Source organism: Rhinoderma darwinii, chromosome 13 (genome assembly GCF_050947455.1).
Source record: "Rhinoderma darwinii isolate aRhiDar2 chromosome 13, aRhiDar2.hap1, whole genome shotgun sequence".
NCBI lineage: Eukaryota > Metazoa > Chordata > Amphibia > Anura > Rhinodermatidae > Rhinoderma > Rhinoderma darwinii.
In genome coordinates, this window is record NC_134699.1 from 27650733 (window position 1) to 27722821 (window position 72089).

Consider the following 72089-nt stretch of genomic DNA (forward strand, 5'->3'; position numbering starts at 1 on the left):
TGCCAAGGCCACCACCTGTATTCATAGCACAATAGACGTGCCACAAGCCGTATTTATGGAAGTTTCAACTTGTTGCCAGAAGGCTCTGGTTAGTGGGCAGTGCCACCAAATATGAGATAGAGAGCCTACATAATATGAGATAGAGAGCCTACATAATATGAGATAGAGAGCCTACATAATATGAGATAGAGAGCCTACATAATATGAGATAGAGAGCCTACATAATATGACATAGAGAGCCTACATAATATGAGATAGAGAGCCTACATAATATGACATAGAGAGCCTACATAATATGAGATAGAGAGCCTACATAATATAACATAGAGAGTCTACATGAGACATGCATCTCTAACATAAATCATTTTCTGCCAAGCCAATACGGTAAAGTACTACTGGAGTTTTATACCATCTAGTAAGCAACTTATAATGGTTTTCCTGTCATTTTACGACCCTTGAGAATCCATGTGAGTGGGTCAGGACATAAGTTCTCTCTTGCTCAGACAGCTGCAGCCCAAGCTACGACTCCCACGATGTCCCGAAGGATGGCAGATCCGTTACCCCAGACAATAACTGTTGGTTGTAAATACCCGAAAATTTAAGTTTCCGGATTTTATGTGTCGCTAGAAGTTTTTCAAACCAGGTAAGCTCTCTATGTGCCGTGTGGTCTTTCACAAAGCGCAAACAACTAGGATCTAACATGATGAAGTTGTAGGGCGTTAAGTGTGGAAACTGAAGATGGCATCAGAGACTGGACTTCCACCCCCCCTGCCGTGGGTACTTTATCATCTGGCAAAAAGTCTGAAATTAATATTCCAGAAAAAAGATTCCATAACTCAGGGTCCGAGGAGACGACCGGCGACACTAAGCTCGGTAACACCGCAGCTGGAGTCAATGGTGATGGCTGAGGAACTACTTTAGATGACAAACCATATTCCGCCCAAACTGCCAAGGTACCTTTCAATAAAGGGTTTGACATGGACCGGACATCATGTTGTGAAGGCGCCCACAAAAAAGCAGAGCAGTGAAATTTGCCACTGAGTGTATAGCTGCCAAGAAAATCATCTAAAAATCACCCACAGAAGAGGCCATGTCCAGCCATCTCTGTAGATGAATTGCCTTATAATAATCATCAATGCTAGACTGGCGTATCATACGCTAGATTCAATCTAAAGAAAGTTGGTAAGATGTTCCTCATTTATTAAGGGGGAACCTCTTAATAAATTAGGCGTATCTTTGGCCATCTATGCGCCAAAGAGTCAAATTCAAGCAAGTTCTCATGTTGCTTCCTGGTACCATCGATTGATGAGGGTTTGCTACAGTTGTATTTAGTGCCTATTCACATCAGCGTTAGGTTCCGTTGATGGGTTTCGTCAGACCAGTCGACTGCGCTACTGTTTCCGGCAAAAAAACTAACGGAAACCTTACGGAACGGAGACAAACAAAAACCACTAGCAATGGAAGCATTACCATTGAAATCAATGGTAACACTAACGGAAAGCTATGGTTTCTGTTTGCTTTTCCGTTGGTGGGTTCCCCTGACAGAAAGGTCTGACGGAACCCATTAACGGAACCCAATGCTGATGTACAGGCCCAAATCCTGATAGTTTTCTACAATGTATCAGTGTAGATAAGGTTCTGTTTACAGCTGCATTTTCCCCTTGTCAGTGGTTCTGGTATTTTTTATTAAAATTATAATGTAGTCTGCAGCACTGTTCTTACCATCAGAAATGCTGATACCCTGAAGGAAACCCGGTGGACCCTATTATAAGTCAGTGAGATCTTTCAGGATCACTTTCCAGGAGGGATAACAGAGGAATGGAACAGTGGCGAGTACTAAGAAAAGATGCTCCAGCATTGTTTTTTAATGGGGAATACATGTATTTACTTAACCCCTTCCCTCTTTAGCCACTTTTGACCTTCCTGACCGAGCCTCATTTTTCAAATCTGACATGTGTCACTTTATGTGGTAATAACTCCGGAATGCTTGTACCTATCCAAGCGATTCTGAGATTGTTTTCTCGTGACACATTGGACTTTAAGTTACTGGCAAAATTTGCTCGATATGTTCAGTATTTAATTGTGAAAAACACCAAAATTTAGCGAAAAATTGCCCAAATTAGCATTTTTCTCAATTTAAATGTATCTGCTTGTAAGACAGGCAGTTATACCACACAAAATTGTTGCTAATTAACATCCCCCACATGTCTACTTTAGATTGGCATCGTTTTTTGAACATCCTTTTATTAATAAATTTTTAGTACAATTTTTTTTAGAACACAGAAGGTTTTACCAGAGAAATGCAACTCAATATTTGTTGCCCAGTTTCTGCAGTTTTAGTAAATATCCCACATGTGACCCTAGTGTGCTACTGGACTGAAGCATCGGCCTCAGAAGCAAAGGAACACCTAGTGGATTTTGGGGCCTTATTTTTGTTAGAATAAATTTTAGGCACCATGTCAGGTTTGAAGGGCTCTTGCGGTGCCAAAACAGTCAAAATCCCCCAAAAGTGACCCCATCTGGGAAACTACACACCTCAAGGAAATTATCTAGGGGTACAGTGAGCATTTTGACCGCACAGGTTTTTTACAGAAATTATTGGAAGTAGGCCGTGAAAATTAAAATCAACATTTCTTCAAAGAAAATGTAGGTTTAGCGATTTTCTCATTTCCACAAGGACTAAAGGAGAAAAAGCACCGTAAAATTTGTAAAGCAATTTCTCCCGAGTAAAACAATACCCCACATGTGGTAATAAACGGTTGTTTGGAGACACGGCAGGGCTGAGAAGGGAAAGAGCGCTATTTGGCTTTTGGAGCTCAAGTTTAGCAGGAATGGTTTGCGGAGGCCATGTCACATTTACGAAGTCCCTGAGGAGACAAAACAGTGGAAACCCCCCACAAGTGACCCCATTTTGGAGACTACACCCATTGAGGAAATTATCTAGGGGTATAGTGAGCGATTTGACCCCACAGGTTTTTTGCAGAAATTATTGGAAGTAGGCCCTGAAAATAAAAATCAACATTTTTTCAAAGAAAATGTAGGTTTAGCTTATTTTTACTCATTTCCACAAGGACTGAAGGAGAAAAAGCACCACAAAATTTGTAAAGCAATTTCTCCCGAGTAAAACAATGCCCCACATGTGGTAATAAACGGCTGTTTGGAGACACGGCTTGGCTTAGAAGGGAAAGAGCGCTATTTGGCTTTTGGAGATCACATTGAGCAGGAATGGTTTGCGGCGGCCATGTCACATTTACAAAGCCCCTGAGGGGAAAAAACAATGAAAACGCCCAAAAAGTGACACCATTTAGGAAACTACACCTCTTGAGGAATTCATCTAGGGGCGTAGTGAGCATTTTGACCCCACAGATGTTTCATAGAATTTATTAGAATTGGGCAGTGAAAATAAAAACAATCCTTTTTCTTCAATAAGACGTAGCTTTAGCGCAAATTTTTTCATTTTCGCAACAAATAAAGGAAAAAAAAGAACCCAACATTTGTAAAGCAATTTCTACCGAGTACGGCAATACCCCATATGTGGTCATAAACTGCTGTTTGGGCACACGGCAGGGCTCAGAAGGGAAGGACCGCCATTTGGAGTGCAGATGTTGCTGGATTGGTTTCTGGGCGCCTGTGGGCCCAAAACAGTGGAAACCCCCCAGAAGTGACCCAATTTTGGAAACTACACCCCTCAATGCATTTACCTAGGGGTGTAGTGAGCATGTTAACCCTGCAGCTGTTTTGTAGAAATTAGTGTGAACTCGATGTTGCAGAGTGAAAATGGGATTTTTTCCACAGATGTGTGGACAATATGTGGTGCCCGGCTTGTGCCACCATAACAAGACAGCTCTCTAATTATTATGCTGGGTTTCCTGGTTTTAGAAACACCCTACATGTGGCCCTAATCTCTTGCCTGGACAGTCGACCATGCTCAGGAGTGAAAGCGTACCATGTAAAATTGAGGCCTAATTTGGCGATTTACAAAGTATTGGTTCACAACTGCAGAGGCTCAGATGTGAAATAATAAAAATAAACCTCTGGGAAGTGACCCCATTATGGAAACTGCACCCCTCAAGGCATTTATTAAGGGGTGTAGTGAGCATTTTCACCCCACAGGTCTTTTCCATAAATGAATGCGCTGTGGATGGTGCAAATTAAAAATTTATATTTTTCCCTAGATATGCCATTCAGTGGCAAATATGTCGTGCCCAGCTTATGCCACTGGAGACACACACCCCAAAAATTGCTAAAAGGGTTCTCCCGGGTATGACGGTGCCATATATGTGGAAGGAAACTGCTGTTTGGGCACGCTGTAGGGTTCAGATGGGAGGAAATGCCATTTGGCTTTTGGAGCGTGGATTTTGCTTGGTAGTAGTTTTGTTTGGAGTCTTACTGGTGTTTCCGTTTATAATGTAGGGCATATGTAAGCCGGGCGGAGTATATAAGGGGCATAGTCAGGTGGTATAATAATGGTGTAAAAAAAAACAATAAAATAAGCCATAGATGTGTGTTACGCTGTGAAGCAATCCTTTCTGCACAGGCCGGTGTCGCACTGATATATGGCGTCCTTTATTATCCCCCTTTTGATCCACACTCCGCGCCTTTGTAGTTTGGGGAATTTTGCTAGGAAGTGTTGTCCTGGTATAATACGGGCACCGTCGCTTCCAGCGGATATGTTTGGGCCCTCCCTTTCCTGGTTCCCTAATTTTAGGTCCTTGATAAATCGCCTCTTCAAACAGAAGAGATGTTCCCCTCGGGCACAACTGCATATTTTTTTATTTCCTGACTTATTGGAGCCATAACTCATTTTATTTTTCATAGACGTAGCGGTATGAGGGCTGGTTTGTTGCGGGACGAGCTGTAGTTATTATTGGTACCATTTTGGGGTACATGTGACTTTTTGATCACCTTTTATCCTATTTTTTGGGATGCCAGGTAAACAAAAAAACGCAATTCTGGCACAGCTTTTTTCGTTTTTTTTTATACAGCGTTCACCATGCGTTATAAATTACATGTTAACTTTATTCTGCGGGTCAGTACGATTCCGGCGATACCTAATTTATAGCACTTTTTTATGTTTTACAACTTTTTGCACAATAAAATTACTTTTGTAAAAAGAATGTATTTTTTCTGTCGCCAAGTTGTGAGAACCATAACTTTTTAATTTTTTTGTCGACGGAGGTGTATGAGGGCTTGTTTTTTGCGAGACAAGCTATAGTTTTTATAGGTACCATTTTTGGATACGTGCGACTTTTTGTTCACTTTTTTATACATTTGTAGGGCAAAGTGACTAAAAAACAGAAACTCTGGTAACGTTTTTTACGTTTTTTTTTACGCTGTTCACCGCGTGCAATAAATAATATAATATTTTGATACCTCAGGTCGTTACGGTCGCGGCAATACCAAATACATATGGTTTATTATTATTTTTCAATAATAAAGGACTTGATAAGTGTAAAAGGGGGATTGTGTTTTATTTGATTACTTGAAACTTTTATTATTTTCAAACTTTTATTATTTGCACTTTTTTTTACACTTTTTTATATTTTTTTTACACTTTTTCTCAAGTCCCACTAGGGGACTTGAAGGTCCAACGGTCAGATATTTTTTTTTCTAATACATTGCACTACCTATGTAGTGCAATGTATTAGATCTGTCAGTCATTCACTGACAGCAAGCCGATTAGGCTTCGCCTCCCGGCGGGGCCTAAATCGGCTTCCGTAATGGCAGAGCAGGAGACCATTGTGTCTCCTGTTGCGATAACAGCAGTCGCCAGTCCTGATTGCCTGTCAGGGCTGGCGATCTGCTAGTAACCGCTACGATGCAGCAATCGCTTTCGATTGCTGCATCCAGGGCTGCCATCAGGAATTTCTGGGCCCCATACTGCCAATGAGTCTGGGCCCCCGCCCCCCTCGTTATTAGGAGGGGGGGTGAAATGTAAAGGGGCAGGAGGTAGGGCACATTAAAAAGAAAACTCTTTGGAGGAGCAGGGCAGAGACAGGAGGTGGGTGTCGGAGGGCAAAGGGGAGAGACTAAGTGCCAGGGCTGGGAGAACTGAAGGTAGCAGTGGTAGCCAGGGGGGAGACGCAACCTCACAGGGGCTCTGTGGAGTGACAGGGAAGAGACAAGAGACAGCGGCTCTGTGGGGGGCAAAAAGGGAAAGTGAGTGTGTGTATGTGTCTGTGTGTGTGTGTGTGTGTGTGTGTGTGTGTGTGTGTGTGTGTGTGTGTGTGTATGTATAGAATCTGTCAGGGTGTAGGAGGAAAATATAAACAAAAATCATTGAACTGAAGCCCTATACACAGCAGAGTCACTCACCAAAATGTAGTCCCTAAGATCTCCCACCGCCACGGGCATGCCTGGATGATGCTTTTGCATTCTCTTCACACGCTGCACACCCGTTATCTGTGTAAAAACCACACAACAAAATTAATTCAGACACCAAACCAGAAAAAAATTCAGATCCTAGACCAGACCTGTTAGGTAATTCAGACACCTTTCCACCAGACCCCTACCTGTGGCCAGAGTTTAGCATTTAGACTTTTATCTACAGGGGAGTGTGTGTGGCGCTATCTACAGGGGGCAGTGTGTGGAGCTATTTACAGGGGGTTGTGTGTGGAGCTATTTACAGGGGGTTGTGTGTGGCACTATTTACAGGGGTGTGTGTGGCACTATCTACAGAGGGGGGTGTGTGGCACTATCTACAGGGGGGGTGTGTGTGGCACTATCTACAGGGGGTGTGTGTGGCACTATCTACAGGGGGGTGTGTGTGTGGCACTATCTACAGGGGGGGTGTGTGTGGCGCTATCTACAGGAGGGGTGTGGGGCGCTATCTACAGGGGGGTGTGGGGCGCTATCTACAGGGGGTGTGTGTGGCGCTATCTACAGGGGGTGTGGAGCGCTATTTACAGGGGTTGTGTGTGGCGCTATCTACAGGGGGCTGTGTGTGGCGCTATCTACAGGGGTGGTGTGTGGCGCTATCTACAGGGGTGGTGTGTGGCACTATCTACAGGGGTGGTGTGTGGCACTATCTACAGGGGTGGTGTGTGGCACTATCTACAGGGGGTGTGTGGCACTATCTACAGGGGTGTGTGTGGCACTATGTACTGCGGTGTGTTTGGCGCTATGTACAGGCGGGTGTGTGTGTGGCGCTATGTACAGGGCTGTGTGTGGCGCTATCTACAGGGGACTGTGTGTGGCGCTATCTACAGGGGGCTGTGTGTGGCGCTATCTACAGGGGGGGTGTGTGGCGCTATCTACAGGGTGGGTGTGGCGCTATCTACATGGGATTGTGTGGCACTATCTACATGGGATTGTGTGGTGCTATCTACAGGGGGCAGTGTGTGTCACTATCTACAGGGGAGTGTGTGTGTGGCGCTATCTACAGGGGGTATGTTCGGCGCTAACTACAGGGGAGTGTGTGGCACTTTCTACAGGGGATTCCAGTCCAGGAGGAGACCCTGACCTCACTGTCCATATATGGACCGTGACCTCAGGGGCTACCTCTAGGAGAGGAATCCCCGGCCAGAATGTCGGCAACTCTCTGGCTGGGGATTCCGCTCCTGGATGGGTGTATGGCAGAGCAGGAAGCTGATACTTTCCTGCTCTGCCATAGTATTCAATTGTATCTGCATCCTGTGGACGCAGATACAATTAAATATGGCAGTGGCTGAGACACGTCTGGGACAGTAATTTGCCGGGACTGCCTCTGTAGATTCAGGACAGTTCCTGCAAATTCAGGACTGTTGCTAACTATGCCTCCGGTATAAGCTTTCTCCCCCTGCCCAGGTATACTCTCTCCTTCCTCTACCCCTCCCCATGTATAATTTCTCCCCTCCCTTCAGATATCATCACTTTTCACCCAATTATTACCCCCCCCCCCCCCCCCCCCCCATTGTATAATGCCTCCTCCAGTGGATGGATGTCACGATACCATAATTTGGACTTCGGTACCGATGCTTTGTGTAGTATTGCGATTTCGATAACAAAGCGATACTTTGCCAACAGTAATAAAAAAACAAAACAGTTCTTCCATTTCTTATGTGAGGTGCGAGGTGTGATGGTAAATTTAACCTCCATGTGCCTCACATTAATAGTAATTAACCCCATCATGTTCCTCAATTATAATGGGTTAATGTGTAAGGTACATGATTGGGTTAATTACTATTAATGTGAGGCACGTGGAGGTTAAATTCATCACACCTCGTGCCCCACATTATTAAGTGAAAGAAGTTTTTATTTTATTTTTTACAGCGTACACATCATAAATGATGCAAAAAAATTGTTGTGCAGGTTATTACGGCCGCCGAATGTGTGTATATTTTATGTATTGAGACTTATTTTAATATGTTTTGTAAAAAAGGTGTATGTGTATTTTTTTAAAATTTAACATTACTTTATGTTTTTACTTTATTTTTTTAAACTTTAATGTACTGGCATATATCTATATACGGATAGTACACAGGCAGTTGTTAGGACAGACCTGAGTATGCCCTAACAGGAAATATGGTAAGACAGCCCTGGGTCCTTCATTGGACCTTGGGCTGTCTGCCCATATATGGTATGTCCCTCAATTGCGTCACAGGGATTCCTGTGACGTGATCCAAGGGGCATCCCCCCTTCTTATTTTCCCCTGAATGCTGCAGTCGGCTTTGATCGCAGTATTCAGGAGTATAGCGGCGGAGATGAGAGGTTTCTTTGATCTCTGCCTTTATAGGGTGGGACTGCGGCTGTGTAATACAACCATTGCCCCGCACGCGGTCAGCACGAGGTGATGCGGGCGGCGCTGCACTAATGAGCGGCGGTTCAGGCACTGAAGACAGAACATGTGGGGGTGTTTTGTAGTGCGCCCGCCATGTTCTGTTTTCAGTGCCGCCGCTCATTAGTGCAGTGCTGGCCGCATCACATAATCCTGGCGGCGCGCACATGTCAGGACTCCAGAGCGGGGCCGTGACTGTATTACACAGCCGCAGCTCCGCTCTCATACATTCATGTATTACAATATTGAGCTGTGCGGTCGCACAGCTTAGTATCGAAATACATGAAATAACGGTATCGAACCGTTTGGGGGTGCACAGTATCGAAACTGTATCGAAGTTTTGATGCATCGTGCATCCCTACTCAAGTGCCATCCGCCCTCCATTATTATCTCCTTCCCACTCTAGCATCATTTCCCTCCCTACCCAATGCCATCTCCCTGCCCCATTATCATCTCCCTGCCCCATTATCATCTCCCTGCCCCCATTATCATCTCCCTGCACCCATTATCATCTCTCTGCCCCCATTATCATCTCTCTGCCCCCATTATCATCTCCCTGCCCCCATTATCATCTCCCTGCCCCATTATCATCTCCCTGCCCCCATTATCATCTCCCTGCCCCATTATCATCTCCCTGCCCCCATTATCATCTCCCTGCCCCCATTATCATCTCCCTGCCCACATTATCATCTCCCTGCCCCCATTATCATCTCCCTGCCCCCATTATCATCTCCCTGCCCCATTATCATCTCCCTGCACCCATTATCATCTCTCTGCCCCCATTATCATCTCCCTGCCCCCATTATCATCTCCCTGCCCCATTATCATCTCCCTGCCCCCATTATCATCTCCCTGCCCCATTATCATCTCCCTGCCCCCATTATCATCTCCCTGCCCCCATTATCATCTCCCTGCCCCCATTATCATCTCCCTGCCCCATTATCATCTCCCTGCACCCATTATCATCTCTCTGCCCCCATTATCATCTCCCTGCCCCCATTATCATCTCCCTGCCCCATTATCATCTCCCTGTCCCCATTATCATCTCCCTGCCCCATTATCATCTCCCTGCCCCCATTATCATCTCCCTGCCCCCATTATCATCTCCCTGCCCCCATTATCATCTCCCTGCCCCCATTATCATCTCCCTGCCCCCATTATCATCTCCCTGCCCCCATTATCTTCCCCACGTCTGTATTAGTTTACACTGCAGCATAGGATTGTATCACTATCAGCTCCACGACGGCTCTTTTCTCCTGTCCTGTGTAAACAGAGGGAGAAGACAGGTTTATTGTCACATGTTACACAGGACGGGAGATAAGAGCCGCAGAGCTGATACAATCCTACGCTGCGGTGTTAACATAATACAGACGTGGGGAAGATATTTACTTTCTATGGGGGCAGGAGGAGATTTTTGCAGGAGGCTCCGGGCAGCAGCAGCCGGACACAGACATAACTTAGTACTCACTGAAGACGACGACTGCTGCTGCTGCTGGACGTATCCTCCGAGGCTGAGCTCATAACTCCCGCTGCTGTGATGTCTCCTCCCCACACGCTGTCAGCTGTTGTGGAGGAGGAGGGGCGGGCACATGTCACGCTCCAGCGGGCCCTTACGGTTTCATTCTGATGTAATGAACGGGCCCCTGCTTCGTGATGGGACCTGTTCCTTTCACCGAAATGAAATCGTAAGAGCCACACTGCCGTGAGTATATTAATTCCAGCGGCAGAGTGCGGGCCCCTTTTTTTAAAATTTATGCCCGGGCCCCTCACTGCAGTACCCCAGTACCCCCCTGATGGCGGCCCTGGCTGCATCGAAGGGGTTAATGGCAGGGATCGGAGCTAGCTCCGGTTCCTGCCGTTACAGGTGGATGTCAGCTGTACAGTACAGCTGACTTCCACCGCTGATGACGCCGGATCAGCTCCTGACCCGGCGCCATTTTGCCGGCAGCTACGGAAGCCGATCAGGCTCCGCCGCCGGGCGGATCTTGACCGACTTCGGTGCTAGGCAGACCGGGAGGCCAGTATTAGGCCTCCGGTTGCCATTGCAGCCACCGGAACCCCGGCAATTTCATTACTGGGGTTCCGATGAGCTGCAAACACCTTAAGTGCAGCGATCGCGTTTGAGCGCTGCACTTAAGGGGTTAATGGCGGGGATCGAAGCTAATTTCGGTCCCCGCCGTTACAGCCGGATGTCAGCTGTAAGATACAGCTGAGATCCGGTGATGATGGCACCGGCTCAGCTTCTGAGCCGGTCCCAAACATTCGGCGTACATGTACGGCAAGATGCGGGAAGTCAATGCTTTCCATGACGTACATGTACGGCAAATGTCGGGAAGGGGTTAAACAGACATGTCAGGAAAGCTTCTTAAAACAATATTTAACCAGGAAACCACGTATACCACGTAACTAGTGCTGTATACAGGAATACGAGGAATAAACATTATGTTACATATGTCCCTTTACAGACAGATGCACGCAAACATTTTCTTTTTTTAATCACATAATTGATATACATCTAGAAGTAGACTTTTGACTCTTAAAAGAAGAGGGCATGTTTCATACATGTTACATATTAGATAACAAAATGGGGACAGGAGACAAATTACTCAAGCGCTGCTGCAATCCTGATCATGACGTACATAACACTGCTTAACAGTCCTTTCATCCTAACATTTGGTCGCTCTGAGAGCCACTTCTGCCTGAGGTATGGCAGAAATTTCTTTGACAGTGAAATATTATAAAAGAGAATGTCAACTTTCACAACCATTTTTTTTTTTAATTGTTCCAATGCATCTAAAATGACAAATTAAGCAACTTTGCAAATAGCCTTAATAAAAAATCTTCTATCGTTTGGGATTGCAGATCTATGTTTCCATGGTAACAGCCTACAAACAAACTGTGTAGTCTGATCCTGCATATTACCATTCATCTGTCCCCTAATTCTTGCTGACCTACCAAATGTAAGTTAGGCCGCATTCAGACGATCTATCAATAAACAGAGATATCGCGGACGATCTATGAATAAACAGCGATACAGAGGATGATCTATCAATAAACAGCGATACCGCGGACGATCTATCAATAAACAGCGATACCGCGGACGATCTATGAATAAACAGCGATATCGCGGACGATCTATGAATAAACAGCGATACAGAGGCTGATCTATCAATAAACAGCGATACCGCGGACGATCTATCAATAAACAGCGATACCGCGGACGATCTATGAATAAACAGCGATATCGTGGACGATCTATCAATAAACAGCGATACCACGGAGGGTTTAGGTGTTATTAGTAGTTTTTAAAAAAAAATGTTTTAGCTGCTGAGACTGTTAAAAACCCTTTTAGGTTAGATTCACACATGCAGTTTTCAGTGCAGTTTTAATAAGGGTATGTTCTCACTGAGTTTTTTGCATGCAGAAAAAATCTGCCTCAAAAAAGCCACGAAAAGCGCTCGGAAATAAGAGGTCAGAGGCGGATCCATGGCAAGAAAGGACATGCCGCTTTTTCCCCCTGCGGGCAGCTAAAAGCAGCCAAAAAACAGCCATAATCGCCCTAATTGATTTTAACGGGAGGCAGAGGCATTTTCTTTTGTCCCTGGCGGCCTTTGACCACTCGCAGAAACAAAAGGTGGCATGTTCTTTCTTGCTGCGGTCTCCGCCTCTGACCACCCTTTGAAATCAATGGGAGACAGAAAAAAACTTGCTACGCTCGTTTCTGAGTGTTTTTTTGCCTGCGGTCCTAGCATTAGATTCAACAGCTGTGGGCGAAAATTGCGGAAAAAAAGCTTAAAACAACGCTGGCACTTCAAAATCTGCTTCAAAATTCCAGTAGGAGATTTGAGGTAGATTTATTCTGCTTACAAAAAAACTCTGTGTGAACTATCCCTATGGATTCTTAAGGCAGATTTTGAAATGCGAGCTTTTTTTGAGGCGTTTTTATTTTTTTAGGCTTTTTTTTATTAACCCGTTAACGACCCAGCCAATTTTCCTTTTTACGTTTTATTTTTTACTCTGCGCATTCCAAGAACCATAACGTTTTTATTTTTCCGTCAATAGAGGGATGTGAGGGTTTATTTTTTGCGGGGGGAGTTGTAGTTTCTATTGGCACCATTTAAAGTACAATTTAATGTATTGGGAAACGGGAAGAAAATTCTTTGTGGGGTGGAATTGGAAAAAAACGAAATTCCTCCATGGATTTTTGTGTTTTGTTTTTAGGGCTTTCACCGTGCGGTAAAAACGACAACTTAACTTTATTTTGCGTCTCAATACGATTACGGTGGTACCAAATTTATATAGATTTTTTTATATTTTACTACTTTTACAAAGAAAAACTATTTGTTTAAAAAAAAAATAGGTCTGTTTCACCACATTCTGAGAGCAAGTACTTTTTTATTTTTCCGTCGATTGAGCGGTGTGATGGCTTATTTTTTTTGTGGGACGACCTGTAGTTTGTATTGGTATAATTTTTTGGTACATATCGATTTTTTCACTTTTCATCTTATTTTTTTTTACCACTGAGGTGACCAAAAAACAATGATTCGAAAGTTTTCATTAATTATTTTTACGCTGTTCACCGTGCGAGTTAAATAATGGTATATTGTAATATTTTGGACTTTTATGTATGCGGCGATACCAATTTAGTTTTTTTTACATTGTGCTTGGGGAAAAATGGAAAAATTTAGGTTTTTTGAACTTTTAATATTTTTGTATTTTTCTCACACTTAATAATTTATTAAACTTCTTTTTTTTTTACACATTTTATTAATCCCCCTAGGGGACTTGAACTAGCAATCGTTAGATCGTTGATACAATACACTGCAATACAAATGTATTGCAGTATATTGTAATTTTTACAGGCTTCTGCTAAGCCGTGCCGGAGGCCACGGTCGCTATTGACCGTGGCATTTAACTAGTTAAACGACCAGCAACAGCGTGATCGTGGCCGTTAGAGCAGCGTGTCAGCTGTAATACACAGCTGACAGCTGCGGTGTATGGAGTGGGCTCAGAGCACTCCATGACGTGTATTTTTGTCATAGGTCGGCAAAATGTCCGGATTTTTTTGGTTTAAAAAACGCACCAAAAACGACGAACGGCGTGTTTTATTTCTTCCTCTTATTGATTTTCATGGAGGGTTAGAGTCGGAACCTGCTCCTAGATAGGGTATGACATTTTTTTTGCCGGGAGCAGTCTAAAAACACCTGGGGGGGGGGGGAACGCCTCTATCTCTCATTGAAATCAATGGACGTAGATTTGGGGTGCTTTTTGGCACGGATTCCGACGTGGTTTCTGTGTCAAAATTAGTACCCAAAAGCTGCATCAAAAATAGCACTTATAAGACTTTGATACAACCGATCCTCTGTATACAGCGGTGTGGGCTGAATCTTTATTATTTTCTATTATTTTTATAGTAGGATTGACACATTCCAAATATTTAAAGTAACTATAATGCTGGAGGAATGAAAAGCTGAACCCCAGCCTCTTCCTCCAGCGTCACACCGCAGGGTGTTCTCATCTTGAGTTACAGCGAGACAGTCCGGATTGGTTACAGAATGCTTTCGACACGAAGGATTGCAAAACACCTCTCTGGACAATTTCCTCTAACAAGAAACAGTCCTGTGCACGGTTGTCCCTGCAGAATGTTCAAACAGTCCTCCTCGCTTAGTAAAACACTTCAAGAACCAATCACATCTATGAAGTAGCCAATCCTGCAGTATGTGACAGTCCACCAATGGCATTATACTGCATGAGGCCAACGACACACCAGGTCTCATGTTACCCCATTCAGGAAATGTAAAAGACTCTCTCAGCTGGCATGTAATTCAGATGCACATTGTAGGAGTCTGTAGAAAGTCTCCGCAGTGGTCCACACTTGTATCTACAGAGTTTCTTCTACCTTAGCTATTAACCCTTTGGAACTTAAGTATTCAAGATTTCTCTCATTATCCTTCAAGTTGTAGATGTAACGGATGAAGCTTCCAGAATTTAAGAAGAACTCTTGCAAGTTGAAGGTGGACATCATTGACCAATTCTTTTGTCCGATTCTTCAATGAATATTTGATTGCAAACACAAGGATGAAGGTAGCTGAGCTGGCTTTGATTCTTCTGTCCGCTCTCAGTTTGACTGTTTCGGGAAAGGTCTTCCAGACATTGTCCCACCTGAAACCACAGTACAGGGATGCAGTGCAGACCGCCGCCGTTCAAGATCTCCTTCAACGTTTAATTGGCGGCCGTGCTGATGAGTTTGTGGTCACCGTAAACAGCTCCTTGGCTGGAGATGACGGTCTGGACACTTATCAGCTGAGTTCTGTGGGTGCGGGTAAAGTGGCTGTTGTGGGCAGCAGTGGGGTAGCAGCTGCCACAGGATGCTACAACTATTTAAAATATTTCTGTGGCTGCCACATTTCATGGTCAGGTGTCCAGCTGCAAGTCCCATCACCTCTACCTCGAGTGCCTTCAACCATCACTGTGAAAACACCTAACAGGTAAAAATATACAAAGGCAATTATGTCTGAGGAATAAAGTGGGGACAATACTGAGTTGTACGGAGCTGTATTAAGGCACCTATACAAGTTTATGGGGCCTTACTGTACCTCCATATGCCTCCAATTTCATATTTAGGCATACAGAGTTTTGTTTCTGCCAGATATGTATGGAAAAAAGTTGTGGCACGCTCTATGGGACTCTGTATGTACAGGTATTCTCCCCTAGAAGTAATGAGAATACCGCCATACATACAGCCCCCAATGTACGGAAACGTAGTGACTTCGTATTAAGGAGCTCTATGGCCTCCAGGCACAACCGTAGGGCTCTCCCGTTTTCATGTGCCCTTATGGAAGGCTTCACAGATCCCAAAAATAAATAAAAATGTGCAAGTATTCTAATTTAAAGGTGTTTTATAAATTTAGGAAAAAAGCTAAACTATCAAAACATATAGAGCACTCTAACTTAACAATAAAGGCTTTACTGGGTCCCAGCACTGATATCCTGTGTCATATGTTTTATTCATATACTCCTCTATCCAGACAGGATGCATGTATGTAATTCTATAGATGGATCCTACATGGTATCTCCATGTTAGACATTTAGGGTATGTTCACACGCACTATTTACGGACGTAATTCAGGCGTTTTACGCCTGGAATTACGGCCGAAAATACTGCTTGAAAGCGTCGGCAAACATCTGCCCATTCATTTGAATGGGTTTTACGATTTTACGATGTACTGTGCAGACGGTCATTTTTTTTACGCGCCGCTGTCAAAAGACGGTGCATAAAAAAGACGCCCGCGTCAAAGAAGTGCATGTCACTTCTTGGGACGTAATTGGAGCCGTTTTCCATTGACTCCATAGAAAAAAAGCTCCAATTACGTCCGTTATGGACGCTGCGAAAAACGCCTGCACATGCCATTACGTCTGAAATTCAGGAGCTGTTTTCGCCTGAAAACAGCTCCATAATTTCAGACGTAACGGACGTGCATGTGTGAACATACCCTTATGGCATATCTATAGGATATGCCATAAATGTCTGACAGATGAAGGTCCCATCTCTGGGAACTGCACCTTTTTCCAGAACAGGGGTCCCCCGACCCTGTTCCACCTGTTGAGGCGGGGAATGAATGTAGAGATGTCCGGGATTACGGAAACAGCCGAGCTCGCTATGCTATACTGCTTCCGTAACACCCATAGAAGTGAATGGAATACCAGAAACAGTGGAGCACACACCCCTCTAAGGCTTCGTTCACATCTGCGCTAGGGCTCTGTTCCGACATTCCGTCTGAGCTTTCCGTCGGAACGGAGCCCTGACAGACACAAACGGAAAACCAAAGTGTAGTCAGTCGCTGAGCTTTGCCAATGTTAATTCTCCAATTTTATCAGTTGCACCTTAGCAACATACTGCCGACTGATGTTTTTTAAAAGGTACCTCCAGCTATAATATTCCTTTTATATTACAAAAGATATTGGGGTCAGGCACAGCTTCAATGCCCCATTATCCTTTACACATAAGTAACAGTTCTTTTGCGGCCTATAGTCACCACTAGGGGCACTTATACTTTTTTAGAGCCCCCTATACATGAATAGGAGGATCATATGCAGCTCCTATTAATGTCTAAATACTGGCCAGTCCTTCTATTCGACTCCAAAGTTCTGCTAACTATGTGTGAACAGAATGGGAACCAAAGCTAAACATAGAGGTTAATCTCCTAATAAAATATATTACAAAATACAATAGTATATATTGAAATATATCATGAATGTTATAGCTGGAGACATCTCACCTCATCTTCGTAAGACAGGGACTTGCTGATAACCACTTTAAATGCCTTTGGCAAATTTTAGCAAGACTAAAACGAAATTGCTCTGTGGCAGGGACACTTCTGAAATAGCTTTTTAGCGAAAACAAATTGCTGATTAATATGAATGAGAGAAGAGCTGCACCCCATTGTCTTTTAAGGTGCATGTCTGGTACCAGGTCTGTGGAGGTATGTGGGGTGGTAATGACCGATGACTCCTATCAAGAAATAAGCGGGCAGGATATGATTTTGGTGTGGGTTCCTCCATCCTCACTGTACATCCCTGCTAACTTTAATAGAAATGGCCCCTTTCTCCTCTCTTACCCGCTGTATGTCGCACCTATGCAAACATTAGTTTAAATAAGAATATATGAAAGCTTTTCATTTCCAAGATCCATAGTAGGAACGGGTGTAACTGGTTATTAGATTATGACTGGTACTGTTTTATGATTATTTTTTTGTACGGTGGTATGTTATTTAGGTTGTTTTTTTGTATGGGGGTATGTTATTTAGGTTGTTTTTTTGTATGGGGGTATGTTGTTTAGGTTGTTTTTTTGTATGGGGGTATGTTATTTAGGTTTTTAGTTCCTCTTTTTGCTTACAATCATTCCTCACGCACATATGACCTTCTCCCTTGTGTATATGATAATGCAGACAGTCATGTGAAAGTTACTTCCCCATATTTAACTTTTTATTTTGCCTTACAAATATAAGAAATCAAACCTATGCCACTCATTAAAATAGGGGGTTTCCAATAATTTGCTTTCCTTTCATGTTCATTAGAAATGTAGGATTGGTGGGGGTCTACGAGATGGCTCCGAACAATGCTGAGTATGTGAGGGTCCTAAATGCTGGTTTTGCTGGAGAGATGACATGCTTCATCTCCCCCATTGAAATTAAAAGGAAATATAGCACATCATAGTGAGAGCAATACAGGTTTCCCATGAGAAATTAATAACATTTGTAACAATGTTAGAATTTCCTTAGGTGTCATCATAGTCTCCAGTGAGACCATTGAAGCCCGCTTTCTAAGCATGGCATTGAATGAATATGATAGACATGGATTATGATTTACATCAGCAAACCTTGAGGTCGACTAGTGAAGTAATTTGCTCCTCATGAACTCAAAAGTGGTCATTCTTCTTTTATCTCCATGGGGTCGTATACTGAATTCAAAAAGCAAAAGAAAGACCCCTAGTGGCTGGCAGGGATGAATGAACAATGAAGAAAAATGTGCCAAGGCACAGAGGTCCCAGTTTCCCAGCCACCAGTCGATTAGTGTCAGTAATGGCAGTTAAAATATAACTTTTATTAATGTATCAAACAGACAGACAACAATAAAGAGTTAAAATTGTATCAAGAGACGGCCAGTATGTATCACAGAAGTCAATGTGCATGCACCCAGCACATCGCTGGACGCAGTGAAGGAGACTGATTCGGCAGCTGCAGACTGCCGTGCATAGGAACAGTCCCACACAAGTAGAGGCAATGACTGAACCGTCAGTGATTATTAAAATGGCGATAGCCCCCCCGACATGTTTCGCTGCAGAAGCAGCGTCCTCAGGGGATAACACGGGGCTAATGGGTATACTGAATTAATGCACATGTGCCCTTACAATATCTAAGGGAGGTAAAGAAAGTCCCCCTTAGTGCGGCAGCTAGTGTTACATGTAATACAAAACAGACCCACATATGGTCTATATAAAAAAAACGACAACATTTTTGTTTACTTTGCCCATAGCATCCCTGTATGTAAAGACCTACAAACAGTTCTATTATATGTGCCAAAGCATCCAATATGTAGTGGTTCTCCTCAGCAACCTTATGCTCTGTGGGGCATCAGTAATTTCTTTGGATGCCTTTGATCTTCAGATGAGGATCAGCCATCAAACTAGTCCATAATACCTGAAAATTTTATCACATAATATTTAATACTGAGGGGGGATTTATTATCTGCACCTCAGTTTATCTCTGTAAATATAATCCGTCAGGAGCCTCCGTAGCAGATCCGATCAAAAATGCTGGAAAAAAATAGTTGCTATTTTTTCCGGGAAAAGAACAAATATCATGATGAAATCCATTAAAGAGAATGGGTTCTGTCAGGCACCGTTGGTGTCCGTCGTGCAACGGATCCGGAACTTTTGTTTGATGGAACAGAAAAATTGAAAAACTACCGCAGATGTGTACCCAAGTTGTAGAAATATCCAGTTTTGTCAAGTCTAGTGGTTGATGTTGTGGTGGCGCCTTTATCAACCAGTTTTTTTTGGGGCTATTTTTAGAAACCGCAATAACTAAGACAGAATAGGGCAACTCAGAAACATACAGCTTTTTATTTTAGAGGGGAATGTTCTTTAATATTGGGATTTAAAAAGTCTATAATTAGAAATCTTTATATGGAACATCCATCCGCCTAGAATTGAGGCTGCCAGTGTTGAATTTATCGAGAGTGGTCCTGTGCCCATAGATACCAGAGCAGGGATGACTGTGAGTGGTCATGGGCCCCTGTTAATCCATCATTGTTATAATGGTCTGACTTATTGGCTGTGGGCCCTTAGATGCCCTAATGCTTGAATGGTCAGCCCTCCGTTGCTTCAGAGCTTATATGCCTTCAGACCATACATAATAAATGAATGTACTTTCATTAACAAAAATATTGCCTATAGAAAATAATTTCGGAACCCTCTGAACATATGGAATTCTCATTAATTTGATGAATAAGTTCCAGTAATGGGACATCTGGAAGGGTTGGCTGTAACTTCCTGGCCTCCTGCTGGTCATTATAGCCTGGGATCTTTAAAGGATTTTACTGACATCTGGAGACAGATATTGCCGCTCTAAATGGCAGCGATAAATTTGCAGTAAATAGTCGTTACACATGCAAGCCTAAGTTTGTTAGCTATAGAGGCGTATTTCACTTTTAAATAAAAAAAATTGTGGAAAACATCTTGAGAATTATATTTTCATCAGCTACAAACAGTGCAGGAACCAAATATCAAATCGACTGGCTGCATTCCTAAGCAAGACCAGATGAAAGGCCAGATTAATGGGGTTAATGAGCCAGAATCTAGAAGGCTCCAGTTATCATATTTACAGGTCCTTCTCAATGAATTAGAATATCATCAAAAAGTTAATTTCTTTCAGTAATTTAATTCAAAAGTGAAACTCATTATATAGATTCATTACACACAGTGATCTATTTCCAGCAGTTTTTTTCTTTTAATGTTGATGATTATGGTAACAGTTAATGAAAACCCAAAATTCAGTGTCTCAGAAAATTTGAATATTAAATAAGCCCAATTTAAAAAATGATTTCTAATACTGAAATGGTGGCCTAATGAAAAGTATATCCAGTATATGCCCTCAATACTTGGGCGGGGCTCCTTTTGCATGAATTACTGCATCAATGCGGTGTGGCATGGGGGCGATCAGCCGGTGGCACTGCTGAGGTTTTATCAATGTGGCGTGGCATGGAGGCGATCAGCCTATGGCCCTGCTGAGATGTTATCAATGCGGCGTGGCATGGAGCTGAGATGTTATCAATGCGGCGTGGCATGGAGGCGATCAGCCTGTGGCACTGCTGAGGTGTTATGGAAGCCCAGGTTGCTTTGATAGCGGCCTTCAGCTCGTCTGCATTGTTGGGTCTGGTGTCTCATCTTCCTCTTGACAATACCCCATAGATTCTCTATGGGGTTTAGGTCAGGCGAGTTTGCGCGCCAATCAAGCGCAGTGATACTGTGGTTATTAAACCAGGTATTGGTACTTTTGGCAGTGTGGGCAGGTGCCAAGTCATGCTGGAAAATGAAATCCACATCTCTATAAAGCTTGTCAGTAGAGGGAAACATGAAGTGCTCGAAAATGTCCTTGTAGACGCTGCGCTGACTCTGTACTTGATATAACACAGTGGACCAACACCAGCAGATGACATGGCCCCCAAATCATCACTGACTGTGGAAACTTCACACTGGACCACAAGCCACTTGGATTGATGCCTCTCCACTCTTCCTCCAGACTCTGGGACCTTGATTTCCAAATGAAATGCAAAATTTACTTTCATCTGAAAACAGGACTTTGGACACTGAGCAGCAGACCAGTCCTTTTTTCTCCTTAGCCCAGGTAAGACGCTTCTGACGTTGTCTCTGGGTCATGAATGGCTTGACACAAGAAATACGACAGTTGTAGCCCATGTCATGGATACATCTGTGTCTGGTGGCTCTTGAAGGACTGACTCCAGCCGCAGTTCACTCCCTGTGAATCTCCCCCAGATTCTTGAATGGCCTTTTCTTGACAATCCTTTCAAGGCTGCGGTTATCCCTGTTGCTTGTGCACCTTTTTCTTTCACACTTTTTCCTTCCTCCCAACTTTCCATTAATATGCTTGGATACAGCACTCTGAACAGCCAGCTTCTTCAGCAATGTCATTTTGTGGCTTACCATCCTTGTGTAGGGTGTCAATGTCTGTCTTCTGGACAACTGTCAAGTCCGCAGTCTTCCCAATGATTGTGTAGCCACTGAACCAGACTGTTGGACCATTTAAAGGCTCAGGAAACCTTTGCAGGTGTTTTGTGTTGATTGGCTGATTACAGTGTGACCCCATGAGTCTACAATCTTCAACTTTTACCCAATATTCTCATTTTCTGAGAGACAAAATTTTCGGTTTTCATTAACTGTTGGCTGTAATCATCAACATTAAAAGAAAAAAATTCTGGAAATAGATCACTCTGTGTAATGAATCTATATAATCTATGAATTTAACTTTTTGAATTTAATTACTGAAATAAATTACCTTTTTGATGATATTCTAATTCATTGAGAAGGACCTGTACTACTACTCTTCTTAAAGGGGTATTCCAATGATAGACCCCCACCAATCAGAAGAGCAATAGGGCGAGTGTACAGATGTTTCCATAACACCCCATAAACTGTAATGGAGAATGGCGGAAACATTAATGGCCGACTCTCCACCACTTTCTCTCCACTTTATGGCCGGATTCCTCCCATTTGCCCGATCAGTATTGAAAAACAGTTCAATGTTTCCTGTGGACAGATTTGCAGGACAATAATGAGGATTTTTTAGAAGTGTCTAAGATTATGTCTTAATATCATGGCAACGTTATTTAAATTCTTCCCCAATCTATTCTAATAAATTCAAGATAAATTTATATTTTAAATTACAATGACTATTATTATTATTATTATTATTATTATTATTAGGTGGCTTATATGAGACAAATAACCAGATTGTCAGATATTAATATACCTGTTCAGACACCGTAATGGCTTCTTCCCCTGTGTGTAAATCATGGATACTCCTATTTGTCTCTTGTCTGACGGACTTTTCTCCACTTTTTATAGATTCCGCTACTATCAAAATGTCTGCACTTCCAGTTACTCATTTGTGTGGTGGGACTGGGCTAGATGGGAGAAAGAGATAGACTGGATGGCACTTAATGGAATCAACATGCCTCTCGCATTCACAGGCCAGGAGGCTTTATGGCAAAGTGTAAAGCTACCTGTTTAAAATGTTATTAGCGACTGCTTTAAACAAATATGTTATGTATGTTATAATACCATATGGCCTACAATAGTCTAAAATTTGGGATAAAATAAACCAAGCTACCACAATAACATTTGACCGATTTTAATGATATCCCTTTCCAGTAATCATCTGATGGATTTCTTACAAACAGTTCTTCTTCCTACCACTAGGTGGCAATATAAGATTCTATCAGAATTAGGGCTTCTTCACACTTGCGTATGAAAATACTGGGAATGCGCTATTCAGATTTTTTATTTACAATTTGTTCCGTATTTTATTATGAATTGTCCATTTTTCAAAAGGATAATTATACGGACATGCAAACTATGCAAAAATTAACATTTGTTTTTAAAATCAAACCATTGACTTCTATGCTCTGAAGACAGTACCAATACGGACTCATTGGAACATAATGCGTTTTAAAAAAACACCAACGTGCATGCAAAAACGTGCGTGTAAAAAAAAAAGGAAATGTGAATAAAATGGATCAGAAATACGGAAGTGTGAATGAGCCCTTAGGCTGTATGTAAATGGCCAATACTAGTGATTCCTGACTGCAATGACTGATGGTCATTATTCATGATGAAGAAGAAGAATTACATCTGTTACACATCCAGATTGCTTTCTAATTTAGTTCAGAACAAATGCTTTACTACTTTAGTGCTGCTATGAGACTGTTCCCAATTTCATGGAAAACCATAGGACATTGCAGCGCAGATGGTCTCCAGGTGTTTAGTCAGGCGTATGGTATGACATGAAATTGTTCTTATAGATTTATATCGAATACTGAGTATGTAAAGGGTAATACAAAGATAGAGAAATAGACTGATATAACTATTTATTCAGGTAGCACATCATATAATAAACTATATGGATGAATAGTGAAAACTCCAGCTTACCATATATCAGGGATCACATTTTTAAATGCTGTCAATAGCAAATTTGTAAAACATTTAGGGTATGTGCACACACACTAATTACGTCCGTAATTGACGGACGTATTTCGGCCGCAAGTCCCGGACCGACCACAGTGCAGGGAGCCGGGCTCCTAGCATCATGGTTATGTACGATGCTAGGAGTCCCTGCCTCGCTGCAGGACAACTGTCCCGTACTGTAATCATGTTTTCAGTACGGGCCAGTAGTTCCATGGAGAGGCAGGGACTCCTAGCATCGTACATAACTATGATGCTAGGAGCCCGGCTCCCTGCACTGAGTTCGGTCCGGTACTTGCGGCCGAAATACGTCCGTCAATTTCGGACGTAATTAGTGTGTGTGCACATACCCTTAGTGTTCAGTGAAATCTACAGAAATTGTTTGGACCATAGAATTCTTTTATATTTTAATTTATTTTTTACTTAATTTTAGGTATTCTTGACTTTGGGATTAAGCCAGTCGGAGATTGATGACTTTTTCACTGGTCCAGCTTTTCTGGCCTGGGGTCGGATGGGGAATATTCACACTTGGGGTGGTCCATTATCCTCCAACTGGATGCAGAAGCAGCTCTCCCTGCAGGTAACGTCCACAGATTAGCCATGTGCTATTGTATGTGGTGATATGGCAAAAACATTTATACTGGCAATATTAATACTATAGAGGATTTGGTAGGAACTGTTAGGTTGTGATACAATGTGACCACAACATGATGATCTCTGGGACCTTTTGCTGCACTTTCCAGTGTCAGTCGTAGGTAATACAATCCAAAATAATTGCTAATTATTTTTTAGTTCTGTTAGAATTGCCATGTACTAGTTGAATAGGGCTACCATGTGTCCCCGTGATTCCAGCTCTAGGAAGCTGTTCTGAGATGGAAGAGAAGAGGGTAGATGAAGTAAATCATCATATAATTTTCCAGTGTGTAATATTAAGGCCCTTTTACACGGGCCAATTATCGGGCAAACGAGCGTTCACAGAACGCCTGTCCCAATAATTGCCCTGTGTAATAAGGGCAACGATCAGCCGATGAGCGAGCAAACGCTCAATCATCTGCTGATCGTAACGTTTTAAATACTGAAAATATTATCGTTGTCGTCAGCGCATCTCCCTGTGTAAACGGGGAGATGTGCTGCCGACACGATAATAACGTATGGGACGAGCGATCGTAGTAACGAGCGCTCGTGCTCATACATTACTGATCAAAGCTCATGAAAGGAGCAAACGAGCGCTGATCAACGAGCTGTCTCGTTGAGATCGGAGCTCGTTTATACGGCCCAGGTTGGCCCAGATGTCATGGATATCTATATTCAACCCTGACATTCTTAGGATCATGTTGCCATATCTTTCAGACTACCTCTTCCCTCCAGTGGCAATATGAAGGAGGTAAAAGTCTAAGACTGTGCTGACACCTGGAATTGGATATCAGCACAGTCTAAGTAAATGAAAAGAGTGGGCACAGCTGGTGACACCAGCGTCTGCCCACCCACGCCATTCTGAAGCAGCTGGAAGAAGAGCCCCACCATTATGTAACCCACCCTCTGGAGGCCTACAAAGACTCTGACAATAAATGTATTCATTTCATGTTTAATCTCAGAACAAGATTGTAGGGAGGATGAGGTCTCTTGGAATGATCACAGTGCTGCCTGCATTTGCTGGACATATACCACAAGGACTACTAAGGTAATTCAGTTCTGTTTGTTTTTGTTTTTTACTGCTCAACAATAAAGCATAGAACAAAAATAAAATAAAGAGTATCATAGGACCTGTTCACATCAGCGTTGGCTTTCCGTTGAGGGATTCCGTCTGAGGTTTCCATTGGGAAAACCTCTCAACGGAAAGGCATGAGCAATGTTTCCGTCACCATAGATATCAATGGTGATGCAAACGGAACCTAAGGTTTCTGTTTGTCTTTCCGTTGAGGGGTTAACTCGACGGAAACCTCTGACAGAACCCCTCAACGGAAGGGCAACGGTGATGTGAACAGGCACTTCGTTTGAAAATTATGATCTAATAATTAATGAACACAGTAGCGGGTATGAGTGTGTCAAATTTTGCTCTATAGAGTTATTAAGAATAGAGAGATTTCACTACTGAGGTAGTTGAGAGATTTTGCGGAAGACCAATACAGAAGAGGGTTATCCAATAAAAGAAGACTCTTAAAGAGGCTCTGTCACCAGATTTTGCAACCCCTATCTGCTATTGCAGCAGATAGGCGCTGCAATGTAGATTACAGTAACGTTTTTATTTTTAAAAAACAAGCATTTTTGGCCAAGTTATGACCATTTTTGTATTTATGCAAATGAGGCTTGCAAAAGTCCAAGTGGGCGTGTTTAAAGTAAAAGTCCAACTGGGCGTGTATTAGGTGCGTACATCGGGGCGTTTTTACTACTTTTACTAGCTGGGCGTTCTGACGAGAAGTATCATCCACTTCTCTTCAGAACGTCCAGCTTCTGGCAGTGCAGACACAGAGCGTGTTCTCGAGAGATCACGCTGTGACGTCACTCACAGGTCCTGCATCGTGTCGGACGAGCGAGGACACATCGGCACCAGAGGCTACAGCAGCATCGGCGTTTGCAGGTAAGTCGATGTAGCTACTTACCTGCAAACGCTGATGCTGCTGCAGAATCAACTGTAGCCTCTGGTGCCGATGTGTCCTCGCTCGTCCGACATGATGCAGGACCTGTGAGTGACGTAGTAAAAACGCCCCGATATACGCACATAATACACGCCCAGTTGGACTTTTACTTTAAACACGCCCACTTGGACTTTTGCAAGCCTCATTTGCATAAACACAAAAATGGTCATAACTTGGCCAAAAATAAAAACGTTACAGTAATCTACATTGCAGCGCCTATCTGCTGCAATAGCAGATAGGGCAAACCGACTAATGCCCCGAATGATACTAGTGGTCCTAGTGACTAATTAAAACTAAACCAGAATAAGAAACAAGTCACGACCAGGTGTTTGAAAAAATACAAATAATCTTTATTAAAGTCAATTAGACACATGGAGACAACATATAACACTTAGACATAATAAAATGCCATGGACCCTCGAACACAAACGGAATCCGAACGTAAAAACCCCTGACGAAGCACCAGCGAAACGCGCGTTGGGTTAAGCAGAGGTCCCCCTCCTGGTCTTGATCTCCTATTTATCCTCTTATACGCAGGTGTAGGTATACTACTTTACATGTCGTTTTTACTTAGATTGTACCTTATATATATTCTCTATACTTATTTGTGTGTTCATCTGTGCAAAGAGTACCATGCCTAGTACCTGCTTATCAATATGTACTTATGCACTTTAGCCATATATAGGTTGTGTCAGACCATTTTTACTTCTGGGGGGCTACTCTGCTTTTACGTTCGGATTCCGTTTGTGTTCGAGGGTCCATGGCATTTTATTATGTCTAAGTGTTATATGTTGTCTCCATGTGTCTAATTGACTTTAATAAAGATTATTTGTATTTTTTCAAACACCTGGTCGTGACTTGTTTCTTATTCTGGTTTAATAGCAGATAGGGGTTGCAAAATCTGGTGACAGAGCCTCTTTAAGCCAACCATCCAAAATGGCACCACTCTCCTTTCCTTGAGACCTGGTTAAGGACATGCATAACATGAAGCTCCTCACTGCTATCATGAAAAAAGCAATGGACTATTTCAGAATGTGCCTCTCTGGGCAGCCCACTAGATGTTTCTGTCTGTCCAATACCCACAGAATATATCTCACTGACCATATCTATTGTGAAATGTAGGCCTCTACAGTGGTAACCCATGGTTGGCTGCATCCTAGCCCCTACCTGCATTCCACTACCCCATCATTACACCCTTTTTACCACCCTTATTCCGTCAGCATTAACTACTATTCATGGCTATGACACCTTCTAATCACTGAGAAGGTACGCCTGTTTTTGGACTAGTCTAGGCATAATATATCTATGCGACACTGTTATTTGATCTTAATGCGTCTCATCAGTATGCAAGATACCTATTGTTTATCATGACTCTCACAACAAAGGAGCCAGAGTTTCACAGGTATCTCCTACAGATGCTAACCAGTAGTGTGGACAATAAGTCTTAGTGGCACCAGTATTCTATATTTGCATGTTACATGAGGGGGGGGGGGGGTCTTTGATCCTTTGATCAGGAAGGTCAGACTATTTGCCTCCAAGAGGGACAGACAAAGGGGTATAAAAGACCCAAGCATGACTCATGATTAGATAAATGGAGGAGAGACTTGAAGGGACATACTGGAGAGGAGTGAAAATGCAGGAAGCAAAAGGGGAAATAGACCTAACCATACGATTATCAGGCGGACAAGAACGCTCGTTGCCGATAATTGTCCAGTGTAAACAGGGCAGTGATCAGCAGATGAACGAGCAAACGCTCAATCATCTGCTGGTCGTATCGTTTTAAAAAAGTAAAATATTATTGTTGTCGGCAGCACAGCTCCCTGTGTAAACAGGGAGACACGCTGCCGACATGATAATAATGGATGGGGATAATCGTCCTGTGTAAAATCCACTTAACCTTAAAAACGAACTCAGTAAGAGGGTGGAAGAAGAAATCTTACACTAAGGTTAGGTCTATTTCCCTTTTTTCTTCCTGCATTTTCACTGTTCTGACGTTCAAAACAATATAATAAAAGAATAGTCAAAAAACTGTATTTCCTTTATTTTTGCCATTTTCTACAGAGTATTTCCAAAAATTAATGTGACCAGACTTGGTGGATGGAGCAACTTCAATTGTACATATTCATGCAGTTATCTACTGGACCCAGAGGATCCCCTTTTTCAGAAAATTGGAGGGCTCTTTATGACTGAGATGATTCGGGAATTTGGAACTGACCATATTTACAATGCAGACACATTCAACGAGATGACACCAACCTCTTCTGATCCGGCCTATTTGTCTGCAGTCAGTAGTGCCATCTTTAAATCCATGATTAATGGTATGAGTATGCCCCACTAATGAGGAAATTATTACGTTTATTGTAATCTTGTACAGTGTTAAGGAAGAACATTTACTCCTACACTAGGGGAGCTTGCAATCTAATATTTCTCCAGTTAGGCACAATATAGTCATTGTGTGAGCCATTGACTGTTTCTGGAGAAAGAAAAAACACATTATTTTTCTAATCTCTTACAATACATATGTTTATGGAGTGGTAGCAAAAACTGGATCAATTACGTGATCCCAAAAAACAAACAGTCTAGACTGCATAAACAAGCCCAGGACTCGAGAGGCATTTGACCATAATATTAACCAGTTGATCATTATATCTGCTCCATATTAGTTATCCTGTGTCATTCATTAACTTCTACTCAATTGCCATACATAAATGGAGGTAACAATAGCTACATACATGGTAGCCCGCCATAAATGTTTGAGTAGCTCTAAGGACATAAGAAACATAAGAGATTGTTAAAAGAATTGGGAGATAGCAGCTATTAAAATGACGGTTCTTCCCAGAATCGTATACTTCTTTTGCACTTTACCAATAGACGTCCCTACCCCCTATTTACAAGACCTTCAGAAGCTAATATTGTCCTTCATTTGGGGTCCTAAACGTTGTAGAGTCCCACAAAGTACTCTTTATGCTCCTAAAGTCTCGGTTGGCCTGGGTTTACCGAACCTCACTAAATACTACTATGCTGCCCGCCTGACACCCTTAGTCTCACTCCACAGTGTAAGTAACCAAGCATGTTAGATTTCTATTGAACAGGCAGCTACTCCTGATATTCCTGTTGACCAGTTGCTATGGTTGAAACCCAAACAAAGACCACCTGTGTTATGCCCACTCCTCTCTTCTTCCTTGGCGCTGTGGGACAGGTTGAATCTTAGATTCTGGCTCTGTTCTACACACACACACCTGCAGCCAGATTATTTGCTAATCCTACTTTTGCTCCTGGATTGCAGATGTCAGCGTTCCAATGGTGGTTGGATAAAAATCTATACCGTATTGGACATTTCTTTGCTAGACTAGGCGTAAAACGCTGCCATTTTACATCACATGCCGGACTCTGGGATTTTTCACTTTCACCACATACATCATTTTATGTCCTCATTTAAACCTACATCGGTCCTGCAAAGTACTATTTGAGAATCTATGCCTAAATAATGCTAGTGGTCATCCTCTCTTGTCGAATATTTACTCATTTTTGGTTTCTCCTTTGGACAAACTGTCATATATGTCTATGTGGGAGAGGGACTTACACGCATCCTTTACTGTAAGGGAATGGCAAGATATGGCAGAACACACTGCAAAAATCTCCATTAATGCTTCACTGGTCGAAGCCAATTATAAAGTATTTTTACGATGGTACTTAGTTCCCTCTAGATTGGCCGAGATGTTCCCTTCTTCCTCACCTCCTTGCTTTACACACTGTGGATGTGTGGGAGACCCTCTGCATGTATGGTGTGGTTGCCCGAAGGTGCGCCGGTTTTGGAGACTAATCTTTAATATGTTATATTCCATAACTCAGATTAACTTGAAACTTTCCCCGTCACAGGCATTACTTAATGAGACCGTCCCTCGATTATCTAAGGCCTCTCATAAATTTGTGTCCTTTCTTTTTCTGGCAGCCAAAATTGAAATAGCTACATCCTGGAAAAGTACTGTAATTCCTCTTCATCTGGTTGAGACTAAACTGAATTGGATTATGGTCAATGACCTTTTACACTGTATGGTCTCATATAAGGAAGAGCTCTTCCTTCAAGTTTGGTAGCCATGGCTCCGATAACTTGGGACGATCTCTTAGGTTCATTTTGCCTAGAAGACATTTGACTCTCATTCTCCTACCTTTCCCCCCTCTTTTCACTCTTTCTCTCCCTCCCTTTTATTGCTTTTTCCTTTTTTGAATTGTTGCAATATTCAGAATATATTTATTTGTCATGATTCAATCTATGGGGTTTCACCCCCAGATTCTAATTGCATTGTTTGATGTAGTTTATCCTTTCTTGAAAATCTTCAATAAAAATGATTGAAACATAAAAGAATTGGGAGGGGGGTTTAAAGAAATGTTACACTTCATTTAGCTATTAAGGACTTACATTGACTAACATGTTGTTCTTATCTATCTATCTACAGTGGATCCTGGTGCCATCTGGTTAATGCAGGGTTGGTTGTTTGTTAATGATCCATCCTTCTGGAAACCAGCACAGATTCGTGCACTACTTCATGGGGCACCCATTGGTAAAATAATTGTCCTGGACTTATTTGCAGAGACTTCGCCTGTTTACCAGTCTACAGAATCTTTTTTTGGGCAACCATTTATCTGGTGTATGCTGCATAACTTTGGTGGCAACCATGGTTTATATGGAAAGGTTGACACTGTCAACACTGGGCCCTTTTATGCTATGTCCTTCAAAAACTCCACCATGGTGGGAACAGGACTAACCCCAGAAGGCATCGAACAGAATGACATGATATATGAACTGATGAATGAGATTGGTTGGAGATCCAAGCCCCTTAACCTTACTGATTGGATCTCAAGTTATTCCACCAGACGTTACGGGCAGAAGGACCTTAATGCTCTTACTGCATGGCAGCTTCTTCTTAAAAGTGTCTACAACTGTACCCAAAATTGGAAGGACCATAATCACAGCCCGCTAGTAAGACGACCATCTCTCAAGATGAATATAGAAGTTTGCTACAATCAAAGCTATCTTTTTGAAGCTTGGAAGTTTATGTATTATGCATCCTCTTCCCTTTCGAAAAGTAGCACATTTCTATACGATCTGGTAGATGTTACTAGAGAAGCTGTGCAGCAGTTGGTCACTCAGTATTATATAGACATCAAGACAACTTATGAGAGTGAAGATCTAGAACAACTTATGACTACAGGTGGTGTATTAGTTTATGATCTTCTCCCTGAACTTGATAATCTTCTTTCCAGTCAACCCCAGTTCTTGCTTGGCCGATGGTTGACAGACGCCAGTAAAATGGCAGTGACTGCACTGGAAGTTTCCCTTTATGACATGAATGCTCGTAACCTGATCACTCTCTGGGGTCCTACTGGCAACATTTTGGACTATGCTAACAAACAATATGGAGGGTTAGTGAAGGATTATTATTCAAAACGTTGGCGTCTATTTCTCTGGTGCCTGGTTGAGAGCCTTAATACAGAAGTACCCTTCCACCAAGAAAAGTTCAATCAGGCTGTATTCAGCGTAGAAAGAGCATTCATTTACAATGGCAAGAAATATAGTTCAACTCCCACTGGGAACACAATAGATATTGTTAAAAATATTTTTATAAAGTATTATCCAAAAGGGGAAAAGATAAATCAAGACCTATAAAGGACAAAGATGCACTATATTTACAATAGGTAATACAAAACCTTCAAGGAGAAAGATTAGGGAAGGGCTCAAAACTTACCTTTTGTTGTCAAACTCTCCTATTTGCATTATGATCATAGAATGTGCATAAAACTGTATAAACATATATACATTTGCTGCATCAGCATTCCTCTAAAAGTATACTATTTCCACAGTTTGATAAACCATGATTAACTAATCATAACATTCTTACTTCTCCTAAGGTATTTTTGTTTTTAACCAATAGAGATTCCATACACCACTGAAAATCATAAACCTGTAGTCTATCAAGTAGGAAAAACGCTAATGCAATTTGGTATAAAATCAAATACTTGCTACATTCCCATTAGACTAAAACACTAAATCATTGCTCCCCATACAGTGGCACCATAACTGGTGGTTGTTCTAACTACTATCATATCACTGGCAGCTTATACTAGGGTAAGAGGCATGTCACTCGGTCATAACTTCAGTTTAGTTTTTTTCAATTTTAACAAACCCAAGACCCAAAAAGTTTTAACATACTTTTTGGGTCCTCTCAATCACATGATAGACATATAGAAATGCATAATGTTCGTGGTAACCCTGCTTATAGCGTACTCGAGTAAAATTACCTACTTCATTTAGGTTTTAAATCTTAAAACAATTCAGGAATTTTCATACAGTATTGCTGTAGCTTGCTCACCTTTAACCACTAAACGTCATGCTCCCAGATCCAATTTAGCTTTCCCACCTAAGGACCCATGCACATGACCGTAAAAACACTCCGTAATTGCAGACAGTAATACGGACCCATTCAGTTCTATTGGCCGCGGACACCTTCCCGTATCGCTACGGATGGGTGTCCGTGAAGTAGAAATGTTCAGAATTTTACATGCCGTGCTCCCATACTTTGTATGGGAACATGGCCCGAAAATGCGGCCGGCCGGCCGTGCCTACAATCGCGGGCCGTGATTATGGGCACAGTCGTGTGCATGGGGCCTAACTCATCTCTGGGAAATGGAAGTGACATAAAGTGGCATGCACAAGTGTTGTCTGTTTTTAACCCATCTGTCCATTGCTCAGTAAGGTACCACAGTAAAAGGGGATGTGTCATCAGACAATGACCTATTGTTTAAATCCAGCTTTTATATTAGACTTATTTTTTATTTTTGTTTTCTATGTCATTATTTATGTTAAAAAATAATCCTAAAATCTTACAGTTTTCACACTGGCCACTGAGCCTCACAATAAACTGACCCTTCCTGTTCTGTACAGATCACTTCTTTTGAGTCCTCTTATTATCATCACAGGCAGGATTACACCAGCCGGTAACTCCTCTATATAGATAACTCAGGATCCACCAATGACAATAGGTGAAGGACACAGCTCCCCTCCTCCCCCTCCCTACACAATGACCCAAAAAAGTCAATGTGGCTGCTGTAAAGAATATCTCTATTAACAGCAGCTCAGGCAAGATTGCCTATAATCATTTACAGACAAAAACAAATATACAAATAAAAATAGATTAGAAAAATATATGTTTCACTATCTGGTTTTAATTAGTAAAACAATATATAGGTGATACATTATTTTTAAGAAACTGCATTACAGCTAGAGACACTTTGTGCAAACTATGGTACAGTTGGGTCTATATGATTTTCTTCATGGTAAGATTTTGCGCTTGAACTTTTTTCTGACTGAGGTCTTTGCTAAATGTCCTCCTTTGATAGCTCGACCATTTTTACTGTCTCAATTTAATCTATAATAACTTTTTGTACTGTTCGTATAAGCTATTTTTTATTTTTTTTTACAATGTTTAGAAAACTAAATGATCACATGATATGTGTATCCAACTCTCACTTTTCTAACCCATGGGAATGGGGTTTAGTAAAATATATTTGTACTGATAAGGGGTTTCTGTGTATTTATTTGGTATTTTTATTTTAGAAAACCATTAAGTTCTTTTCCCATACTGTTTTACTCTATTCACGGAGACAGACCCATTTAACTGTGCTAGTGCACCCACTGATGGGCCCACCAAACCAAAGTCCCACTATTAAGAACACCCCGTTTGTAACGACACGGCCACCAAGTGGGATTTATTCACAATTGCTACGTGGTTACATGCCGAGCTCCCTCTTACTACACCCACACTTTCTAATGGTTAATGTTGCTTAGGGCATCTAATAGATGCCCTAAGTTATGGTGGTCTATCAACATAAAATATTCTCTTTAACCCCTTAACAACCGGCGTATAATTTTTCTACGTTGGCCGTTTGGGCTAGTTCTTCTGAAGCGCCGCCTTTTCACGTCTTCGCTTCAGAAGAACTTTTCCTGCATCGGACGGGATTACTAACAGCCTCGGGCTTCAGTGCATTGATTGAAGACCTCTAGCAGTGGTCTCCGATCATGTTTAACCTCTCAGATGCGGCGGTCAATAGTGACCGCCGCATCTGAGTGGTTTTAGAGGGGGCTACCTCTCTCTCACCCCACCGGCACCCCACAATGCAATCGCGGGGTGCCAATGGTTTCTATGGCAGCCTGGGGGCCGCTTCTTTTTAGGGATTGGTGGGGGTCTCAGTGCTTGGACCCCCACCATTTAAAACTTCTGACATATCACTATGACATGTCAGAAGTTTGTTGAACATTTAGTTACCCTTTAAGTATTGTTCTGAAACATTCTATTAATCAAATACAAAACCAATGAAGATCAAACAATAACTTGCTGGCGATACTGGTGAGCGCTAAGTGGTACCAGTTTATATTGGAAAAGTCAAGCGCTGTATTCTCGGGAGTGTAAAGCTTTGAGGTTATAATGGTAAGACTAGATAGTGCTTTTCGTTTCATGTATACTGCTGCTCCCCACATCAGTCAATGGCATCTTTGCTGTAACCTGCATCTGGGAATAACCCTTGAAAATCCTTACTAATAATAATACATGACACAATTTTCCATTACCCTTAAAATCTCTTTTATATGATACACACCGATCACTTGGAAATATGATAGTGATTTACTTGACTTTTTGTCTTCATCTTTCCTTTGATATTCAATTAGGCCCCATTCACATCGCGTTTGGTTTTTTATAAAAACATGGACCATTGAAAACTTATACAAACGTGTAACATTTTCTGTTTACGTTTGTGTTTTTTATAGCGTGTACGTTTAGTGTATACTCCTACGTCGGTGAACACTGATAGAAAAAAATAAAATAAAAAAAACTGATCGATTTACTGTATGTAAACGGATACAAACGTATAGCATTACGTTTGCATACGTCCTCCGTTTAAATCAATGCTAAAAAAAAACCTTTACGTCGCGTATACATTTTTTTTTTTCGAAGTACAGAATAGCGTAGCAGACTACGCTTTTCAGTCCTTTCAAAAAACAGTATCCTAATGTAAACCATGACAAACATAGACCATACAGATGCTATTTTGGTCTAAGTTTGAACCATTAAAGTCTATGTATACGCCGAGCTATACGTTTCAATACTTTTTGTGTTTAAAAACGTATACGTTTGGCGGATAGCACAAACGCGATGTGAATGGGGCCTTAGATTGTAGGTTCAACCATTTGTTATGAGTTGTTACTTCTCTCTTCTGCAATACTGAATGTTATGTAGAACCCAAGGACAGTTTATTTCTTTTTTCTTGGGACAGTTCAATGTTTATAAAAGTTGATAAAACTTTTTGGAAACTCTGGAAGACGTCCAATTACATGTCTATATATGAATTCTTCAGATATTCTCTATGACAGGGGTCAGGAACCTTTTTGGCTAAGAGAGCCGTAAACGCCACATATTTTGAAATATAATTCCGCGAGAGCCGTACAATATGTTTAAAGGGCCATTGACAGATCAATCGCTCCAATGTTCACTTAGTACAGCAAGGAATGCTCCTCCCTGCTGTATAAAGCCACAACTGGACTGAAACAATGGTAATTAGCAGTAAAAAAATTAAATAAATAACTTACATTGTGAGCTTGCGATGCATGACATCAGTCCAGCAGTCTGGCTTCTTCTTTTTCCTGCGCATGACTGGAAGCTGGCATTCTTCCCACCTGATGTTGAGAGAATGCCAGCTTTGAGGCATTCGCAGAAGAAAGAAGCTGGAATGTTGGACATGTCACACAACGCATTGTCAGTTATGTCAATTATCTATTTTATTATTTTACAGCGAATTATTGTTTAGGTCCAGCGGTGGCTTAGTGCAGCAGAGAGGAACACTCCTTTGTGTACTAAGTGACCGCTGGAGCAATTGTATCTGTCAGTGGCCCTTTTAAAAGTGTTGGTCTTACAGAAAATGAACAAAAAAGAGAGGCTCAGACCCATCTGGGAGACCTCCAGAGCTGTAATAAAGCGCTCAGAACAGATTTTTGCCCTGATAGTGGTCCTTTAAATCAGTTTCTTATGCCCACAAGAGATTAATTTAAAGCCCCCAAGAGTGTAATATGGGTGGCAGATGTTTTTTAAGGCCATATTTTTATTTTTTTTTGGGGGGGGGGGGCTATATTATGGATTATGTGGGATTATTTTCAGGGGTGAAGTGGGAAGGGGGGGTTGGTGGGACACACTGTATTACACAGCCCCTTTATTGATGCAGCTCACTGCTGCTGACCATGAGGCTGTGTAACAATTTCCATGTTATAATGTTCACCTTCAAAGCAGCAGCACAGCCAGGGGTTTCTGGAACGTCCAAGGGAGACACAAGGGAGGAGGCAGATGCCGCTTCACTAGGGGACGCAGGTGCGTGCTTGCAGACGGCGCGGCTATGCAGGGAGTTATGGGAAATGTAGTCCATGCTCCCTGCCGCTCACCACTGCCGCCAATGCTTATCAGGCCATCAAAGAACTACCGTATATGTCGGCGTATAAGACGACTGGGCGTATAAGACGACCCCCAACTTTTACCCTTAAAATATAGAATTTAAGATATACTCACCATTTCGTGCAGGAGCGCTTCACTATGGCCATCGGCGGCAGGACCCAGGACTCTCTGTCTCTTTGAACTCGCGCATGCGCAGATAGGCGAGGTACATGATGGGGTTAATTACTATTAATGTGAGGAACATGGAGGGTAAATTCATCGCACCTCGCGCCTCACATTAATAAGTGAATGAAAGCCGTGTTTATTTCATTTTTTTACAGCGTACACATCATAAATGATGCAAAAACATTGTTGTCCGCGCCATTACTGAGTGTGTGTATTTTATGTATTGAGACTTATTTTAATGTTTATTGTAAAAAAGGTGAAGGTGTATATTTTTTTAAAAATGTAACCATACTTTGTTTTTACTTTATTTTTAAACTTTAATGTACTGACATATATCAGATATGTGCCAGTACATTAGCCTGTGGACAGATAGCACACAGGCTGTTGTTAGGACATACTTGGGTATATCCTAACAACAAGAGATATGGTCAGACAGCCCTGGGGTCCGTCAATAGACCCTGGGCTGTCAGCCCATATATGGTATGGCCCTCGATCGCGTCACAGGAATTCCCTGTGATGCGATCCAGGGGCATCCCCCCTTCTCACTTTCCCCTGAATGCTGCAGTCAGCTGTGATCGCAGCATTCACGGGAATAACGGCGGAGATGAGAGGTTCTCTGATCTCCGGCGTTATAGAGCGGGGCTGCGGCTGTGTAATACAGCCATTGCCCCGCTCCTGACAGGAAGTGCGCGCGCGGTCAGCATGAGGTGATGCGGCCGGCGCTGCACTAATGAGCGGCAGTTCAGGCACTGAAGACAACATGGGGGTGCTTTGTAGCGCGCCCGCCATGTTCTGTCTTCAATGCCGCAGATCATTAGTGCAGCGCCGGCCGCATCACATGATGCTGACCCCGCGCGCATATGTCAGGACTCAGGAGCGGGGCTGTGGCTGAATTACACAGCCGCAGCCCCGCTCTCATAGTCATGTGTACTATACTGAGCTGTGCGGCTGCAACGTGCATCCCTCCCATAGACAGGTAGGAGCCCTGTCTGCGAGCCAGATACGGCCATCAAAAGAGCCATATCTGGCTCGCGAGCCATAGGTTCCCGACCCCTGCTCTATGACAATACCCTATGATAATTCTATTAAAATATGATTGTCAGTTTCTAATATGAGGTCTGTATTCAGTGGTTATATGAGAGGTATGTGGTTTATTATTATTACATCTCAAAGAGGTTCACTCCAGTTATCTGACATGCGGCTCTCATACAGGCATTAGGGGGAATATATTAAGGCTGGCGTTTTAAATGCCAGTTTTAAACTAATTTACATCGGAGGGAAATGTGTCATATTTATTAGGTGCATACCTCTTAACAAATTTGGCACATCTTTGCCTGTCCATGCAACAGAAATGCAAATCTATGCCTGCTTATGGTGAATTCTGTCGTTCCGTCGGGAATTCAACATGAAATTCAACATGCCCGATCCTTCTTTCCCCCGACATCTGCCATTGGGGGAGAGTTGGGACACCCCCACACACTGTAGAAAGTCGGCGAGACAGGTTTGGCAAACGGTCATCTACTGTGTATGGGCACAGAATACTGGAAGTCCAAAAGGATGCAAATTCTGTAGGATGATGTCAACTCCTTTATGAACTTACTTTGGGATGTGTGTGGCAATAAAAGAATCGCTGACCTGCTCCCCAAAGCTGGTCATACACTAGAGATTTCAGTCATCTGCAATGACAAATTTAGACCACCTGATGCTATTGGTTGGTCCCTTTTCATGACATGAAAGCAGAGGCGTAGCTAGGGGTTTAGCACAAGGGGGGTGAAACATATCTGAGTTGGCCCCAACCCAGTGGGCCCCCCTAACGCACGTAACATGCAGGATCGAGCTGTTACTGATAACATCTAAGGCCTCGTTCACATCTGCGTTCGGCCTCCGTTCATGGGTTCCGTCAGACCTTTCCATCAGGGGAACCCATGAATGGAAACCGTAGCTTTACATTTGCATTACCATTGATTTCAATGGTAACACTTCTGTTGCTAATGGTTTCTGTTTGTCTCCGTTCCGTAAGGTGTTTGTTATTTTGGCGGAATCAATAGCGTAGTCGACTCCGCTATGACTCCAGACGATGCCTGGTATATACAGGAATCACAGAGGTTATATACAGGGATGATGGGGGTTATATACAAGGATGATGGGTATTATATACAGGCATGATGGTTGGTTATATACAGGGATGATGGAGGTTATATACAAGAATGATGCTGGTTATATACAGGGCTGATGGCTGGTATATACAGGGATGCTGGCTGGTATATATAGGGATGATGGGGGTTGTATACAGGGATGATGGGGGTTATATACATGGATGATGCCTGGTCCACTCATCATCACTGTATATAACCCCCACCATTCACGTTTATAACCCCATCATACCCGTATATAACCCCCATCATCCCTGTATATACCAGCCATCATTCTTGTATGTACCAGCCATCATCACTGTATATAACCCCCATCATCCTTGTATAAACCAGCCTGGCTGGTATATACAGGAATGATGGGGGTTATATACAGGAATGGTAGCTAATATATACAGGGATGATGGTGGTTATATACAGGGATGATGGCTGGTATATACAGGGATGATGGGAGTTATATACGAGGTCGATAGGGGTTATATACATAGATGATGCCTGGTCCAGCCATCATCACTGAATATAACTCTAATCATCCTCATATATAACCCCCATCATCCCTGTATATACCAGCCTGGCTGGTATGTACAGTGATGATGGCTGGTATATACAGGAATGATGGTTGTTATATACAGGGATGATGGGTAGTCCACCCATCATCCCTGTATTAACCCCCATCATCCCTGTATATACAAGCCATTATCCCTGTATCTAAGCCCTAACTATATAACTTTATCCATCAGGGAGGGGTGCTTGCTCACCCTCTCCTCACACGCAGTCTTCTTCTGCTCCTGACGGGCAGCGTCAGAGGCATGCTCTAGCAGACGTGCCTAGCGTGCGGCACATCTGCTAGATTAAATAATACTGTAGCGTGGCCACACTGGTCATGGTGGGGTCGGTGGTCATCTCTGTGGGCCCCACCATCTCAGTCGGCCCAGGGCCATAGTCCCACCCCGCCAGCTACACCACTGCATGATAGATTGGGTTGGTTGCCGACCGAAGGCAGTTGTCTGTCAAAAACCTGATAAACTTGATCTGATATATTGGTTTTGGGTTGCTATTTGGATGTAGACATTACAGGCAAGAAATGTACCATTACAAATGATAGATCCGTGCCAATAGACATACACCTAATATTTTTGTCACTTGATCAATATTCACTTGGTCCATCTATTCACAAACTTATTTATGATGTTGTAATGGATGGCATTATCGTCTATAATAACAATCTAAGCTGATCACTAATGTGTAACTCGCTTGTCTCCCAGCATTATCGGCGGCATCCACCTACATTAATTTAAAGAATATAGGCAGCCTAAACTTGAGCTGTCTAACATTCTGTCTGCAAACTTCCTGATTATGTAGGGAGGGATCTCAATAAAAAGTGAAAAATAAAATCATTATGTCAAGGTTAAATATGGTGTAACCATAGTTCCAAATGCACCATCTAAGTTTCAATAAACACATAAGCTGGTATCTAGAAATTGAAATGTTACTGGGAACTGCCATATTGGAGACACACATGGCTACAGCATGATCTGAACCATCTCTGTACCCATTAGTTATATAAAGCATGCTCAAAGAGATATATATATATATATATATATATATATATATATATATATATATTCAAACAGAGAAAGCAGCAGCACTCAATCTCAGTAAGAGAAAGCTTACATATGTGAACGGGTGCCAGCAAGCAGTCCAGATCCTAGGACTGTATCAATATTCAGGTGAAAAAATCTTGCAGCACTCCAACAGGATGAATGAAAAAAACTGTGATTTATTCAAGCCAACATACAGAGGTGCGACGTTTCAGTCCAACATTAGGACTTTTTTCAAGCATGCTTGAAAAAAGTCCTAATGTTGGACTGAAACGTCGCACCTCTGTATGTTGGCTTGAATAAATCACAGTTTTTTTCATTCATCCTGTTGGAGTGCTGCAAGATTTTTTCACCTATATATATATATATATATATATATATATATATATATATATATATATATATATATTTAACTTTATGTCAACTATACAGCGAATGAGGAGGAAAAGGCATTACAAGCTGAAGTCCTTGAAGGAACAACTGCAGACATAACAGTAGAGATAGCAGCACAGGCAGATTTCCAGCAGTTTTCAGTTCCCAGACAGACCAGAACACTTTGTGCCCCCAGAATACAGTTCAGATGGAGAAGAGAGTGGTTCTGATCACAGGATGCTCCTCCGGAATCGGGCTGGGCTTAGCCGTACTTTTGGCCTCTGACTCTCGCCAAAGATTTAAAGGTAAATTGTAATTATATTTTTTTGCATGATAATTCCTCACTTTAAGGGTGCATTCATATGGACACATGCAAAAATGTGCATCATGGCACCACTAGAACCTAAGATCACTGATCCCAATGGCGGAAGCCATGTGGGCATTAGATTTGCTCCAAACTCCTGAAAAATCATGCGCCATGTGTGATAATGTGTTATTCAGAAGTTTGTCATCCATATTTTATCAACGGAGATTATGCCAGTATGTTTGCAGGATGTCCTAGTGTGAAAGGTGCAAGGCAGGGCATGTGTACTAACTGTCTGGCTACTTTTATCAGCACAATAGGGATAGGGTTTAAATATTAATACCGTATTCTGAATGCATTGTAGATATTTATTTCAGAAGCAAATAGCAAACAAAAAGTTGGGAGAACCCCACCAATGTTAACACTGTCCTACTTGTCTCCAACAATATCCCTAGGTACATTTAATAACCTTAACATTTTAGAATGAGATATAATAAGATATAACTGGTCCTCCCACATAACTGGTAATGATGTCACATGTCTTTGTATACGACTACCATCACACGGCATATGATATCTGTAAACACTATAAAAATGAAAGAGTTTTTGTGAAAAAAAAACATTGATTGCCTATCCTTAGACTAATGGTGATGATGATGTGACCGGTGTGGCGTTGATGCCTGGGACCCCCACCGATCAGCTTTCTGGAGCGTCACAGTTTCTTCCATGTACATCCAGGAACAGCAGCTTTATCTACACATGGATCAGCTCGTGACAGATGCAAACCCATGAACAATAACATCATTGTGCCTAGATAGACATTAAAGGGAGTACGGCACTCAATGGACCCCAACTGAGTGTATTTTGACCCCCAATTTTCTCATTGATCACAAATTTGAATGTCTATTCTAAAGAAGCCTGTGGGCCTTCCAAGCATAGGGTCCTGGTTCTTATTTCACCTTCTGGAGACCCTATGTCTATACCACACCCTATAAATATGTATAATGCAGATTCTGAAAAAGTGAATTTTTTTATTTGTTACATCATTCTAGCACGTAATCTAAAATAACTGCTCCTTTCTTCCTCCAGTCTATGCCACCATGAGGGATCTTTCCAAGAAAGAATATCTATTGGAGTGTGTACGTGACTGCCATGCTGACACTTTTGAGATTCTGCAGATGGATGTTACAGACCAGCAATCTGTGTTGGCTACCACTGAGAAAATCAAAGAAGAGCGAGTTGACATTTTAGGTGGGCTACATAGTCCATTTGCGTTCTGTGTTTGTATCTATAAAATATATTGTCTTTATATCTCTCACTTATTCTTAATCCGCAGTATGTAATGCTGGTATTGGTTTGATGGGGCCCCTGGAGTGTCACTCTTATGACACAATGAAGAAGATATTTGATGTCAACCTCTTTGGTACAATCAGCACCATCCAAGCCTTTCTCCCCGGGATGAAGCAGAGAAGATCTGGACGGATAATTATTTCCAGCAGTGTGGGAGGTCTGCAAGGTACAAGGCAACCAGGGATGTCCACCACTAGTAAACTGAGAAATATATGGGGTTGTGGAATTGAAAATGGTTTGCAAATGGAAATTTCTGTGACTAGCTTTGCCTTACAGATATCACGGATATCACTCCCTTCTGTTTTATAGGTGTCCCATTTAATGACGTGTACTGTGCCAGTAAATTTGCCGTGGAGGGGTTCTGTGAGAGCATGGCTATCGTTCTGCAGCATTTTAATATACAGTAAGTATAAACAGGCATTTATATATAGATCTATTGGTTGCAAACCATAGTACGCCCTATAAAAAAGGGCTTTGAACATTACAATTAATTATACCACAGCCCAATAATCTGATTCACTTTTATAGATAGTTTTCCTGCTGCAGAAAAACATACCAAAACCTGAGTATGTGAATACACCCCTTAGGCCGGTTTCATACATTTGTAATATAACTACATTTTAGGGTCTGTATTATGGCCCCATGGCTCTACTAAACCAAACTTAAATCAGCATTAGGTTTCATGTTGATCTCAGTTTGGTTCAGTAAAACTGAGAGGGTCCAGATCTTGCAGTGGTATGACCATGTTGTATTGTCTTCCTAATGTATATGCAGCGTAAGCCTCATTGAGTGTGGACCTGTCAATACCAATTTCATGAACAACCTGCATGTGAGTGATCCCAGTGACAGTCAACTCCAGAGTGTGGACAGCGACACCCGCTCTCTGTATGCCCAATATCTCCAACACTGTCAGACAATTTTTCAAGATGTGGCACAGGACACAGATGAGATCCTGCAGGTTGGTTTCCCCAGACTTTGTGTAATTTAATGTGTAGTTTGAGAACACAAATCCAGATGCTTAAAGATGTTTATCTCACCGGGAAAAGGATTATCCAGGACTAGATAAAAAGGTCTGCTTTTATTCCCAGGAATAGTGCCACACTTTTTTCTGGTATTGGTTGAGATGCAAGAAAAAAGCAGACCCTTTTATCTAGTCCCGGAAAAGTTCTTTCCGCATGAGCATAAATTGCCTTAAAAAGGTTGTCCCATCTGTATAACCCCTTTTCCATTTGGCCTATTAGGGCATATGGATAGCATAGAGGGGAGAGTCCGGTGGACTCAATGCAACCATATATTACATGAGCGCCCATTTATTTAATTGGGCACCATGTAATATTACATTGCCTTTGCTGGGAAAATGAGTGGTGGCAGGCAGATTCCCCTCACAGATATCAGATGATCCCTAGAGGTTAGAGACCTGACCTGCGGCAATGAACTGATCTTTGTGACAACTTCATTCTGAGGAGTTGTCTTGTTGGGCAGGTTAGAAAATCCAGACCTGCGGTTTAGTTGGGACAACCCTTTTAAACTATTGGATGTTCTGAAATGTCATGTCTAAAGACTTGTTCATTACTTTATTTGACAATTGATTATGTCATTATATATTATAGGTGTTTGTGGAAGCAATTGAGGCTCCAGTTCCATCCCTGCGATACTTCACCACCCAGTTTTTCATGCCCCTTATTAAGCTAAAATTACAATGTGCAAGCGGTTCAGAGTATGTCCATGCCATGCACAAGTTTGTGTTTTCCGGATTCAAGCCAAAGGAGGAGCGCCAGTGAACCCTCTACATATACAAGAGCATGCTTACATTGTCATTTTTTTTTTCCTCCTGATCTTCCCAACATAAGCCTATAAAAATATATACACATGGCAGCATTTTATTAGTATTGTCTATGTGCAAAAAACATAATAAATCTATAGGAAGTGTCGTACATGTAATTTCGGTGTATGTTTGGAGTGTATCTATAGGATGGGAAAGGTTACCGTCGCACCGGGCCCTGGAGCCTGTGAGCACCAAAGAGAACTTTGCCCTATGAAAAGACCAGTACCTAAATGCTTCACATTTGGAGGCTTTTTAATATATTATGGCAGTTTTTATCCTTAAATGTGCACCGATTTTTTAACATATTTTGGATTAAAATGTGGTCCTTAAATGTGTATCTTTGGGACCTAAGCAACAGGGAGATTTGGTTAACTTACATACACACAGTGCCTCAGATCCACACTTAGGGGCCGAAAAGCTACATAAATGATATTCGGCTCCGTTCCCATCTGCGTTGAAGGCTCCGTTAGGAGCCTCCATCACAGATTCCGTCAAAAAGGCTGGACAAATAGTGCATCACACTATTTTTTCCAGTAACATGACGGAAACCCGATGGACCCTATTAAATTTAATGCGGTCTGTTGGCCGCTGTTGTTTCCTGTCATGTGACGTATCACTCACAGTGTTGAAGTCCGTCGTTCTGCTCCTATGAATGAACAGAAAAGCTAAATTCTTAGTGCAGATGTAAACTGAGCTTTAAATAATATAAAAATTAGAGCACATTCAGAGTTCGGGTATATGAGCTATGTCTATCGGATGGTTCAGAAACTATATAGATGTTCAAGTTCTGAAACAGTCATCATCCCATCGTAAAAGCAATTCACTTTTATTCCCATGTTGACAATTGTTTGATACAAGATAAAATATACCTGCTTTTTAACGTGAAGTTCTTCCCCTTACAAGTGGGAGCATTTTGGATAACAGCAGCGTCATGATACCGGTCAGTGCATTGAAAAATAATTTCTGCTCTCGCCATTCACACAATACAGGCTGCCATACATGCTCCTTTGGTCTGCTAGGTGGAAAGCACTGTGGTTTATTTATTAGCACTGTCGGCTTGCAGCACTGAGGCACATCAATGTACAATATAGGCCCACAGACTGTGTCCTTTCTGCTGCAGCTCCTCCCTCTCCTTGTCATATCTTGTATAGGCAGATTCTTCTGTTTCCCTGCCTCCTTCTCTCTAGGCGAAGCTTTACAAATGCCCCTTATTACATATTTTTTTTGAGGGAGAGCCCATCCTTATATAATTTAAGAAGAGGGAGAGCCGCAGCTTACACACAGTGAGAGGGTGAGCAGGAGAGGGGTGAGCTCAACGCTGTATCTAAGCAGTGCTGTATGCAGGCTCTCTCTTCATCTAAGCAAACTCCTGGCTCTCCTGTGCATTTTCTATTGGCTAAAGGCAGTTGGAGAGCGGAACTGAGCATGTGCAACCTCCCCCATTCAGCTCAGTAGGAGGACACTCACATTACTTTACAGATTGATGTAAAGGAAATATCTCGCAACTGGACCATTTTTGTAATATAAGGTAAAATACAAAACTAGTTCATTTTTAATACTGAATTATATTGCAACAGCATTTAGTACTGGGACAACCCCTTTATGTTTTAATCTAGGTTAAACCTCTATGTCTGTATGTGGCTTCAATATAAATAAATTTCAGTGTATGAACAATAAATGTAGAATCGGATCAGCGATAAAGCTGAGATGACTCACAGACCCAATAATTAGTGACGTTCCAAGCTAGATGTGTAAATCTTGTTTCTATCACAAACAAACAAGCTTTTTACTATTCACAGTGATATGTCCAAATCTGATTCCCCAACGTCTGTATACATTCACCAGCAAAGTCATATGCAGAGACACACACAGAAGATTAATGTGACCGCTGACTGCAGTACTGCTGGCTTTCATTAGAATTTTGCATTAAAATTATCATCTGGCCACATTATACTGAAGAAATTACAGCTTCTGACAACAGCATATATTAGGCATTCCAAAAATATAAGAAACCCATCAGAAAGGTGTGTTGTACTCAGAATGTTTGGTAAATTCAGTTTTTTACCATGTATTTTACCCTGTCTTCTGGAGTAAGGCCTCATGCACGTGACCGTAATTTTATCTGCAATTAAGGATCCGTAATTGCGGATAAAAATACTGATCCATTTATTACTATCGGCCATGGACACCTTCCTGTATATTTACGGTTGTGTGTCTGGGTTGTAGAAATGACCCGCAAAAAATAGGACATGTCCTATTTTTTGCATTTACGAACCGTGCTCCTATACTTTTTAATGTGAGCACGGCCCGTAAATATGGCACAGCCATTTGCATGAGGCCTAATATGGCAATTTTAATTTGTTAAACATGATAAAATGTGCAAATATTTTGATAAACCTAAAACAACTAAATGGGCCAGCATTGCAAAAATATATAATTGTAGATGCACTAGACCTGGAAACCAAATAAGACTGCTGAAGACGTAACTTAAAGAGAACCTTTCACCTGCCCATACATGTGCAGCTGAGTGCAACATGTAATGGGCAGGGCTGCACAAACCCTGGAGCAATTTAAAAAATGTTCCTACCCTCCACCGTTATTTATATATCGGTGCCGTTATATTTGGCGCCCGACATTTAAATGACCACCTGAACTGTCAATGGGGCGTGTAATGGCAAGGGAGGGTGTGACCTCGCTGTGAAACTGTCCAATCAGCTACGGACAGTGCCACAGCAGGAGCTGGAGAGAGGAGAGCATGTGCGCGCGCACGTGCAGCTCGGAGCTGCGCGCGGATGCACGCGCACACTCTCACTCACTCTTCAGCTCTTGGCAGACAAGGACAAGTCTGTGTGGTCTCTCGCACAAAAACGGTTACAGGGTCAGACTACACAAAGGTTTCTTTGTAGTCTGTAACCATGGAGACATATAGGCCGGCATAGGAGCTGTACATGCACAAAACAGCAGGATATTTTCACCTAAGTTGCTTCATTTTCCATTTAGATGCTTGTACTAGAGCAATAAAAAGGGTTGCAAGGGTAGATATAGCCTTTCAATTTCTCATACATAAGTGTGTGTGTTTATATATACATATATATATATATATATATATATATATATATATATATATATATATATATATATACATATATATATCCTAGAAGTGCTCTTATAAATTATACTGGAGAATTTGGAGTTATTGTGTATTTAAAGCACAACAACGGGGAGCACAAGAGTTAAACATACAAATTGCATCATGGAGATAATGATCCAGTTCAACTTTTTGTGTTCATTATCTAATTAAGGCCTTACGTTGGAAAAAAAAAAAATGCTGGAAAAACAATGACTAGATCATTATCTCTGGAATGACGTCTTTGGTAGACAGAAGTGGGTATGAATATGTTCCCAGGCATAATTGTACAAAGCTTCTGTTACTCATTTAAAGTACTACCATATACTGTATATAATGTATGCCGCCTACAAAAGAAGAATGCAAATACTATACACTGTGACATTTACATACCTTGACAGAGGAAGTAATTCAATGATGTCTTTTCATCACTCCCATGCTATTGACGGATTCACATTTTAATTAGACTATAGATATATTACTGTATATGAGCTATTGCAATGTGCTTGATAAGAGGTAAACATAAATTACTTATAACTACATATTACTTAGAATTGTGATCACATTGCTCCATTCCTAATTTTGCTTGTTATACTAATATTTGCTCATTGATGATCTCTTGGATATCTGTCCAGAGCAGGTTATTAGTATGGTGTCCATATATATGTTTGATTCATTCTAACCAACTCTACACTGTACTTGTCTCTTATTCTGACTGCAACTGTTTCTCCTAAAAATAAAATAAAAAGTAGAACTTGTAACTAAATATATATTAAGGTCCCTTTACATGGAACAAACTTTTCAAACCAGTGATTATGATCATAAAAGCAATTGCAGAGGACCTGATTGGAAACGCCACCTTGCCAGGTTAGGATGGTCAGGCCAATGTCTATTGCAAATTAAACTACGAGCGGCATTTACATTTACCAATCGTACCGCAAATAACACTCAAGAATAAAGAAAAATGCGGACCGATGTGGTGATGTTTTATTAATAAACCCCTTCAAATCTCTTAAAAGTGTTGTCCACAGACGGACAACTGATGGCCTAACCACAGGATAGGTCATCAGTATATGATCGGTCTGGGTCCGACAGCTGATCGGTACGGGGTCCGGGAGTCAGACCCTCACCAATCATATGCGGACGATCTAGCCTGTGGATAGGTCATCAGTTGTCCGTGCGTGGACGACTCCTTTAAAATATCATTATAGCAGCTGGAGATCTGTTTGTCTAATACAGAGCTCTAAATCACCCGCATAGAAGATAGAATTATAGCTACGTGCAGCCACCACAAGAGGGAGCTTAGGAGCTTCCTGCATACTGTATTATTGAATTCAATGGATAAACAGAATGCAGTTAGCACCAGAGGTCCCTCTAGTGGTGGCTGTAGGCAGACATAACTTTATAGTTTAGTTGCCCATTAGCAATTTCGCTCTTGTTTATAGCCAGTTTAAAGGGAATATGTCCACTAACAGTGTCCAGATAGGACAGCCCCTTTAATTTAAAAGGTACCATACCTGGGGTTTAAGCTTACCTGTTCCATAAAACCTTACTATATCCCACAGTATTGATACATTATAAACTATAATATTTTATCGGATTCCTAAAACTAAATGACAAACAAAATTGTTATTAATGGAACTAATGAGCAAAGTAAAACTACTCACTACATTGTTAAAGAAGATTTGTGTTTTGTGTCAACCCACGCTCTTGGAGCATTTCTGTTTAGTCTAGTCCAATAATGTGTGATATATTCGTATAGATCTTTCTGACTGTGGGTTTAATTAATAGAATAAAGTTTGGATCTATTTATATACTAGTAATTGTTTTATTTTATATCACCGTATCAAAGCTCCTAGGGCCTGTTCACATCAGCGTCAGGCTCCATATGTTCATGGGTTCCGTTCGATCTTTCTCTCGGAGGAACTGATGAACGGAAAGACAAACGGAAAGCATAGCTTCCGTTTGCATTACCATTGATTTCAATGGTAATGCTTCTGTTGCAATTGGTTTCTGTTTGTCTCCATTCCGTAAAGTTTCCGTTTTTTTAGCGGAAACAATAGCGTAGTCGATCTAACAATCAGAGCGGTGTCTTCTAACGTTCCCAGCACCTGTGTGTCCATCACATGACCATGGACAGAATTTTATTTGGAAGTAATCAATGAAAGTTCCTACTGAATAACAATAGGCACAGATCTTGAAAACTGTGAGGAATTAATACAGAAAGTATATGGGAAAATTGTATACCTTTTAATTATACAAAAAATAACATTAAAGAGACTCTGTCACCACATTATAAGTGCCCTATCTCCTATATAAGGAGATCGGCGCTGTAATGTAGGTGGCAGTATTGCTTTTTATTTAAAAAAACGATATTTTTTCACAACGTTAGGAGCGATTTTGGTTTATGCTAATGAGCTTTCTTAATGCCCAAGTGGGCGTACTTTTACTTTCGACCAAGTGGGCGTTGTACAGAGGAGTGCATGACGCTGACCAATCGGCATCATGCACTCCTCTCCATTCATTTACACTGCACTAGCGATATAGATATATCACTATGTGCAGCTTCATACACAAGCCCTAACATTACTACAGTGTCCTGATAATGAATACACATGAAATCCAGCCTGGACGTCATGTGTACTCAGAATCCTGACACTTCTGAATCTTTTTTTGTAAAATTCCGGCAAGTGAAACCAAATCTCGCGAGATCACGGCGGCCCCATGGAACTCATTGGATCAGGTTTTTTTACGGTTGTTTTACAGGAATCAATCCTTGTGACGGCCGTTAAAAACTGATCCTGGCCAAGAGGAATCTCAGGGCACAGCGCTACTTTAAGCACTGTGTTCGGGGAAGCCGTTTACGTCACTGTTCATATATGGACAGTGATGTTAGGGTTTTCAACTATGGAGTACCTGGCCAGAGCATCGCAAGCTCTCTGGCCGGGGACTCCTGTCTTGGGAAAGTCCACACACATCCCCCTGTAGATAGCGCCACATTCCTCCCCCTGTAGATTGCGCCACACACACACCACCAGGTAGATGGCGCCATTGGGCCTCCCTCTAGGAGCGTAAACCCCAGCCAGAGCGTTGCCGACGCTCTGGCCAGGGATTCCACTTCTGGCCAGAAGAAGTATATGGAGAGTGACGTCAGGCGTTTTTGGTAGTATCTAAGGGGGGGGGGGGTGGCACTACATGGTAACTATCTAAAGGGGACGCTGGCGCTATTTACATAGCACTGTGTGTGGCACTATCTAAATGGGCACTGTGGCAACTGCTTTAAATCATGTATGGCTTTAAAATGTTTTTCTGCTCTTACATAATAAAGCAGAGCATTGTGCACTTCTCTCAACATCAAGCGCCCGCCTTCCCCTCGGTGTCCTGAACTCATTCTCACAGCACTGTACATTAAATGTACTACATATACATATGAATATGCATTGTTCAGAGTATTCATATGTACATTTAACCTGTAGCAGGCACTCTTACCCCAGGGGCTGCCTATAGACATAGACCTACTGTGTGTTTTCGTAAATTTCGGCCCTGTCTATAAGTGTATGTTTTCTATTATTTAGAGATACAAGGTTGATTTGGGGTCATTGGGGGAGAGGTAAATGTATATTTTTTTATATAAAACTGGAAGGAATAAAACATTTAAAATCAAATGCATAACACACACAAACAAACAAACAAACATGCACTAGCTTAAAGAGGTTGTCCGGGCACAGAGCGGTTTTTCATACTGATGACCTATCCACTGGATAGGTCATCAGTATATGATCTTGGGGGTCCGACACCCTGACCCAGCAGCGATCAGCTGTTCTGACTGCCACCGAGCACTGAATATTGTCCTGTGGCCGGTGTCTGAAGCAGATGGCTCCTTGTTAACGCTAACGGTTTTAGTACAGAAGCCGTGCTGCAGCTCTGCTACTATACAACTGTAGCATGGCTGCAGCATGGCTGCTTCCGACACCAGCCCCAGCATACCATCTGGTGTCCAGAGGCAGCCGGAACAGCCGATCGGTGTGAGGTACCAGTGTTGGACCCCCACGATCATATACCCCTTTAAATGTACATCAATAACAGGCAAATAAATCCTCCAATCTGAAAAATCAATTTACTGATTGTGTTCGGACTGGGGCATAGCTAAAGACTCATGGACCCTGGTGCAAGAAATCAGCTTGGGCCCCCCTACCCCACCCCAACACCACAAGGCCCCTGCCCGCGCCTATGCCCAGCCGTCTTGCCCAACAGCCCCCATGGATGCCCACACAGTATAATGCCCACCATTGCTGCCCCACACCGTATAATGCTCGCCGTAGCTGCCCCCATAGAGTATAATGCTCCCCGTAACTGCCCCATACAGTATAATACTCCCATAGCTGCCCTCATACAGTATAATACTCCCATAGATGACCCCACACAGTATAATGCCTCCCATAAAGTATAATGCTCCCATACAGTATAATACCCCCATAGCTGCCCCATACAGTATAATGCCCCCTATAGCAGCCCAACACATTATAATGCCCCCATAAATGTCCCCATATAGTATAATGCCCCAATACCTGCCACAATATAAGTATAATGCCCCCATAGCTGAGCCCATACATTGTAATGCTCCATAGCAGACCCCATACAGTATAATGCACCCATAGTAGACCCCATACAGTATAATGCCACTCATAGCTGCCCAACACAGTATAATGTCCCCCATAAATGTCCCCATACAGTATAATGCCCCCATAGCAGCCCCATACAATATAATGCCCCCATAGCAGCCCCATACAATATAATGCCCCTCATAGCTGCCCCACACAGTATAATGCCCCCCTTAGCTGCCCCCCATAGTGTAATGCCCCCATAGCTGCCCCACACACAGTGTAATGCCCCCATAGCTGTCCCCCCACAGTGTAATGCCCCCATAGCTGGCACCATATCTGCCCCCCATACAGTATAATGCCCCCATACCTATCGCCCTACAGTGTAATGCCCCCATAGCTGCCACAATATCAGCCCCCCTATACAGTATAATGCCCCCATAGCAGACCCCATACAGTATAATGCCCTTATACTTGCCCAAAACAGTATAATGCCCCTCATAGCTGCCACCATATCAGCCCCCCTCAGCTCCTTGCTCCTGCATTAAATTCAACTGTATCTGTGTCCTGAGGGCGCACATACAGTTGGAACTGGGACCTCGGTGAGTGGTTTGCGACCCCCCCTTTGTAATGTATTGTATCGTGCAGTTTGTGTTTGTGGTGAAGAGAGGATAGGGGCCTGTAATTTAAAGCCCCCCCCCCCCTCTCCTCTCTCCACCGCAAACACAGTCAGTACAACACAACACACATACATTACGGGCCCCCTCTGCAGCTCACCTCGAGTCCTTCATGCTCTTCCACACTGGCTATTCCACAGTGGCTGGAACGCCCCTCACGTGACGTCACGGTCACATAGTACACTGAGTGTTCCATGTGACCGTGACGTCTAAAGGAGCACATCCCGTAACCAGGAAGTGCCGGCGTCATGTCACAAAGAATTAGCACTAGCGCGCTGTGTGGCAATGGGGGCCCTGTTGGCCCCCATGCTTACGGGCCCAGTCACAAGTGCAACCACTGCGACCTCTATAGCTCTATGTTCGGAAGTATTTGAACATCTCAGCCATGCCATGAAGTTATTAACAGATAATCAGAATAAGCTATGGAATATAGACAGATGTATATTTAATCACCATATTAAATGGTTTTGAATCAACACTGATTGAAAATGCTCTAAAATTGGAAATGGACATAACACCTTGAACACTGGTTTTAACACGCTAAGCTGATGAGAAATCCTCAATGACTCGTGTAATTATGTAATTATGTAATACAAGCCTAATAAACCGAATGATTTGTCTTTGACACAACTTTTATTTATTTCATTTCACCCAGCATGTCTTTAATAAAACCAAGGTAACTCATTATCATCAATTTGTTATTAACACTTCGCTTAAACAGGAGAGCTAATATGTATCTTGTAACACGGTTAGTTTAGTTACAATACGTAATATCAATAGTCACTTTGTGCATCAAATGGCTGGAGGGTCAGATGGTTTTTAAGATTTTTTTTAAGTCGTTAGAACAATGGAATATTGGAAGTTTCAGCTTTTTTATTAAATAGAATAGGGTGGTCTTTATTGGTCTCCATTACCGCAAATAGAAAGGAGTGTAGACAGGTCATTCCGGTCGTGCAACGTTTGGTCTCCATTATAGGTAGGTGAAGTTTCTCCAACACTTATGTGACAATGTCATGATCTTATCTAATCAAAAAAGTTGAGTTCTTAAACATTATGAAGTTCTAGGATTTGCTACAGTGCGTGGATCAACCCATACCCAAGACATTGTTGGTCAAATTATGAACCTAGGGAAGTTTAGTTTAGGGGGAAGCAAAGAAATTGCATTTTAGTTTTTAATTTGATTTATTTTCTTTCTGTCTGTCTGTCTATGTGGGTGTCAAGTAAAAGCAGTTAGGGTCCTTTTACACCAACCAATATGGGCCGTAAAAACGAGCGGCGATCAACGAGGCAGCTCGTTGATCGGCGCTCGTTTGCTCCTTTCACAAGGAGCTATGATCAGTAATGTATGGGGACGAGCACTTGTTACTACGATCGGTCTTCCCCAAGCATTTCCATCATATTTGCAGCACGTGTTTAGGCAGGGAGGTGTGCTGCCGACAATGATAATGTTTCATGCTGCATATACGATACGTTCAGCCGATGAACACTTGTTTGCACAATCATTGGCCCATGTAAAAGGGCCTTTACAGTGCATCTCAGCCCTAATTCTAATCCAAACTGCCATTCCAAGGTTTTTTGGTTTTTTTTCGTTAACCAGTTAGTGACCGCCAATACGCCTTTTCACGGCGGCCACTAATGGACTTTATTCTGGTGCATACGCCTTTTCATGGCGCTGCATCAGAATAAATCTGCGGTGCCGGGAGCAGTTAAAACTCCCTGTTCTCAGCTACCAGAGGTAGCTATTTTATAGACGCTAGATGACTAGAGGTGCAATTTAACGTTAATGGGAGTTCAAAGATGAGTACCAAGGGTAATCTACATTGAGGTAATGTTACGACCGTCAGGTTGTGGACCCACTGGGCTACTCCACCAGTTTGGCTTAGTGCCACCTCTAAGGGCGATATCTAAGTAGCTTCCCCGGTCTTCACCCTTTAACCCCTATGTATGGATCTGTTATTCGCTGCAGGGAGGCTACCAGGTCGCTACCTCTTGAGGTGGTCCCAGCCGAGTAGCTGCTGACCCAGCAGACCAGGATCAGGCACTAGCGAATGGTACCTAGATGGATGGAAACAGTTGGAGGCAGATTGGCAGCGGGCAGCTGGATAACAGATCGCTGGACACAGGTGGATAGCAGATGACTGGACACAGGCAGGAAGTGGGTAGCTGGACACGGGCAGGTAGCGGGTAGCTGGACACAGGCAGGTAGCGGGTAGCTGGACACAGGCAGGTAGCGGGTAGCTGGACACTGGCTGATAACAGAAAGCTGGATACAGGCTGGAAGCGGATAATTGGATACAGGCTGACAACAGATATCAATAGCGGACTAGAATCAGATGCACAGGATACAACTAGGTTGTTCCAATGTTGCTCAGGCACCAGGTGGATTGTAGAGGTGCCTTAAATTGTCCTTGGGCAACAGGGATTGGATATCGGAATATTCAAGAGGTGGCCAGAGTGTGTGCGCGGGACATAGCGGCTGCGAGTTGAGGAACACAGGCGGCCTGGGAAAGAGGCAGGACCCGGCCATCGGAGAAGCAACAATACTCGGCGGCGGGGACCGCTGGCAGGAGTGGAACCCACCACAGGCGTTACAGGTAGACATGGTCACGTGCAAACCCTTGGAACTAGATGCAAATCCTACCTCATAGGGTTTCCATTCATTTCAAAGAAAATTGTCAGTTTTTTAAGATGACACATAATTGAGTTATGCTACAAGACAATGATCCATACCCAGGAAGCAAATCTACATCTAAATGGTTGAAAAGCAACAAAGTTAAAAGTTTGGGATTGGCATAAACAGTCCTGTATAACTCCAATACAGAAGTGTTAGGACCTGAACAAATAATTCACATATGAAAACTTACCAATGCATCTGAATTACATCAGTTCTGCAAAGAAGAGCGGTCTAACTTAGAGCTGTGTTATGCGTTTTCTATGTTTCCCTTATACTAATAATGCATTTTTTTTAATGATCAGACACAATTTGGTGTGCCATACTGTATGTAAGAGTAGATATCCAAAAAATACTTATTTTTACATCACAGTATTATTGATGCCTTTAATGTTCTCAGTTTCCAAAATTAGCTGTTGCTTGCTACTACCCAGAATTCTTTGAAGTTGTTCGGTTAATGGGAAGGGCTTACCCCCTCACTACATTAAAATGGAAATGACTAATTTTGATCAATATAAGGAATAAGGCTTTTAATTAACTCCTTTATACGCTATATTATGTATCACAGGAGTCATTGGGTATTGCTGCTGTGACACATACTTGAAAAGTCTTGTCATCTAGAGAAAGACACTAATTAAAAGCTTTCTATTCTGTTTCAGCTACAAAAAGTCCATCAAACCTATTCACACAATTGTGGTGAACATGTACTAGAAGAAAAGTGCAATAAATTGAAAAAAAAAAATCGATTGGCTAGCCTTATAACATAATAACACTGCATTGGCTAGTTTGCAATGTGGAAATTATCATTTATTCTGCTCTAAAGTTGGACATAGAATATATATGATATTCGAACTCAGGCAACATCCTAAATCTTCCTCATTAAAGGGGTTGTCTACTTTGCCAAAAAGGGTCCCCTGGCAAAAAGCAGATCACAGGGGTCCTGCTGTTGGGACCTCCAGGGATCAGCTGTAATTTTTGGGGAACCTGGCAGCAACTGTTCTGTTCCCCTGCAGCACCACCGCTGGGGAACTCAAGTATTACATCGTTCCCATTGAAGTCAATAGGCTGTCTGTATAATGCATGGACATGTCGGGTCCTCAAGAGCAAGAGACGCTCTTTGTAGTAGATATCGCCTCTGGCTAATAGATTAGGGTCCTCAATTAGGGACAACACCTTTGACATGCAATTACGGATGTGTCCAGCCTCCAGTATCACTTATCTTGGACAATACAATAGGGATTCCTGTTAAAATGAAACATGACAGGTTGATTTTTCCCTCTGACAGCTCCACAATCAATAGATTGACAGTGATCTCTTGACAATCCAATGGATAAGGCCAGTTGGAAGTGGAAATACTGCTGTTTTCTTATAATTTCACAATTTCTGATGGATAATCTCAATTTTCAAGGCTAAAGTGGTATGTCAAAAATGGTACATCGACCATTTTATGGATTATAAGTAATATAATACATTTCTTAGCCTATTTTTCACAGATTCTGAGTTACAGCCAGTATAAAATCCTATATCTGCTTTCACGATTCTGTTGGTCGTCATTGGAAACAGTCAACATGCTTGTTGTCAGACATATCCTTAAAGCGACTGTCAGGGGAGATTGTCACTTTCAATATGATGTCAGGGTTGGAAAACTATATTCAGCCCTCACACTCTTTCTTTCTAAAAAATACTATTGTGATGCCAGCAGTGGTCAAGTCGCTGTGACTTTAGGACAACTACTTCCTCCCAGTGGCGGTTAGAAGAGGAGCTGCATGGAAAAAGAGGACAGGCAAGTATTCCTTTTCTACATTTTTAACTCAGAATAACTGTCCAGGTTATATGATGGAGAGACAGGACATCATTGCAGCATAATTTTTTTTTTAAAAAGGCGGTGACGGACTCTGAATATGTGGCGTGGGCATTTTAAAAGGTAAGCACAGTACCTTTATTATTTTAAGGTGTTTGGAGGATTCTGCATGTTTTATTATATAGCTCAGACAACCCCTATGTGTTTATGACTGGCAGGAAACAGATTTATATGGGAGTTCTGCATTGTCTCGAACACAAATTCTACTGGAAATAGAGTCAAATTTGCTATATCAAGTGTAGATGAATAAAATAATATTTTCTAGATCCCCATCCCTGTATTTTTCAGACTCTGTGGACTTTAGAAGACACATAAAATAAGGCAAGACTGATCTGACGGACTAAAAAAAAAAAAAACAGGTGTATCCCCCTCCTTCCACTCCCTCCCACCTCTGTCCTTATTGCATCCTCCAAGTTACTGACTGAGGAATATATAAAGGGATGAACTGCAGACCCTCTGAGATCTCACAAGTTCCCTCTGGAATAAAAGAGAACTGCAGGTGGGTAACTCATAAATCTTTTATTTGCTAGAAATCCTTGTACAGATATATAAATTAGATGGAAATGGAAGAGACACAGTCGTATTATGTCAGTAATGCTATGTGTGGGCAAATTGTGCAATATGTATTTAGCCTTGCAATTTATAGAAGTACACAATTATTATTATTTTATTATTATTCCAATCTAATTAATTGTTTTTTCCCTACCCTGATTTTTAAAAAAAAGACAAAAAAAATTAATTATTTTTGTAATTCTTAAATTGTAACTTAGGAGCCAAAGAACAATTTATAATTTACAAATTACTTTACTCACTAAATTGATGTATTTTTTGTTTATTAACTATAGGTACAATAAAGAGTTCATTTGATTTATAAGCATACAAATGCATCTTATAAAAAGTTATGCAAACAAAGTTATATCCATCGATTTATAAAGCTGCAGCTAAAATATTGCAATGATTTTTTTCTGGTTGACCATTATACAGTGCGAGTTTTATACCAATGTGTACAGTTAACAATCTGTGATAAGAAGAGCAGCATGACAGCTGTCAAATACTAGTATTGGATTTGGTATTAAAAGTATTTGCGGATAGGCTCTATTCTCACTTGTGTTATGGGCTTTCTGTCAGGGTTTCGGTATCTGCAGCGCTATTCTTGCAGTCAAAAATACCAGAACATAAACCTGATCATAAGTATAAATTGTGAAATATCTTCATTTGCCATACAATGGGGCTGTGTGGGAAGGAAATAGACAAGTCTGTGTAGGGTGAAATGGCAGACTGTTCTATAGCAGAAAGAGTTTCTATGATCACATTAGTTGTGTGTGCATGTAGACATACTGTAATGTTGCTCACCCATACAGGCAGTCAAGTTGTTTCCCCATATTAAGTGGTTCTTCGTTCCATTCAAATCAATGGTAATGAAACGGAAGCGAAAGTTTCCGTTCTCTGATTCCTCTGACGAAAAGGTCGATGAACGTCACCCGAACGCTAATGTGAGCAAGCCCTAATCCTGGTCAACCTTTCATGTCCATCACTAATGTTAGGCTTGTTGCATCAAAGCCTTGGTCAGTAATGTAAATCGCTGTTTCACACAGGTGAGAAGCTGCAAAATGAATCCCTCCATCCTGGGAATATTTTGTCTGATGTTATGTGTCCAGAGTCGATCTCTCCATAATGAGCGACTAAATGCATTGGATTTGTCAGAAAACAGAGACCTGGTAAGTGTATTTGGATCAAACTAATGATAAATGACTCTAATATTCTATGTTTAGTATTATCTAGTAAATTATTTCCTTTACATCTGTTATATGCTTTCTACAGGCCACATATGATCCATTTCACAATCTTCAGTATATGGGTAACATATGACATTTTGCCTAATTCTGGAGACAGAAGGGTTCCATAGTTTTACTAGATAAAAGTTTAAAAAAACAAACTCAGTTTGCTTGAGTTTTAGGGAGATAAGTACAAGCCATAAAGGGTTTTTCCACCTAAGACTTTTATGGTATACTGACTAGATGTGCCATAAACATCTGATCTTGGTGGTTCGACCACTTTGTAGTTTGCATATCTAGCATTAACTTCTGCTGTAACTTCCATGCCATGGGCAACTGGCATCTCCATTCTTGGAAATGTTGGGGGTCCCAGCAGTTGGGTGCCATTGGCCGTATCTCAACTCATCAAACTCTGGTTGAAAACCCCCTTTAAAGGTCCTGTCATGAGGTGTGAAGTTAGTTCTTTGCTACACTACCTTAATGATGGAAGCTGGGATAATATTTGGCCTAGACCCTATTGCATGCCCATGGGAAAATAGGACAGCCATCAACCCTCCCTCTTGCTCTGTGGGCAGGTGTGCCTCATGGATGCTGTGTTTTTTTTTGCGGTTCTGCATTTAAGCCCTGCGCAATACAGAATGATCAGATGGAAACTGTGAATTTTTTTGTTAAATATTTTTGTATATTATAAAAGGGTAGGACTTGGAATACCATACTCATTCTGGATACAGTTGATCTAGCAAACCACAAAATCTTATGTCAATGTGGTCATTATGAGTGTGTGTTTAAATCATGCATGGCATTATGGGTAAGTTATTATAATTATTTTTTACGTTAAAATGTTTCATGTAAAACAAATTCCGGGTCGGTAACTCCACATACACCGTTAATAAAACAGAAACCAAGACCTGGTTCCCCTTCCATCGTCATTGCCACCTCTTGTCCCAGCCATCCACTGCTTCCAAATTTTTGGTGATATCAATAAAAAAAACTTAAATCAAGAAGAAAGCAGCACTGTGTATTAAAAGAGAACCGGGTGCCAGTCCTTCAACACCGATCCAGTATCCAAACAGGGTATATACTAAGCAAAAAATGGCAGCACTCCGGCATGGTTAGTGAAAAAGCAAGTGGACTTCATTTACCTCTGCAATGTTTCAGCCCAGTTCAATGGGGCTTTCTCAAGATAAAAAATGTCATGTCAACGATTGTAATAAATTACAAATTCAGAAAAATGAAGGGGGCACCCGGATTTGAACCAGGGACCTCTCGATCTGCAGTCGAATGCTCTACCACTGAGCTATACCCCCTTCCTGAATGTCCTGTTAAAAAAAACTTAGGTGTAACCAATCTGAGTCACCTGTGTATTTATTCAGCATTGTTTGCATTCACTGCGGACAGCATGGATGTTTCTCATAGGAAAACTACTGTGTGTAGTGACAAAATGCACAACCCTTTACAAATCATTTGGAGTATAATGTTCCTCTGTCCATTTTTCTCCTTAGTTGCTTATAGTATTGCAGCCTCAGGAGACATTGCTGATTGTCCTGCCTAAAGCTGGCCGTACAAGTAAGATGATTGGCCGGAATGCAGCCGATCAATCGTTCGTCGGATCGTTTGTATCGAACAATCCAACCAGCAACGTTACAGATGAAACTAGTAGATTTAGCACATAATAAAAAATACAAAAAGGCACATTGCAACGCGCTTGAGCAAAGAGGCTAATGATCGGCAGTAATAGGCCAATCATGCCATAGCCGACAATGTGCAAAAATTCTAACCTAACAGTTCACGTTTTCTGCAGACAGTAGATTGCCGTCACCCATCGCAAACGATCGTTCGCATGCAATTTTTTTAAACAATGCTGGCTAAAATGGTCAAAAATTATATTGTGTGGCAGAGGACAATGCCCCCAAATTATATCTACAGCAGCAGTCACACAGCGATACTGCCGATTGTAACTGTAGTAATGTCCTGTTTGTCAGTAAAGTCCTATTTAGAGAACAGTCACATGGTATTATCATGGCAACTGTGGCATGCACTTTAATAGGAGGCTGTGGTTGGCATTGATGGAGGCATTGTGGATGAGCATTTTTGGGCTATTAGTGGCTGACACTATACAGGCACTGTGGGAGTTGGCACAGTTTCAAGGCCATGTTTCATTTATAGTACTGGTCTCCTCACTTTTTGGGCACTTTCCAGGCTCAGGGCCTAGGTGCAATGGCAAATTTTGCACCTCATAAATTTTATTTATTTGTGTTCTTGCGTTCTACTGATTTTTTTTTCTTACTTTTACTTCTCTATGGGGGCTGCCATTTTTTTCTTCATCACTGTATGTGTCGATTAACAACACATACCAAGATGGAATACGGCACATACATCACCATAGAGAATGCGAACGGGAGCCGTTCCATTCACTGCAGCGTACGCCGTCTGTGTGGGAACGGCGCATGCGCCGCTCCCACACAGACCAAAATGTGGACCGGAAGCTGCTGCCGGACAGTCAGATGACGACTTCCGGCCACGGCTTCCGGCCATATGTTCAAGAAAGCGAAGGCGCAAGCAATAGGAGCGGAGGCGGCAGCAGCGGCAGGAGCAGGTAAGTCATGTTTGTGTATGTGATGTGTGTATTATGTTCGTGTATGTTAGTGTTATACTGTCTGATTACCACTGTATCTAATCCTCCTACACTGTGCATTCGCTCGGAAAATGGCGGCACACAGTGTAGGAGGTTTGAAGATTCAACCCCCTCCTTCTCCTGGCACTAGCCAGAATAAGGGAGGGGGTATTGTGTGAGGACACTAGAGCGAGTGTGTCTACCCCAAATTTGCAGCATAAAGCAATGAGGTTACTTTACCACATTAACCATGCTGCAATTTTGGGAACTGCTCCCTCTAGTGACCAGCACATGGAAATGTTATAAATTAGAATCTAATTTATAATATTTCCTGACTTGTGAAAAAATTAAAACAATGTGTAATCACTCAAATAATGATTGTTTAACTAAAAAAAATAAAATAATAATTTCTAGAGACACATTCCCTTTAAGGGCAAAAATTTAATACAAGCTCACAAAAGAGTGTGATGTAATCTTGTGAGTGTAAATAGTTAGAAGGAGAAGGGTGCATGGAGTAGAATTGAACAATGCAATTTTGCATCATTTCTGTTTGACGTTAGCTGTCCTGGCCTTAAATTGTAAATGATGCTGATGCTGATATCTAAAAAGATGCTGATATCGAATTTACAAAATGTAGTCACCTTAATCATTGTAAATGTACTTGCCTTCTTCATAGATGACTACATTCTTTATTTATGACTTACTCCTGGTCCTAGAAGTTTTAAATTTAAATGGTATGTCTGGTATCTTTGGCAATGGAATCCAAGAAGAAGTAACTTTCAGGCTACACTTAATGATAGCTAAACAAAAAAACAGCCATGTTTAATGAAAACTATTTCCCCTTTGAGGGCATGTGCATTTCCTTTTATGACTACAAATGCTGAAAAAGGTGTCTTCAAGAAAGATGCAAGATCCTTAATTTATTTTTCGCAGCTTACTCATGTCCCTTGCTTAATGAATGACTATGATATATTTAATGAGAAGACATCGACAGCTTATCATACTTGACTGCCCAATGGATCAACCAGGGTTATCCTGGTAGTTACCCAGATAGAAGAACATCTCCAAACCCTTTATTTTAATCCATTAGAGATGTTCTGGGCAAATCACAAGATTCTTTGTGTACTGGATGACACATGCCATGCTTCTAAGTAATGATATATAAGACTGAAATTAGAGATACACAGGTGGCTTTCTTCAAAAACAATTGAGTCATGAAGCCTTCCATACTTTCTTCAAAGTAAAGCCTCAACAAGCTGCGTATCGATCTTAATAACTTATTGTGTCATAAGTGGATGACATACGCAGGTCCTCTATGTATGAATGGCTAAGAGTAGGCCTGTCTAGTAGTTGCATATGTTTGAATGAGGTTTGCTGCTTGTATCGTGTATAAATCTGGTGTACCTGAAGAACTGGCACTCAAGGAGATCATACAAAGTATTGCACCATGCATAGCAGGACCAGTTAGATTGTACTACTTGGGGGCCGCCTTTAAATTTTGACATACAGTATATTACAAACTTAGAACACTTCTATTGATAAGTAATATATATATATATATATATATATATATATATATATATATATATATTTTTTTTTTTTTTAATATATATATAATAACCAATGTTTTCCTATCATAGTATTTTAGGACTTTTTTGTGGGGGTTTGATCACTAGGACCCCCACGATCCACCTAATGGACTCGTTTTACTCCTGTATGTACACTTAAGATATGTGTATGGCCAAATGGACGTACCAAGGGCGAGATTTCTCATAAGGCACATAGCCATGGGAGGTCCTGCTTTATGGGTGCTGTTAGAAGCACCAGTGACAACTCCGATCTTCATAGAACACTAAGCGGCTGTCAGATAGTGACAGGAGCATGTGGGAGGTGAGTACATGGGTATAGGGGGGAGTCCTTCTGTGACCAAGGAGTGAAGCACTCCTGTGACCAAGGGCCATGAGATCAGCTGTAGTCAAGGGGAGAATGGTGTAGGAAAGAAGCCTTGCTGTGACCACTGGGGAAGGGAGAAGCCCTGCTGTGACCACTGGGGGAGAAGCCTTGCTGTGACCAATGGGGAGGGGAGAAGCCCTGCTATGATGAAGTTCAAGAACATAATAATAAGGCAAACTATTCTTTTTCATTGCAGTTTTTAAGTGCATTGCAAGCATATTTCAGCAGAAGAGGTACGCATGTGGACAGAACAGCACCATCATATATTATCTTGTCCTCAAAACCTCGAAGAAGCAGAGATTCTTTTCTTGATGAAGACAGATTTTTAGAGACGCAAGTAAGTGCTGGTGGTTCCAAGAAGGACATTCAGTGGGTAAGTTGAGTTTTTAAAAGGAAACAAGCAATGAGATTATAAAGCCAGAGGCAATGCCAAAAAGAGTTCTTATGTTGCACTCCTGGGTAACAGTCGGTGTAACAGTCTATTCTAATCCGGGATTGCATTCACAATTCTGCATGCTCCTGAGCTCAACTCTTTTAGAAATCCCTGCTTGCTGAATGAGTAGAGTTGCTTTGGTGATATACACACTGGGAAGTGTAGTCTCTACACAAAGCACTGTACAGTAATATTATGTACAAAATCCAGTCCCAGAATGCAGTGCCACACAGGGACTTCTTTAATAGCAGCCCAGAAATCTGTTAGTGATGTCCATCTTGATAGTTGTGATTGTTTCCAGTGGTCATCGGCTTCTGAATACAGCTACATTTTATATGATGCAACTCAGGGCCAGTACTAGATATGTAAAGCAAATCATCTATTGATGATCAAAAGTGAACATATGCTTTAAATTCAAGACAACCTAACCCCTTTTATACAAGAAGCCTTCTCATCTGCTATTTTCAAACTTGTACTATATATAAGGGTAGTTTAAATCTCTATGGTGGGCTGCTATCTATCTATCTATCTATCTATCTATCTATCTATCTATCTATCTATCTAATCTATCTATCTAGAATTTATATTTGCATTATTGGATGGAATCTATGGATGTCTTGTGTTTGCTTCCAACATTGTCAGAAGTTAATTATTTGTGGCTCCATGCATATAACTCCACCATGTCAATGAGGCCTTAGACTGTTAGTGCTGCTGGAACCCTATAGTGTTATACAGCACTTGTAGTATTTCGGGTACTTGGACAGTCAGGCGGAGTGCCTCCTCTCCCCACTGGCCCCATATAAATAGCATTGCCTGTCTCTACCACATGTATCGCACTACCACGGGGCACACCAGAAAGTCAAATGGATCCTCTAGTCCCTCAGACGTTTTGTAAAGTTCCAATTGCAAGTGGTAATATCATTATGGTTAAATACTATGTACTGAGATAAACAAGATATCTATTCTTTTCTTTCAGTCACAAGAACATTTTTACTAATCAACATCAAAGAAGATCGAAATGGACCATAAAACGCTTATTTTTTCATTGCAGATTTTATTTATATTTTAAATTAATTAATTACAAATGCTAAATGGGACTTGTGTCCTATATAGTAGACATTATGTAATAAAGGTTCACTTGTAATTGATGCTGTATTAAGATATATCGTTTTATATGTTTAATGGATTTAGGATTAAAATATCATGTCGAATTAAATAAAATATCCCAATTAAATTACTCCAACACTATTATGACTTTCCTATAATTTAAGTTTAAGTCTTATTTTGATTTGTTTTATGCCTCATGTAATGCTTTACGGAACCATTATAGTTTGGCATCATTTTTATTTCAGATGTTGTCTAACGCATATGTTTTAGCAGCTGCATGAGTGAGAAAGTATAGCCGTATTGTGGCACAATTAAAAATTAGACCCATTAGGTTACTGGTTTAAACCACCGCGGCCTCCCATTCCGCACTCTGGGACAATAGTGTCTAGTGCTTTTTTGTCCTTTCCATTCCTTGCAAGACAGTAGGGTAATGTGACTCTCAGGATCAGTCCTCTCAACTAACTTTAGTCACAGCACAGGGATAATAAATACATTGACCAAAGTGAAGTAACAGCGAATGAATAATAGCCACAGTGATTGAACAAAACAGGGATAACAAACACAGTGATGTCACAGCACATGCATATTACATACTGTGAAGTCATAGGGAAAGTAAAAAGTGTATTGCACACAGTTTAGGAATAAAGCAAACAGTGATGTCACAGGACAGGGATAATGTTACAGAAACAAGATAATAAACATAATAGTATCACACCTAATAACCAGCGACAAATGTCACAGGAATGGGAATAATAAATACAGTCTTATAGTAGGATATATAAAAGGATACAGTGATGTCACACAGTCCTCGGATAATAAACAGTGATGTCACAGTAAAGAGAGAATAAACACTGTCATTCTCGTATGTGTTATGCCCTAGTGGTGGTGGTGATATTATAATATAAAGATCTGTAGAGTGGAATTGTAATATGCTCCAACTTGGTAAGTATATTACTACCAATTCTTTCTCAGAGAAAGTATAAAGTTCCCAGAAACGTGTCTACGAGTGCTGTCAACAGACTACAGATCCCATTTACAGCAATGGTTATTCTCCGAATAGACTACAAAAGCTTTTGTAAGCATAGGGGGGTTTCATTTTTCTACCTCTGCCCTGTTATCAGCTTTGTAAAGAAGCAAGGCTGATATAAAAAAACAAAAACATTTAAAGTAATTAAATCTGTAGGGGCCTGCCATAAAATGGAGTCATGTTGCCCAAAATGTTTGCTTACTGGCTAGATGTATGTGTCTGTGTATGCATGATAGCATGTTTGCTTGTATGCATATGTATGTGCATGCTTGTGTGTGTGTATATATGTGTGTAGCTGTATGTGATTTTAAATGTGTTTATGTATATATGATATCTGGTCAAAAGTATGTGGACACTTATATGAGCTTGTTGGATATCCCATCATACGCGTTAATATGGCGTTTGGCTTGAGAAGGACTGGCTCACAAACGTCATTCCAATTCATCTCAAAAGTGTTTGATAAGGTTGAGTTTAGGACTCTGTGCAGCCACTCGAGTTCCTCCACAACAAACTCCTCACACCATGTCTTTATGGCCCTCGCTTTGTGCACAGGGGCACAGTCATGATGGAACAGGAAAGGGCCTTCCCCAAAGTGTTGCCACAAACTTGAACGCTTACAATTGACTAAAATGTCTTTGCATGCTGTAGAATTAACATTACCTTTTACAGACAATACGTTGCTTATCTCAGACCCTGAAAGATAGAACCAGACCATTATCCCTCCTCCACCAAGTGTTACAATAAGCGGTATACATTCCGGTAGGAAACGTTTTCCTGGCATCGACAAAACCCTGATTCGTTCCTAAGCCTCCCAGATTGTACACATTTCCACTGCTCCAGAGACAAATGGCGACGTACTTTACACCACTCCAGACGACATTTGGTATTACACTTGGTGACCTTAGACTTGTGCGGCAGCTCTCAACTGACTTGTGACAGCCTAAGCCACGTTAAAAATCACTGAGCTCTTCAGTACGACGCATACTACTAGCAACGTTTGCCTATGGAGATTGCATGACTGTCTGCTTCATTTTATGTACCCCAAAACATACTTATAGGGAACTTAGATTATGAGCCCCAATGGGGACAGTAAGTGTGGACCTTTGTAGAGCGCTGCGGAATATGTTGGCGCTATATAAGTAACAGAAATAAATAAATATGTAGCTGTATGCAATGGATGTGGCTGAAACACCTGAAGGTAATAATTAGGAGGGGTGTCCACATACTTCTGGCTATATGGTGTATATGTGGCTTTATATATGTATATTTTAGTTATGTGAATGTATCTAGGTTCAGGCATGTATGGGCATTACTTACTATGGGTAGCCATGGTTATGTGTTAGGGTATGTTCACACGCAAAGTAAAAAATGGCTGAAAATTACAGAGTTGTTTTCAAGGGAAAACAGGCTCTGGTTTTCAGCCGTATTTGTAGCCGAAAAAGTTTTTTAGGCGTATTTTGGAGCCGTTCTTGGAGCTGTTTTTCAATTGATCCTATGAAAATCTGCTCCAAAAACGCCTCAAGAAGTGACATGCTATTTCTTTTTACGAGGACTTTTTATAATTCAGCAGAGAAAAAATACACCTCATGTGAACAGAGTATTTTAAATTGAAATCAATGGGAAACTGTTTGTAGGCTTATTTCAAGTGTATTTTGGAGTGTAAAACAAGGTTTTTCTGCTCCAAAATCAGCCTGAAAATATGCTGTGTGAACATACCCTTACAACTCCCTAGCAGGGACATACTAAAAAGAATGAAGAAAAAGAATGAAGAATATTAGTAATGGGCGAAAATATAAAAAAATATATAATGAGTTTTTTATGTTTCAAAAACATGGAATGAACAGATTTTCTTTGTAGTTAATGAGAAAATAAAAACAAATTCTATAGAAACAAATGTGTAAAAATGTTTCCTGTGCTTGATAAACCTGGAATGAACAGGATATTTGTGCCGTTTATAGTGGAATGAACACATATTCCATAGAAACAGATGTCTAATAATTTTCCTCTGCTTGATAGACCTGGACTTATGTATAGTTATTGGGAATGAACACATATTTCTAATAAAAAGGTACCACTGGATCCGTGAACTTCGTTTTGGTATGATAGTTCTTTATTTATGGTCTTAGTATTGTTCTTTTGTGAAAAAAAGTTTTCTCATCTATCTTATCTCTGCACATCCCAATGTTCTATGCTGGCCTTTGGTACAGAATGTGCAGATTTAAAGAGGCTGTCACCACATTATAAGTGCCCTATCTCCTACATAATCTGATCGGCGCTGTAATCTAGGTAACAGTGGTTTTTATTTTGAAAAACAATAATTTTTGAGAAAAGTTATGAACAATTTTAGATTTATGCTAATTCGTTTAATGCTCAACTGGGCATTTTTTTACTTTTTACTGAGTAGGCGTTGTAAAGACAAGTGCATGACCAATCAGTGACCAATCAGCGTCATACTCTTCTCTTCATACCAGCCCAGCTTCTTTCACTGCACAGCGCCCTCTTCAGGTCAGGCCACAGCATCTCCATAGGGTTATGGTTAGGGCTCTGATTCCAAAACACAAATCATCTTTTTTTTTTTCCAACATTCTTTAGTTGATTTACTTGTGTGCTTTGGGTCATAGTCTTGTTGCATCACCCCATGTCTCTACCTTGAGATCATGGACCGCCGCCCTTATATTCTCCTGCAAAATGTTTTGATATACATTTGAATTCAATGTTCCCTCAGTGATCACAAGGCGTCCAGACCCTGAGGCAGCAAAGCAGCCACAAACCTTGATGCACTCTCCACCACGCTTCACACGTGAGATGAGGTGTTGGTGTGCAGTGTGAGATGTTCCTCAAAACATAGCGTTCTGCATTGGTGCTAAAAAGTTCCACTTTTGTCTTATCTGTCCATAGAACATTTTCCCAGAAGCAATGTGGAACATATAGGTGGTCTCGGCAAACGAAATGGGCCACATTGTTTTTGGCAGCAATGACTTCCTCCGTGGTGTCCTTCCATCCTCAGTATTCTTCTTCTGTGTTTTTCTAATGATCGACAAGTGAACAAAGGCTTTTGTAGTTTAAAGAAATCTCTGTCGGACTTTTGCTGTTGCCCTTGGGCTCTTTCAGAATTGCGCTCTTGAAGGGATCTTACCAGGATGCCCACTCTTAGGGAGAGCAGCATCAGTCCCGGATTTTTTCCATTTGTAGACAGTTAGTGTAACCGGGGATCGCTGTACACCCAGGTCTAGGGAACCTGTCAGTAAATGTTGTGACACTAAACCACCAGCATGTGGATGAAGCTGAGGAGAGTACACCTCGCCTTTTTACACAAATGCATACTGAAGCGAGGTGGCCTCTCCCCGGTTTCATTGGCGCAGTGTGTAAGCATCGTAAGCCAGGGGAGGCAGGCTGGGACTCCGATCCCAGTAAGTAAAAAGTGTATAGCGGGGCTGGGCGGGCTTAATAGCGGCAATTTTGGGACACTAAACCCCAGCTGTGTAAATTCATGCTGGTGGTTTAGTGTCCCAATCCGAGCTGACAGATTCCATTTAACTTTTGTTGCCTTTTCCAGGTTTATGCCTCTCTATAACACGGCTTCTGAAAGTTGTTTGCAGCCGGGCATCGTTCACACTGACCATTCTTTCTTGAGAAGATCTGTCAGTAATCAGACATTCTGTGCCTTTATGTAATGGGTAAAAACAGGAAAATTATTACGCATTAGTTTCTATGGAATATTTGTTCATTCCACTATAAACTGCACACAGATCCTGTTCAGTCCAGGTCTATCAAGCACAGGAATATCCAAAGGCGTCTGTTTATATGGAATTTCCTCATTAATTACGAAGAAAATCTGTTCATGCCATGTCTACCAAACATAAAAAATTCATATATTTTCTTCCCATTAGTAATAATGTTCATTCTTTTTAGTATGTCCCTCCCTCGCATTGTATGTGAAGTGGCACTAGGTAGCACTTCACGTTTTACTCTCTCTGGTAAACACTGAATTACATCGTTGGAGGACACAAAGAAAACCCTTAGATAAATCATTAGGAGGACAGTTCCTGGAAACTAGTCTTTATAGGCAGCAACAGTAACATTGCGCTAATATTCAGGAACCAAGCCCACGCTATTCATGCACTGCGTGTAAACCCGCGCCTTTTTACAAGACTCGTTTTCGTCACACAATTTCTACTTCTGAAAAGTGGACGCCGACAAAATGGCTGCCTGCCTGATCTAACAATGATACACTAGCTGGTTTTGCCACTGATAACCGCGTCTAGTCACGTGACTTTGCTCCCTGCGTAGCTCCATCCACTTTTGTCGTTTTTATATATAAAGTTGTTGAAAAAAAAATAAAAAAAGAATTAAAAGAAGTAGGCTGAGATCTGTCAAAGGGAGAAGTGCAGGAGAGCCGGGAGGCGAAGGAGGAGGGGGACACCGGGGAATCTGGCCTACCTGGGGGGCGGTGTGCTGGAGCAGTTACTTCTGTGTATGTATGACGGGTATATGCTGCACTGACGTGCCGGGACCTTGATCGCTATACTTTATATTTGCATGCACCGTTCTGCTGTGTGTTACTGTGTATCAGTATAGAATATGTTGCATTGTAGATGCACTATGATCAGTTATGACGTATGCAGGCAGGCTGTGTCATACATGTTTATATACAGGGAGCTCGCCTAGCAGTAGTGAGGTCATGAATTGCAAAGACTGATAACCTCATCCTGGCCATACATGATGCGGATGTGCAGATCTGACTCGGATCCCCTTCTGTGATGAATAGTTCACTGGAGATCTACTTTTAAATGCTGGAAAATAGACTATATGTGTGTGATCATTTCAGTGGCTAATCTGATTGGAGACCATTTAGATCATGATCGGTGGAGCAATCACCAGCAGGGAAGAAATCCTAATGGTCAACAATCTTATATTTATATATATATATATATATATACCGCTCCAACTAAATCACCATCTTAATGCTACTCTTGGCTTGGTGCCTTTTCTGCGGCACGTTACTTGTCAGTCACAGCTAATAGCAGTCAATGTAAATCTTGAGTAAAGTTCAATACAAGACGAAATAACCACTTGTAATATTAAACTTTGTTTTATTTTTTTATTTAAAGGTGATTTCCGGCAATGTCTGTCTTTCGCTCGGGTGTGCTGGTTTTAACCTCTCCTCTCTCTGCCTTGTCTATGAGATTGGCGCCCATTCTAGCCTGTGCTGCAAAAATTGTTCAAGACACTCTGTACATCCATTTCCAACCTGGGCTTCTCCTGACCGGTTCTTCTCAGCCCACCTCTACCTACATCCCATCAACGCAGGAAGTCGTCAGCCTCATCTCTAAACTCTATTCCGACGCAGATCTCCATAGCAATTTGGATGTTCGTGTGCTCTTAACTAATATTAAAAACCAAAGCAACAGCCAACCGACTCTTTCCTCTGTTCAGAATCTCTCTCACCCCCCTGAGGTGGTCCTCACGGACTTCCAGACCAGTGATGGTGGGCAGTATAATCCAGCGAAGCAGCAGCTGGAGCGATATGCAACTAACTCTTATAGTTGTAATCCTCACTTAATATCAGTATTATTGTACCCAGAGTATGGGCTAGAAGATGACATTATTAATCTAAAGGAAATGGACTGTGAAGGAAACCCTCTGCAGAGTCACAGCGATGTCGTGGTCGGAGGCACCTTTGATAGGCTACATAATGCCCATAAAATCTTATTGAGTGTTTGCTGTTTGCTGACAGAAAAGCGGCTTCTCATTGGTGTGGCTGACAAAGAACTGTTAGACAGTGAGTAACGTCTCCGATATATGTGACGTTCTATACATGGAAACCT

The 72089-nt window shown here is 41.6% G+C and overlaps 3 protein-coding genes, 1 long non-coding RNA gene and 1 other non-coding gene across 6 annotated transcripts in view; 3 read left to right on the forward strand and 2 right to left on the reverse strand.

Moving 5' to 3' along the window:
* Positions 1–14528: 14528 nt before the first annotated feature.
* On the forward strand, positions 14529–33704 carry NAGLU (N-acetyl-alpha-glucosaminidase). Its single transcript, XM_075845485.1, has 6 exons — positions 14529–15243; positions 22401–22548; positions 23950–24096; positions 25112–25197; positions 28214–28470; positions 30610–33704. Exons 1-6 carry the CDS (start codon positions 14834–14836, stop codon positions 31818–31820), a joined length of 2259 nt encoding a protein of 752 aa, XP_075701600.1. The 5' UTR covers positions 14529–14833; the 3' UTR covers positions 31821–33704.
* LOC142665735 (uncharacterized) lies at positions 23912–35880 on the reverse strand. The gene is made up of 2 exons (XR_012851556.1): positions 35796–35880; positions 23912–24090 (listed from the first exon to the last, which is right to left on the reverse strand). It is a non-coding gene; the product is annotated as an uncharacterized LOC142665735 (long non-coding RNA).
* Positions 35881–41050: 5170 nt separating this feature from the next.
* On the forward strand, positions 41051–44505 carry HSD17B1 (hydroxysteroid 17-beta dehydrogenase 1). The gene is made up of 6 exons (XM_075845558.1): positions 41051–41241; positions 42330–42491; positions 42577–42756; positions 42900–42993; positions 43365–43548; positions 44201–44505. The coding sequence occupies exons 1-6, from the start codon at positions 41145–41147 to the stop codon at positions 44369–44371; spliced, it is 888 nt and encodes a 295-aa protein (XP_075701673.1). The 5' UTR covers positions 41051–41144; the 3' UTR covers positions 44372–44505.
* A 15857-nt stretch (positions 44506–60362) lies between these two features.
* Positions 60363–60434, reverse strand: TRNAC-GCA (transfer RNA cysteine (anticodon GCA)). Its single transcript has one exon. It is a non-coding gene; the product is annotated as a tRNA-Cys (tRNA).
* Positions 60435–70609: 10175 nt separating this feature from the next.
* The window catches only part of COASY (Coenzyme A synthase), a 9163-nt gene continuing 7683 nt past the window's right edge, over positions 70610–72089 (forward strand). The window contains exons 1-2 of one of the 2 annotated variants that reach the window (XM_075845486.1): positions 70610–70735; positions 71373–72043. In XM_075845486.1, the coding sequence (XP_075701601.1) occupies positions 71386–72043 (658 nt within the window). In that variant the 5' untranslated portion in view covers positions 70610–70735; positions 71373–71385. Of the gene's footprint in view, positions 70736–70920; positions 71162–71372; positions 72044–72089 lie in introns of those variants that run through there. The other variant, XM_075845487.1, reaches the window with a different exon arrangement.

What these genes read in the sequence shown, in the direction of transcription:
- NAGLU (XM_075845485.1), top strand. Translation starts at nt 14,834, where the DNA reads ATGAAGGTAGCTGAGCTGGCTTTGATTCTTCTGTCCGCTCTCAGTTTG. An exon ending in ATACCACAAGGACTACTAAG is followed by an intron (nt 25,198 to 28,213) that starts GTAATTCAGTTC and finishes CATTTTCTACAG; the next exon opens with AGTATTTCCAAAAATTAATG. An exon ending in CTTTAAATCCATGATTAATG is followed by an intron (nt 28,471 to 30,609) that starts GTATGAGTATGC and finishes ATCTATCTACAG; the next exon opens with TGGATCCTGGTGCCATCTGG.
- HSD17B1 (XM_075845558.1), top strand. Translation starts at nt 41,145, where the DNA reads ATGGAGAAGAGAGTGGTTCTGATCACAGGATGCTCCTCCGGAATCGGG. An exon ending in CAGTGTGGGAGGTCTGCAAG is followed by an intron (nt 42,757 to 42,899) that starts GTACAAGGCAAC and finishes TCTGTTTTATAG; the next exon opens with GTGTCCCATTTAATGACGTG. An exon ending in CTGCAGCATTTTAATATACA is followed by an intron (nt 42,994 to 43,364) that starts GTAAGTATAAAC and finishes ATGTATATGCAG; the next exon opens with CGTAAGCCTCATTGAGTGTG.